General features: G+C 41.0%; 1 protein-coding gene across 1 annotated transcript; it reads left to right on the forward strand.

Moving 5' to 3' along the window:
- The first annotated feature begins 23,570 nt into the window (after positions 1-23,570).
- Positions 23,571-59,512, forward strand: Col1a2 (collagen type I alpha 2 chain). Its single transcript, XM_055612784.1, has 51 exons — positions 23,571-23,805; positions 26,268-26,278; positions 27,558-27,593; positions 28,646-28,756; positions 29,971-30,024; positions 32,844-32,888; positions 33,069-33,122; positions 33,218-33,271; positions 33,550-33,603; positions 33,999-34,052; positions 34,508-34,561; positions 36,261-36,305; positions 36,554-36,607; positions 36,712-36,756; positions 37,034-37,087; positions 37,557-37,655; positions 37,745-37,789; positions 37,918-38,016; positions 38,412-38,465; positions 38,585-38,692; positions 39,042-39,095; positions 39,206-39,304; positions 40,206-40,259; positions 40,724-40,822; positions 41,432-41,485; positions 41,931-41,984; positions 42,394-42,447; positions 42,680-42,733; positions 43,706-43,750; positions 44,878-44,976; positions 46,110-46,217; positions 46,877-46,930; positions 48,060-48,113; positions 48,848-48,901; positions 48,995-49,048; positions 49,128-49,235; positions 49,780-49,833; positions 50,659-50,712; positions 51,697-51,858; positions 52,559-52,666; positions 53,328-53,435; positions 53,799-53,852; positions 53,935-54,042; positions 54,169-54,222; positions 54,573-54,680; positions 55,190-55,243; positions 55,366-55,473; positions 55,798-56,056; positions 56,616-56,800; positions 57,469-57,711; positions 58,501-59,512. The coding sequence occupies exons 1-51, from the start codon at positions 23,736-23,738 to the stop codon at positions 58,645-58,647; spliced, it is 4,104 nt and encodes a 1,367-aa protein (XP_055468759.1). The 5' UTR covers positions 23,571-23,735; the 3' UTR covers positions 58,648-59,512.
- The last annotated feature ends 5,785 nt before the right edge of the window (positions 59,513-65,297 follow it).

The raw sequence follows: 65,297 nt of genomic DNA on the forward strand, positions 1-65,297 counted from the left end.
ATTTTACCGCAGAAGAATGAGCACTGCCGGACCCAGTTGGTGACTCCCATGGAAAACTTTACCTCAGAAACATTTGCAATCAGTTAAGAAGTGAGTCCCAGCATGCTTAGCAAACGAAGCCGAAGACGGTTTAGAAGGAAAATGGAATTCTGTGTGCCAAGCCTTAGGGCTCAGACTTCCAGAGTCCCCCCTTAAAACCTGCGCGCTTTCGGCGTTGTTTGGTGCCTGGTGAAGGGAGGCAGCTACGGGTTTATGGATGCTTTGTCTGCTGTATTTGTGTGGGCATCTGCATAAAACATCATCAGCCTCTTGGCAGGTCACCAAGGCCTGTTGCACATCTGTTTCTGCTTTCATGCTGGTCACCCCCTCCCCCCCTCCCCCGACAGGCAGAAAGGGAACCACGGAGCTATGCGATGGAAGGGACTCCAACCAACCCACGTTTCTACTTCTATTCCACACTCATTCTTCAGGCAAATAAAAAGTAATCACAAAGGAGTAGAAGCTTTTATTTAGATTCTTGAAAATGACTTCTTTTGTTTTGTTTTGTTTTGTTTTTGAGACAGCGTTTCTCTGTGTAGCCTTAGCTGTCCTAGACCACGCTGGCCTTGAATTTACAGAGATTCACCTGCCTCTGCCTCCCTGAGTGCACAGCCACGCAGGGCTTGAAAACAGCATTTTGAAGGAGCAACTTGCAGTGGTCTAAACACTTAGAAAACTGGCTTTTACTGCTGACCAGTGAAGGACAGCTCCCAGCCGAGAAGCCTCGGGATGCCAAGTTAGGCAGAATTAATTCCTTCTGGGCCTGCCACTGGGTTGGCTATCTGGAGAGCTAGTTGTCCTCAAGCCTTCTTAGCTAATAATGAAAGGAATCCAACATCCTTAGACCATACTGCAGATGAACCAGACATACATGTCATGAACCACATGCCTGGAAAAGGAATGCTATCTGAAGGGCTGCTCTTACTAAATTCTGTCACCCCCAAAATGGACCATTCTGATCATACTCCACAATTTAAACAAACAAACAAACAAACAAACGAACAAACAAAACAACTTGCTGGCTATCATCTGTATGAAATCTAGTTATCACTGTAGCACTGGTTCCGTTCCACCCAATAGAATGTCCCTGATAGTTATCAATGGTGCAAAGCTTGCAGAGAAGTTTGATGTGCTTAATAGGAGACAATGAGTCTAAGGACAACACAGTTACATTCAGAGGAAAACTAAACAAATTCCCGTAAAAGCTACAGCACAGGCAACATAGCACGGGGAATGCATTCCTGGCAAATATGGAAAATAAATCCTAGTACCAAGAAGCAGGGACACTGTGGCTAACTACAGGAGACTGGGTCATAAGTCCAAATAAAATGGATATTGAGACTGACCAAAGGAAGCCAGCATCCATCTCTCTCCTCAGTTCTGATTATAATCAGTTCTGCTTTCACATGGAGGTTGCAGTCAAGTAAACCCAGCATTGGCCTTAGTTAACCATTTGTGGTAATGAGTGGCCTCGCTCAGAACATCGATTCTGGCTTGGCTTCACATGCACTAAAAGCAAGCAACAGCACAGACCTACCTGCCTCTAGTTTACTCCTAACTGTGAAGGCCCAGACATTTAAATAAAAGAAAGAACGAGGACATGGGTTAAAAGAAAACGACCGCTTGGTGTTCAATTCATTTGTGGGAATCAGGTGAAGTTGAGTAAACTACGGTGCTGTTTTGATGACATCCAGGCCAGCTACATGAAAAATTTGCCTATTCGTGTGGGTGGCAGTGTCCACTGCCTCTCAGGAGGGATTCGTGATTCTTATCTCCAAAGCTGCAGTTACTCCTGGTACTTCCTGCTGACTGTTCAGGGATCCCAAGAACAGCCATAGTCACGGGGCTACCCTCTACAACTGTGATTTGGCCCTTCCCGCCCTCTCAGGTAGAGCTGACTTTCATAAAGAAAGACAGCTCTGACAAACACTGGAATCTTTTCTTTAATCAGTTTTCACGCCTCCAATTTGGTATCCCTTTCTTCCCTCTGGGTCATTTCAATGAAATTAGACCTTACCATGCCATGCTAAATGAAGGGCAGGAGGAGGGAAAGACAATTAATGAAATTTGGGTAATGTAATTCTTTTAATGACATTCAGGTTTATTGCTTTAAAGAACCAATGGTAATTAAAACTCGACTGAGAACTGCTTCATTGAGATTCAGATTTAATAAATAACGAAGGAAGATTTGCAATTAGAATATCATAGCTGAGCGCCAGCACAAATGCCGCCAACATCTGCAAATTGTGGTAACTGTAATTTGTACTCATCTGTTCCATTCATTCCTTCAGCATAAACTTGTTGAACACATATTTTTTTACCCACCAAGATATTCTATGTCAGGACATTATTGTTAAGAATGCAGAATTACTTCTCCACCTACTTGTTTCCTGTGTACTTAGAAAACTTTTTCCTCTCATTAATCTTCCCCCTTATGATCCCATTTCTAGTACTCGGCGTGTTCACATAATCACAAACTCACAATTAAGTCTGAATTAATGAGCCTTTATTTACTTCTTTTCCAGGGCAGAAACTGATCAGCAACTTTCCCCTTTTTCTGCAAGTATGCACTATAGATAAGAAACTGTCTAAACCTGTGGTCTTTTGCTTTGACAAACTGAGTGAAATGGATGCCATTTGACCAGGACTAACTCATTACATCCATCTTCATTTCTGTTAAGCCAGGTATTACAGGTATTTCTATTCTATTACATATATATATATATATATATATATATATGTAATAGAATATATATATATGCCGTGTGTGTGTGTGTGTGTGTGTGTGTGTGTGTGTGTGTGTGTGTGTGTGTAAAGGAAAGAAATTGAAGTCACTAGCAATGCATAGTGGCATAGTTGCCTTGAGTGACAAGAAGGCTGGCAGCTTAGACAAAAAAAGACCGCTGATGGTTCTCAAAAGCTCACATGACCTTTCTGTGCAAAATAAGAACCTTAAATGGCTCCGAGTCCCAGAAGAAGGATTTAGTCTGGTGGGCCCCAAAGTCAGTCCATCACCTCTAAAAGATGTGGCTTACTGGTCAGCACGGGTTGAAACTGATGCTTCAGGTTGGTAGCTATGCTGATGAAGCTCCTGGCATAGGTGGGTCCTTGTGCTAAAATAATGGTATCAGCCAAAGGAAACTTTCTTCTTCATTTCTAGAATTGCAATAAAGCCCAGAATTAAATCTCATGTAGGAAAAAAAAATTAAGTGCCCTGAACATTACCCATCCCACTCTCCCACACATTACCCGCTCGCACGCACACTATTCTTTGGGGGAGAATCATGGAGGCAAATATGAACACATCCTGAGACCTCATCCTCATACTTCAAAGTTTAGTCTTATTCGAAGATAGGGTTTTCAAAGACCTAATAAATTTTATGTGTGGTTGTTCAGGTGGGCTGGAAGGCAATTTTAATGTCTTTGTTACACAAGGAAGATTGTGTACAGACTGACATGGGGGGGTAGACACTGTGGAGACACAGAAGAGGGACGTCCTGAGTCAACTATCTAGCCTAAGAATAGCCCAACCCCACTCAGGTCCCTGTAGACTACTCAGGAAGACCAGGGATGTACCAACACCAGAAACTCCCAGCCTCTGCCAGGGTGAGACCATGTGTTTGTCTTTTTTAAGGCACCAGGTCTATGATACTTGGTTAGGGCAGCCCTAGCAAGGTAATATTCCCAGTGAGTTCATTCCAAGAAAGATGGGGGAGCTGGTGGTGTGGATGAGGTCTACCTCTGCTTTATAAATACCAGTTAGGATCAGAATCCACTGGAAGACATTACAACACAGGTCATTGAACCTACCCCTGAAATGTTTTGACTTGTCATGGGTTAGGTCCAGAATGCATCAGAATACCTCACTGATTATAAATAATCATGCAACATTCTGTCTTACTGGGGCTTTTTATTAACTAGAGATCGGAGGCCTCAGGACCAAAACCCAAGGAAAAGACTGTGAACCAGTGTCCTCAAGTGTAGCTCTCATCTTTTTAGTTCAAAGTGACACCATTGCTATCCTTCCAGTTGAGAACCACTGATTTATAATTTGCAAAGCATTTTCTCACCTGATTTTAAAAAGCAACCGATAAATTCGCAAATAATGTCTCTGCTCCTCAGTCTCTGCACGTAGGCAGAGAGAACCCGCTCCTAACTCACAGATGAAGCGGGCGATGCTGAGTGGGGGTCCTACCACTCTCTCATCTCTGTCCTTGCCAGGATTTTAGTAATTTGCCACGAGATTAATAACCTAGCTGCAGAAGTTACCACTTAACTCACAGAATCAGAGCAACAGGACGCTGATCATTACATTCACACAAGCAATTTAAAGCAAAGCGCCACACAGAGTCAGTTAAACACAGCGATCAACACTAATGGACTTCTCCCCATGATAAATGATGGCTTCTTTCTGAACATCTATCTGATGGGAGTGATCAAGTCTGTCTCTTTTTCTGTGTTCTTAATTCTTCTTACACAAAGTAGCCTGGCTCTATAGATTCGGCAAAGAGTTCCTTAAGAAAACAAGGAGAGAAGAAGCTTCTTTTTTTTTTTTTTTTTTTATTTCCTTCAAGTTCATGGCAAGAAACGTCCTAAGAACTGTAGCTTCTATTAAATTGAGAAGACGGATGTGTCATGGGGAAAGAATTCTGTTCAACAATAGCAGCAGTGCCACATAGCTGACCAGTTGGAACCCAGCCTGGCCAAAGCTCCACAGCCCTCCTCTTCCAAAAAGAAGCCAGCGTGGCTCAAGAGGCTCCTCCCAGGGAAGCCTGGAGTTCAGCCTCCACCCTAGGATCATTCCTTGCAAGCATTTGCAAAACTTTCATAATCTCTCTTTCTCCCCTTTCTCCTACTCCTCACTCCTCTTCTTCCTCTTCCTGAATCTCCCCCTCCTCCTTCTCCCAAACTTCAGCATAGGAGCAAGTTAGAGCCGCTCACCTTATCTATGAGAATTTAATTATTTTACTCAAAATGTGAGGACTCTTACACTTTCTCTTCAAGACAGGGGGAGAAAGGAAGAGAAGGAGATGGAAAGAGTAGGAAAGGGGGAGAAGGGGAGGAGGAGAAGGGGGAGAAGAGAGGAGAGCCTCTTTTCCTGAGTGCTATTTAAAGCACTTTTTCCAACCTGGAGAGAATGTAATCTATAGTTCCTCCGTGTATTTAGTCAGGGACCTCATGAATCTTGTGGATGTCTCGACAACCTAAGTGCTTATTATGCTGACCCGAGGGTGTGCCGTTTGGTGGACACTTCGTCTTTGTGTCCGTGTTTATTTGTAGCAAGCAAGTTCAGTTCTGTAAGACACTGATTAGAGGGGCAATGGAAGTTGTTATCTGAGTTGTGTACAGCAAAAACCTGCCTGCTGTTGCTCCCATAATTGAGTGTGTGGGACTTCCCAGCTTGTGGGTGATTTTTGTTGGGGGTCTTCAGTTCTACCTCAGTCTCTTTGTAAGGCCACCACTACTCACCTTGAATGTTTCCTTTCAGAAAACAACACGCAAATGTTGCTTCTTGAAGATTGCACAGGAATTCTTGCCTGCTTTTCTCAACTACATCTTGTACTCAACTGATCCAAAGCTGCTGCCTTTGTTTACAGCAGCTTTCAACTTTGTGGGGAATCTTCCTAAGCAGAGCGAGACAGTGGGGGATGGTGTTGGGGGTGAGTTACTTTGTACAGCTCAGAGCTGAGTGTGAGGCAGATGCTGTACTTTCTTACCAGCTGTTATACATCAAGGAGAGACAGGCTTGTGTAACCCGTTAGCGCTCTGCACATTCCACATGAAAGCCAGGCACTCACTTGGCCTTGTAAAGATTTTCCTTTGAAAACATACACACAGCATAATTATATGTAATAATTCATATGCAAAAGTGATTAGTAGAATTTGGCATTGTTTGTGCCTGTGTGTTTTAAATTTTCACAAGTAAGTGTGAGCCCTCATCATCCACCTGGCACCGCTACCTGTTTCCCTTTGAAAGAAAGCAATCATCTTCTCAAGAAATGTGAGGGGGAAAAAAAGACAAATTCTGAAAAACAAAAAGAAATAGCCTAGGGTTGAACCTGCTTTGGCCAAAGCCTAGAATCTATTTAAAAACCCTTCCTTGAAGGGTTAATGCAGAGCACCTCCCAGGAAATGACAAATGGCCCCTTGGCCAAAGTCCTGCCCACTCCCCTGCCCCCATCTTCCAGACATCAAATACTTAGAAACTGTTTGGTTTGAAATGGTTCCTAAGGTTCAGACTCACAGACCACATTCTAGTGTGGGGCGGGGTGAGGTGGGGGGAGGCTAGCTTGAAATTCTAAAGATAGAATTTCACAAAATTGTCCACGTTGCTTGCTGGAGGGAGGTAGGTTAGGGAGAGAAAAAGAGGAATGGTAGAAAATGAGAAAGGGGAGAGAGAGAAAAGAAAGAGGACACAGAGAGAAGACAAATCTACATGAAGTTATGGCTCAAAATGTATGTTTCAGTTAGATACTTGTCTCCGGTTTTGTTACTTTACATCTTGAATTCTTGCTGCAGCTTTCATTTTAATGATTTTTCTACTCCAACAACTTAATTTCATTTTATCCCTACACCACAAAATTCTTTTCTGAAGTCTGTGGTCCTTAGGTGTTCGTAAACCAGTAGGTTAATCTGGAAGCCCTTTTCATCTGTATATGCCTAGGGCCCACCCTTTAAAAATCCTCATTCCAGCAGCTGGAGAAAGAGCTCAGCAGTTAAGAACACTTACTGCTCTTCAGAAGACGAAGGTTCATTTCCCAGAGTCCACATAAAGGTACACAGCCATCTGTAACTCCAGTTTCAGGAGTTCTGACACTCTCTTCTGAGCCTCATGGGCACCATAAACACACATGTTACACATACATATATACAGACACAGCATTCATATACACAAAATAAAATAAACTTTTTTAATTTTAAAAATTTGCATTCTGTACAAAGTCTACTTTGGAGTCTTGAGAAAATTAAAATTAGCTCCTCTAGTGAGGGTAATGCACAGATGGATTTTGCTTTGTATACACACAAAGCACACACACACACACACACACACACACAGATGCACAAATATTTTATCTTATTGACATCATCAGAGAAGAATATTTAACACTGAGAGTTCTGCTTATAGGCCTTAGAGATCTAGCTCAATGGTAAAACACTTTCTTAACATACAAGATTTCCTAACTTCAATTCAACAATATATTAAACAAACAAAAAAACAAACAAAGTTGTTGTGTGCAAGTCTATTGTAGAGATGTTCTGCTTTTACTTTCATTGCTAAACTTATGAAAAAGGGGTATCCTACTTTCTGGCAGCACAGTTCATTCACACTGGCTGCAATCTAACTTCCTTTGAATGGCTCCTTCCTCAGCAGTCGATAACTCAGCGATATTTTATGCTTGTAATTTTAGGGTCTTTGTTACTTCTCCTTGAGCATGTAACATTTGACTCTCTTATCTTGAAACGTCATTCTCATCTGGATTGTGAAAGCCCACTGTCCCTATGCCTCTTCCTCTTTTTCTTTTCACAAAACCCTCACCTACCTTTTGCTACAAAAATCATCAAATCTAACTTTAACTAACTTTAAATCCATCTTCACAAATTCTGTTTCGTCAATCACACAGCTTTAATGAGAATTTCCTCTCCAGCAAATTCCACACCTATATCTTTCTCCCCAACTTCCCTCCCACAACCCATTCCTTTCTCCTTACTACTTGCAAGATTATTTTACTTCTCTTTTCCACCATACCTCCAGAGCAGCATGTTCTAAGAGGACCTAGTCTTCTCTCCTAACCCAACTGTTCATCTGATATCTCTTAATTCTATCAATGGTAGCTCAAACCTCTCAGCTGTTGAGGGCAAAGTGATCATCTCTGCTTTGTTTTGCTGGCCATCCCCCCCCCAAAATAGGAATCCGAAGCTGTGAATTATTCCACACAGATAAACTCAACTCAGTCTCCATCTTTCTATTCCCATTATAAGACAAAAAAAATGGTTATTATGTCTGAAAAATGAGGAAAACTATTTTTGAAGACTATAGAATCCATTAAGGGATTTAAAATTGTCACTGTGAAGCATGACTAATCCTTGAGTGTTAGGATAGAGTCTTGTAGAAAGAAAGAAATATATGATATAGAAACAGATACAGCACAGGTGAGCACAATGAATATTTGTTCCAGTCAGGCGATGGTGGCACAGACATTTAATATGAGGCAGAGGCAAGTAGATCTCTGAGTTCAAGGCCAGCAAATTCCAGGACAGCCAGGGTTACACAGAAAAACTTGATCTTGAAAAAGAAAGAAATAAAATTTGTTTGAATATAGCCAAGGGTATTCATTAATTCAAAGGGTACTTCTTAAACATGCCTCCAGGTAATCTCACACTTACAATGTGTCTTTTTATGTCTCAGTTACCACTGTATGTGTTAATATCATAGAATACAATGGAAGCGAGAATAAGAAATTTTCAAGGATAAGAAGTAAGTCTTGCAGTCCTTTCTTTTTTTTTTTTTTAAGTATTCTCCCTGGAAGCCAAGGGCAGGGATTCTCATTTTTGTCTTGATACAGAGACAAGGATTTCAGTCAATAGCTCAGCTGAGCCTAGCCTTCTAGTTAGCTTTGCCAATTGTCTGACAGGTGAATAAGCATCTTAGATGTGTCATGCCAGACCTGTTGCCAGATGATTCCACCCTGGCCACAGCCAATACAAGGTAAAGCAGAATAATGATCTACTTGAATTCCAGGTCCATAAACCAAAAGATGTAATAATGTTGCTTTTGTAAGACACTTAATTTTAGGGTAGTTTCTTCAGCAACAATAGATAATAACAAAGCATTTTGTTTAGTAGAAAATAAGGTTAAATACATTGCTGGTTCTATTTTTTATAGATACTCTCTACAATATCAAAGAAATAAGCTCATCTTGCTGATGTATAACATAGGGAGCCAATGAGAGTTATTGGATAAGAGAATTATAACTGTAACACAGTTAAGTTTGGCAGAAATGCATAAAGTGAAAAGATGAATGATGAGGCCTCGGTAATTTGATTTAGAAGACATAGGGCATCAACTTGGCTGCTTGTTGCTATTGACAAAATTGTCAAGCATTTCCCAAAGGAACATTATCATGGCTAAATGGATAACGCATAGGACACGCTTTGAAAGATCATTCTAAACATTATGTAAAGTAAACTCTTGTCAAACATCAAAGCAATACTAGTAGCTAGCTAGCAAGTTGTAGTATCCAGTGCATTCCTATCCTGGGTGCTAATCTGCCCCTGAGGGATCCGTAGTTTCAGCAACTTTCCATGACACAGTTTCTACTCTAGCTATGATAACTGTGGAGGGTCCACTGGCCATGCAGGCCTTCTGCCTTCTTCAACTTCCCCTTCTTTCTTCTCTGTAACCCCACCCCTATTCATCATTAACACTTACCTGGAGTTTCGCTTTTCTTGTAAGCGCTTCCTTGACTTTGATGACTTCAATTGTCTATTCTTTCATGTGGACGGCCACTGCACTTCACAATCTGTCATTTTGGTTTCTTGTTTGTCCTTTGGTTCGTCCTATACTCTGTTCACTTTTGACTACCTGGCACATTATAGTGTCATAAAAACTTTTTTCTTTCCTATTTAGTAATAATAGAGGTGACAGCATAATAATGGTGAAACAGAGACTTGATAAATGCGGACAAAATGACTATATAATTGACATATGAGAAACTAAGACTATATAGAAGAATTAGAAGTGAGGTTTCACATGTGGGCATCTAGAAAATCATTAATGCATTGACAGACCCAGAAAAAAACAACAACAGGGGCTTTGAATATTATGGAAGAATCTTGAAAAGTTAAGATGTGTTTATGTCAAACTGAGAAAGTGGTACAACTCCCAAATAATAACTACAGAGATAATTCTATATATAAGGCCAACATTGATGAGCTACATTTCAGCCATGGGAAATTACATGAGAACATTTCAAACAAAATATTTCTGACAAGATAACTTTCTGGGTTGTTTTTTTAAACCCCCATTCTTCTTTCCACCAGTAGTCTTTATTCCAAAAATGTTACTACAAAAAGGCAGAAACCCAGAAGTCAATTTTGATTCATTCTTTGTCTTGATTCTCACATCCCAAAGCTAGCTAGTTTTCTTCATCTAGTCTCACTCTGCAAGCCAGAAAGAGGATCCCCACTGGGGACCAAATCCACTGGCACCTTGATTCTAGGCTCTTAGAAACCAGAACTGAGAAGAATAAGTGTCTGTTCTTTAAGCTGCCAGGTGTGTGGTATATTGTTCTAGCAAGCCAGCTGCCTGAGGTGCCACTGAGTTTGTCATTTCCTTATGGATGTTCTGTCACATGTCCCACACCCTCCTGCGTGCTTATGGAGCAACAGTTAATCAGCCTATACTGCACTGTCAGCTTACTGTGTGTTTTGTTTGTTTGTTTGTTTGTTTGTTGATAGACTGTAAGATCATGATGGCAGAAACCTTCTGTCTACATTGTCAATGCTTGCCACAGTGTCTGAGACATAGAAAGCATAGAATGCATATTTAATGAAGGAATGAGGGAGAAAAGTTGGTTGTACCATTTTATTGTACTTTTTAATTTTCTTGCTTATTTCCTAGAATACAAACCCAGCAGATCCTGGCCTATCAAAGCTTATCCTTTTTCCCTTGGGGAATGACCTTAATATTCTCTGGCCAAGTTAAACATCTCATATCTGTTCTCCCACACAAAGACCTTTAATCCTAGTGTGTACACGCTGTTGATTGGTCACACATTGGCACTTTATCGTGAAAGACTAGAAGGCAGTTCTCAACAATGTATCCTCCCTCCTGTTTTATCAGGGCCTATGATTGGATACATGTTTTGCTAGAGAAGAGAATAAATGATTCACTCATTAAGAATATTAGGCTTGTATCGACCCTTTCCCTAAGGGATAGAGCTATCCTAACTATTCAGCGCTTCTAGATTTTCTGTTACCATGTCTGAAAGGTTTCTAAACATAAAATCAACATTTTTGTTTTTAAAAGAACAGAAAATAACGGTATAAATATCATCATTTTGCAGTGGGGATTTTCCTTTAGTGAATTGTGGCAACACTCTGCCCCTTCCTTACTATTCCCTCCATAAACTTCTTGTCCATTTTTTAAAAATTTGATATGGATATTGGGTATCTGAACTCAGGTGGCATCACACTAGCCATTTCCCCAGCCTCCTCACTGTTCCTTAATCTTTGCAAACAACTCAGATATTTGAGAATCCTTAATAGTCTTCTAGACAGCATCTGAAACATTACAGGAAATTTCAGTGGCATCCTAAGTTTGTACTATTCATTTTAAAACAAATTTTTGAGTTCTGAAATTTTACTTATTACTGCCATCATTTGCCTTTTACTTTCTGCCAATACCGTAGGAATGAAGGCTATAAAAGAAAAAGATTCAAGTTCCAAGACCTGGTGAACCTGCCCGTTGCAGACCTTTTCTCTTGACTGGTCACATGACATTGATGGAGCCACTTATGTCTCAGGAATATCTCCATTGTGCCTCACATGAAGTGCAGCAATCAGGACCGTAAAAGTAGAGAAAATGGTTTCTTAACTTGCTTCTCTTTCTCTACCCCTGCCATGGGCTCATTGTTGCTGGGGCTTTATCCAGACCGTTTCTCAGTTTGAAGGACACTGTGTAGTACCAGAGACAATTACAGATTGTCTCCATTGATTCACTATATTTTCACTAGTCTTTCTCATAAGAGTGAGTACTGCCTGTAATAATAAAAGGAGAGATGTTTTTAACTGAAACTCCCAAGTGGTTTTTGTTCATGAATTAACGATCTTAAAGTATGGGTAACTATTTTAATGTGTAAAATGCCGTGTCCTCTAGTACATCCGCCATGCTGTAGTACCGTAACCACCACCTAGAGCCAGAACATTTTTTAGCATCCTCACAAAAGGTCTCATGTCCATTAAGAAATCATTTTCCATTGTCTTCCTTCCTTGGCTTCTGCCCACCATTAATGGTTTCTATCCCCCTGGCTTTATCTGTTCTGCATATTTCATGCAAGTATGCCATTAAATATCTTACCTTTGTGTCTAATTTTCATCAGTTGGCATATTTTCCAAAGTTTGGTCCATTCTTCCCAATGACTGTATAAAACTCTCTTTTTTTTTAATACAGTACATTTAGTTCATCCTGTCATCTCTCAACAGAGTTGTTTTCACCTTTGTTGTTGTGACAAGACTATGAACATGGCAACATTTTAAGACTTAGGATTGATATCCTCAAAGCTCAGGTAATGAATTAATCAACTGTCTATGAAGGGTGGGGATTTGAATTAAGGCTTTGACAAACATTCAGAGACAAACTCACGCATTCGAGCATACAAACCCTGATTCTTTCCCTGTCCTTTTCATCCTATGTAATTACACTAACACCCAACTAAAGAACTTCAGCCTGTATTTCATATTCAACTGATCACCGAGTCCTATTGATTTTAGCTCCTTGGCAGGTGCCCCATTCCTCCTCTTTGCTCAATCTCCACTGCTGAGCTTCAGGCTAAGTCTTCATCTCTAGTGTCCTAGTTAGTTAGCATTAACTATCAACTTACCATAGCCTACACTATCTGAAAAAGGATACTCAGCTGAGTAACTGTACTTAATCAGGCTGGGATATGGGCACATCTGTGAGGGACTGTTTTGATTGTTAACTGGGGTAAGAGAACCCAGTTTACTGTAGCCAATACCATCTCTACGTGGCTGATTGTGGGCTCTATAAGTGAGGGAGGAAGATTGAGAGAACCAGAAAGTGACTCTGCAAGCAACCTTCCTCTATGGTTTTTTACCTCTTGTTTTGAACTAACCTCACTGACAAAGTGACATGGAAGTGTAAACCAAATAAACCCTTTCCTCCTAAAGTTGCTTTTGGTCAGATGTTTTGTTTTTACAGAGTAAAAGAAAAGTAACTAAACTATCTACAGGATTATAGTCCCTTACTAAGTAAATGCCCAGTCTCCTACTAAATAAATACTTCCCATGAAACAAATCACCTTAAGCAGATACTATTCTAATGGGAGACCACTTCGAAGACCACTACCCACTGTAACCTTGTTGCTTACTAAACATGAGTCAGGTAGTAACCGTCTCTGCCATGAAAATCCTCTAGTGGTCTTCTAGAGACTATACATGAAAGGAAGATTCCTGAATATCCACAAGATGCCCTTCCTGATTCCCCTCTGCCTCTCTAACCATCTGATTTTCCAAATACCCTTTAATTAGGCGTCAACTGCTAATTCTAAAAACCTATTTTCTCTGCTCTCTCAACAAATGTCATGTGAGTGTCAGTAATGATTCCAAACATGCTAGCTCCTACAGCCATGGAGGGGAAGGGAACAGGTAAGGTCTCGGCCCTAAGGAGGTTTGCCTTACTCAGTGGTGTCAATGCTGACACGGGCATAGAAAACTACTTGTGTGGGGTCCATCCTTCATATTGAAGGATGTTGAGCAGTAGCGTGGATTTTAGCCTAGATGTTAGTGGCACATAGTCCTCCTGCTCCCCGTCATGACTACCAAAAGTGTTTCCAGATATCTCCCAAAAAGCTTCCCATGGAACAAGATCACCTTTAAGCTGAGAGCAGTGTTTAAGTGTGCCTTGTGACAAATGTCTCCCTAGAAAGTTTTCCCTTCTACCTCTTGGTATCTTCCCAACACTCACTTCCACTATTTCCTCCTAGAAGCTTCCTTAACTTTCCCAAACAGGACCAGCATCTTCCCACTTTTTTCTTCCTTGTGAATTTCCTTAAGCCATTTGAATATATTGCTCACTGCGCAAATACAAAAATCTTTGTGCTTTAAAAGAGGAATGCATTGTTTTTCTCAGTTAGGCAAATGAATCTGTCCCCATTAGTGAATTGCCTTCACTTTAAATTTTAGGGAACAAGGGATTGCAGTAAATGCAAATTTAGTTTTGTGTGCTTTCTCCCAGCCACAAGAAATTTCACCCCATATATACGAATTATGAGTCACTCCTGTTGGGGATAATTAGGAAAAAAAGGAAATTGGGTGTTGGGAATAAAAACATAGAGTATAGCAGATGGCATGGCAGTAACAGAGGGTTTTGCCTCTAGGCTTTAGGAAATAAGGGAATCAGAGGAGACGTAAACCAGGTCCTTAAAATGGCACTCCCACAGGAGTGCAAGGAAGGAGGGAAGTGATATTTGTGTAAGAAGGGCCTGATGGCATGAGCACTGGGGAGTTATCTGTGGGACTGAGTGTGCAGGAGTCGACAATTCCAAATCATGAAATCAGAGAGGCACTACACACTCGGGGGGTGGAGGGACTAGATACTGGCAAGATGTTTTCACATGAATATTGTCTTCAGCAAAACAAAGTGAATTTGTGGGCATTTTGTCCAAATGCCAGAGAAGAAAGACCCAGAGAAATTCGTATTGAGTGAGAAATGATAAATGGAAGGCACGTGCCCCACAACCACTGTTAGTAACGGGAGACACGAAGGATGTCACTGGCACTGCTTTTCCTAGCGTGCTGCCTTGAACATTCTGTTTCAGAGATAATATAAGAAAGAATTATAAGGGTTTGCATTTAATCCCTTCCTAACTTTATTTGTCTCCTAAAATCTAAAGTACCTCGAGCTGCAAAAATTTCTCCTTAACCTAACAATTGAAGAAAATCTACTGTGCAAGTGCCATTCTCCTGAGATTAGAAATTCTATCTTATCTCCTCATCTCTACATCCACACCTGCCACACAATAAGACCTCCACAGTTGTTTGCTGAACATACAATTCAAACAAGATATGGGGCAGGGGGAACTTGCCAAAACTCATCCCCTTCTCTCAGGTGGAGATTCTGAGAGAAAAGTGGAGATTGGGATCAGGCACGACAGAAATCAACAGCTGCAGCTAGCAGCTGAAGTGAGAAGCAGTGAACGTACAGAGTCAGTCTTTCAGGACTGTCTTCAGAGGGGTCCTGCAAGGAGGACTGTGGGTGTCAGAGCATGTGCTAGAGCAGAGAGCCCTGGGGAGGTGCTGTTGGTGACCCAGGCAGGCAACTCTAAAACAACCAGGGGCAAGAACATACAGGCATGGCATTAAAGCTTAGGGGATCCCAACTTCCAGGGGACAAGGAAGGGATGAGGTTGGGACAGCTGCCAAGAGTATATGTGGAGCCTAGTATCTCACACTGTGTCTTTCATAGACTATAGTAACATGAGTTACAGACTGGACAAACAAATGAATGGAGTAATTGATTGTATCAGTTATAGGGGGGCTAGGCATGTCACAAAAATAAAAGGTAAGATAAGAAACAACTGTAACAAGACAAATTGGAAGGTGAGTTTGTAAAGACTGGGTGCACCATTCAGCTCAGACCAAAGGACAAGGTCAAATGCAACCAGCATTTATAAAATGCTAGACCTTTGAGCTTTTGAGGATCATCCATACACAAACTGGTCCTGCTTAGCATCTGGTCAAGACTGTCTCTAGATACTCATAAATAGCCACAACTGTGAACTGAGGCCCCATCAGGGACTCAGAAGCACAAGTAACAACTTTGATGACTATTTTAGTTTAGCATCTTCCACAAGTTTCAGATCTTTTGGGTGCTTCAGAAGGAAACACCACCACCACCACCATCTTTCTTAAGGCTCTGAAGAGCTGGCTGTATTCATGTATTGAAACACTACATAGAAACAAAACAATAACATCATGTGTCTGTGATGTATCACCTGGGCCCTTGAGGGCATCTTGTAGAGCAAGTAATGGGGTTAATCAGAATCTTCCTTACCTTAACTGATCTACTTAATAAGGAGGGGTGACGTCCCGGGTCCATAGTGTGCTGTAATGTGATGTACTAAGAATAACTCAAAAGGTAAATGAAACTGCTGAGGCTGTCACCAGACAGCACCAGCGTCCACTGTTACTCCAATCCCTCAACCTGTTTGAAGACAGAAAGCATGTCATTAGGGACCCATTTTCCCACGAAAACAGTGCTACCCAAATAATCCCACACAGGCTTGGAATCAACAAGAAATCCTTAAAATTGTCTTCTTTTCACATTACAAGCACTGCCGACGAGGAACACTTAGCCGACTTTCCAGATATTCAGCCTATATAACCAAAGAGGATCAAGAATGGAATCAAGAGGTGAAGGAGTGGGGAAAAGGAAGACATTATCTAAGAGCAGAAAGTGTTGGTTAAGAGGGATAATCATGATGGCCATAACTTTATGTTTCTATTTCATAGTATGTTACAGATTTCAGCATAACTAAGTGAGAAAGTTTGAAATGGTTTACGTGTGAGTGCATATGTATTAATGTGTGTGTAGATGAGTATGTGTGAAAAAGCATGCAGAGACCAGAGTAGTGTCATTCTTTAGGTACCAAACAACTTTTTTTTTTTTGAGACAGGATCTCTCATTGAGTGGGAACTGATCAAGTAGACTAGGCTGGTTGGCCAGTGAGCCTCAGGCATATGCCTGCCTCTGCCATACAAGCATAGGGATAACAAGCATGTGCCACCATTCTCCAAAGTTTGGATCTAAGTTCTGGAGATCAAATTCCATCCTGATTTTTTTGCAAGGCCAACACTGTATGGACTGAGCTGTCTCTTCAGTCCTCCTAGATACTTTCAGCATGAGGAAATGATCTGTGTTGAGTTGATGATTATGTTAACTAGCCTGGTTTAATCATTTCATAGCAGACACATATATTGAAATGTATTTTAAACATCATATGCTGTTATTACATAACGCGGGGTATGCTGTGACCTCAGACATACTTAGGACCTCAGACATACTAAGCACATACCTGTCACTGCCATCTCTATGCCACATCCATATTATTAGATTTTCAATATTTTTAATTTTAGAAACAAAATAAAAGTTTTTTTTTTAAATATGCAGCCAGTCAATAGATAAATCAAAAGTGAATACACCTAAATATAAAAGGGGACTTGGGAAGTGAATAGGAACAGAGAAAAAGAATTGCCCTCTTAGCTAGCCTCTTCCGCATCTCTCTTGTACTGTTCAGGTCTTCTCTCCACGATGCTGTCAGAGTGATTTGTCTTGATCCAACTTTAAGTGTGAAGCCATTCTTCAAGACCAGCAGTTCTCAACAGGTAGCCTGATCATAATGACCTGCTGGATTGGTTACAGCACAGATTACTGATGACCCAGAATTCCTAATTTGTTGGGTCTGACACGAGACATGGAAATTTGTGATTTTAACAAAGCATAAGCCAATGCCAAGGGACCACACTTGAAGAATTACAGCGGCAGAGAAAGGCTTTATCTTCACTGAACTCATTCTTCACCTCAAAAAAGAATAGGTATTCTTAAGGTTATTGCAAAGATTAAATATTTCAAACCACCCTAGGCAAATGTTCAGTGTTGCATTAGTTTAAAGGAAATAAGAGGTCAGCCATCTCTTAACAGATCCACCACAAACTGCCTAGCCCCAGCCTTCTCCTGATTTCTCATTATCAAATGTATCAGTTTGTGTAATTAGCATTTATTTAATGGCTGCTGCATTACAGACCCTTGTTAGAAATAGGGCAGAAGCAAATCTTGACTCCATACACTGTACTTTCAATGATATGGAAGATGTTTGAGCTATCCTCCAACCCTTCAAACATCTGTTCTGCATACATTTTACTTAACAAAATAGAAGGTCTACAAAATATTAGGAAATAATTAGATGCCAGTTTTCAGTGAACTAGCTTGATGACTGGCCCTTGGTCAGTATTTTTTGTTTTTGTTTTTGTTTTTGTTTTTAACTGTGTGAGTTAAATAGTAAAAAAAATAATGATAACTGACAGAAGACAGCCAATATTTAAATTTTACCCCATATTCTCCAGTTGTGCCATGCCACGTCATTCTTCACTGTTGGACAAATTTAGTTGAGTATCTTTAATTTAGTAAGTACTTTGATAGATCTAAGACTAGATGAATGAATTACATGGGCAATTTCTGTGCAACAAATGAAGCAAAGCAATGAACAATTTATCCTAGACTTGACTAGACTTGAGGTAGATAGTAGATATTCAATATTAGAAGACTAAGGAATCCTGGAAATGTGCAGTGTTATGGGCTGTTGGCCCACAGGAAAACTCCCCATCAGGAAAGTCTAGACTTGACTAGACTTGAGGTAGATAGTAGATATTCAATATTAGAAGACTAAGGAATCCTGAAAATGTGCAGTGTTATGGGCTTTGGCCCACAGGAAAACTCTCCATCAGGAAAGTCTTAGGTAAAACTCTTCAACCCTCTGAGTCAGAGTATTCTTTTCTCCTAAAATTGGAAGAACATAACAAAATATGCTACACCAAGATTTAGATAACTGCTGTTGTTGATTTGAGATAATTTAACATTTCTAGCACAGTACAGTACTTAGCATACTAAATAATAGCTAGCTGTGCTGTTTATTAATAAACTGGAATTTTTAGATTTTAACAAGCTCATTGCTACTATTGTTAATTTAATTTGCTTCTAATTTTCAATGAAGTATGATTGTGTTAACACTAAATGAGTGATAGCACCTAAAATTAAATCTTTATAATTCTTTCTCTATATGTAAGGTATTAACCAAAGAATATATGTCTTCACTCAACTTTAATCAATCAGTTATTAACATCTGTACTCTTTCTTGCAACTGTAACAAAAGCCTCATTTTTTTTATCCCAGCCACTTGAAAAGAATTTTGAAATTAAGAGTCTGGAAATCAAGCCAACCAAAGTCCTTATAAGTCAGAGAGGGCATCAGCATTCTGAGACTCTTCATTTGAAGAATGGCTCAGAAACTGGCTGAAGAAGGACAATCAGTATCTTCTCAAAAGAAGAGCTGGGCTTAATTGAAAGTTAAAATTTGTGAGTCCCAGTGTATCCCTCTGAGTTATGAGGCTGAGTGTAGTCAATAACAAGGGACTGCAAGACAACTATTTCCATACTATCTGTATACAAGCACACACTGTAGGCGTGAATAAGGGAGTAGTGTCTATCCCGTATTTCTAAGCTTGAAAAATGAAGCCCTGCAGATAAAACTGGAATTTATAAGAGGTGAGATAAATTTTCTGTCTATTCATTCGAAAGAGATTTCATGAGAAACACTTTATTATTCATTCAGTACCAACTTGGAAAAAAATCCATATGTACTTAAATGCCCTTTGCCTCAACACCAGAAAGCAAATGAGATTGTGTGAGGAAGCTGAAAGTTTCCAGGGAAGACTTTAAAGTGGGAGTTAGCATCAGAATGACACAGCTACTCTTGATGATCTTATTATATGTGAGGATAATCCCCTTGGATATTAATTCAACATTACCCTTAAACTACACCTGGCTTCCTCCAGCCACTGATGTAACTAGAATCCTGTAGCACATGGTTTATTGCCTAACTTCTCTCTCATTCACTTCCTCTACCGTGAATTCCATTCCAGGGAAGCTCCTTGACCAATATTCTACAAGATGATGATTTATATATTTTCTTAAAGTCCATTTGGCCTCTAAGACAAATATGAAACTTTTCAGCAGCACAAAACTTTTGCTCTTACCTCTCCCAAGGTCTGTGCCCTCTTCTTTCCTTTCCTTAGATGTTGGAGCCCATCTGGATTTTTCTCATTATTCTCCTATTTCTATATACATATGCAACCCACGGAATTCATACCATGATATCAGAAATCCAGTGGGCTCCTTTATCTATAAATCAAGACCAACATGAAGTGCGTACTTCAGACATGTTGCCTATGAGACACCTAGCCATCTGCATCTTCCACAGCTGGCTGAGTTCATCCTCCTTTTTCTCACCACAGTCATCCTCTTCTCAAATGTTCCCAACTAAAGGGACTCTAGCTTTGGCCAGTTGCTGAAGCCAGAAGCCTGGTGATGCTCCTGGCATCCTCCTGCTCCCCCAGTTTCCACAATCAAACATCAGAGCAGTTTTTTCTCCCCTCTAAAGTCTTCCTGCAGTTCAATATCTGCTCTCAATTCGAACCGCACTACCCTAGTCCAGGTTCTTCCAATTCACTTTGAATTACTCCTGACTGCTTTTCCATCTCTGCTGAGCTCTCCTAATCATCCCTCCAGCATGTGGCCAAAGCCCTTGTTTTTTTAAAACAGTCTTTGATGGCACACTTTCTTCACTCAAAATCATCCATCCATACATTTTCACAAGACTTAAGAAAGCATGACCAACAAAATACAGCTTAAAGCTCCATTTTAATATGGTCACTGTTAAATCTACCATTTTTAGCTCTAACGCCTTCCTCATCTCATCTCTCACCCTTTGCCTTCACAGTTTCATTCGAAATAAAATGTCTTAGACTGTCAATATTTCTAGAATGTCTGTGATCTTTTTAGTCAGGGACTTGCTATATAACCCAGGCTGGCCTTGAACTTGGGGTCCTCCTACCTTAGCCTTCCAAGTGCTAAGATTATAGGAGTTAACTACCATACTGGTTCCCCATCCTCTTTATTTAAAAAAGCCTTTATATAGAGGCTTGAAGAGAATATTGCGGCTTCAGAGCAGCCTGACTTGACTTTACCCCCTAAATCTAGACCTCCCATAAACGCAGAATGATTCTTGCACTTTTGTCTATCCTCCAATGCACTGTAGTCCACAGAGGGCAGTGCCTAGTCATTCCCTCGCTGCTTCTTCTACTTGTACAGTACCTGACGCAGTCCTAGACACTGCTCGAGTGGCCCCAGGTCTGCCTAGATACTCAGCGGAAACTGAATATCCCAGCTGGTGTGATATACACCAGGAATCATCCCAATGAATACAACAGCACAAGGAAGGCAGCCATCAAACCTGCTCGGCTTCTACCAGTTGCTGAGAGCTTGGAAGAGCTTCCTTTCACTCCTCTAAAAATGACACAGGGATATGAACACAGGTGTCAGTTGTCTAGTAGCAAAGCCACAGGAGGCTTGGATTACTCCCTGCTCCTTTTCCCTCTTCATTTTTTTGTTCCTTCCCTCCTGCTTCCTACGTACCATCTGGACTAGGACAGTCAGTTCAGGTTTTGTTTGGGCTCTGCTGATTCCCTCAGCCCCGCCCCCAGCCCCCAAAGACAACAACAGAGAACTAACCAAAAACATTTGTTACTTTAATGCACAAAACATTTAACCAATATTTAAAGGCCAGTGTTAGAGAATGCCTCCTTTTAGACAAAGACTTCATGAACTATCATCTGTCCCAGTAGGTGATCACTGACAGGAAGACTGTCAAAATTATCTACAAAATGACTGGACTTCCAGTCTCACAGAGAGAGACAGACAGAGAGACAGAGAGACAGACAGAAAGAGGGGTGAGAAGAAAAGGAGAGGCAGAGACAGAGAGAAGACAGAGATACAGAAAGAAACAGAGGGACAGACACAGTCAGAGATAGAGATAGACAGAGGGAGCTGGTAAGAAGAGAGAGAGGAGACAGACAGGAAGAGATAAACAGACAGAGACAGACAGAGTGATGAGAAGAAAGGGGAAGAGAATGGGAGAAAGAGAGGGACAGAGAGAGAAGACAGAGACACAGAAAGAGGCAGAAACAGACACAGAGTCAGAGGGAGGGGGTGAGAAGAGAGAGAGAGAAAGAAAAAGAGAGAGAGAGACTGCTCTTCTCTTGCTCTCTCTTGCTCTGCCTAGGGCTTTGCACCAAGTGCTGACTCTGCCTGCTGCAAACCCTGCCACATCAGCAGGGAGGGAACCCTGCAGCATTTGGTATTTGCATCAGTTACCAGGAATGCTTTACAAGTTATCAGTTCACTCTCCGCCCAGGGTAGAGGGTTTGTGAACTTATGTTTGAAACTTGGTTTTTCCAGTTCTCAAAAATCAACCAAGGGGCTTTTGCTTTCTTTCCTTTTTATTTATTTATTTATTTATTTATTTATTTATTTATTTATTCATTTATTTATTTATTTATTTATTTATTTATTTATATTTTTTTGAGTAAATTATCACACTTTCAAAGGATGTTCCTGTCTCTCAAATCAGTGTTTCCAACTGGATTAAAATAACTCTATTGAAATGTTTCGATATTCTCCTCTACTTCTAACTTCTTTTTCCTTTTAAATTTAGAAAGAGAAACCTTAGCTTATAGCAGCTGCTGATGGAGCTCCTGTACTTAGGCAGAAATTCTTCCGGACCGGAAAACAAAAAGGGCAGAGTGGGGCGGGGGATTGCGAGGGAGCCCACTCATTCCTGCTTCATGGACAAACAATTGGCCTAAAGGTGCTGTTTTTACGATGACTTCGGCGACAGAATGTGACTCTGAATAAGTCTCTGCAGCCTCTTGAGGGATGCTTGGGAGGCCAAAAGGAGCCTGGGGCCCCTGGGGGCTTGGAAGACATTCCAAGAGGCTTTGGGAAGAAGCGCTTACTACCACCATCCTGGAGAAGCAAAGTCTCCCGGTTCAACTTCAGAATCAAAGTTTTACCCCCAAGGCTTAGGGGAGTAGAGCCTTGTAGGAAGGCAAGGGATGGGGAAGGGGAGTGCGGGAGCGTTAACATCTGTTATGCAGGGGACAGTTTGGGGTGTTAAGGAAGAGGTTGAGTATACTCTAGGTGCCAAATAAGAAGTTTTAGCAATCCTCCCCACATTTTCTCCTAAGCAGGATGAGGAGAGGTGTGAGGATGAAGGAAGAGAGGTGCTTGGCAATGGCTGTGGGGGGGCGGGGGCTCATGAGTGGGCAGTAAGGCCAAGGGGGGCTTGGTGTTCACTGATTTGTTATCTGGTCCAGGCTCAGCGTGTGTCTGGTAATCCCGCCAGGGGTCTGTGGATAGGGAAAGGAAGACTTCCTAGTGGCTTGAGCAAATCAAAACAAATGTAGTGGGGGTGAGCAGAGAAAGAGAGAAAGCCAGAGACAGGGAGACAGAGACAAAGAGACAGACAGAGAGAGAGAGAGACGGAGACAGAGAGACAGAGACAAAGAGAGAGACAGAGAGAGAGATGGAGACAGAGACAAAGAGACAGAGAGACAGAGAGAATATGGGCACGCAAGCCCCAAAGCTGGAGAGAAATGGGGGAGGAGGGGGGCAGGGTGGCGTCCACCCGGGAAGGCAGCCCTAGACCTCGCCACGCCATCACCCTCCGCCTCTCGTGCCCCAGCCCCCTCCAGGCTGCAGATGGCCCTCAGGGCACAAGGTGAGGCAGGACTGGACAGCTCCTGCTTTTTCACCTTTGGCCTCCAGGACCCTCAACACCTGTCCCGCTGCTCCGAGATCGGTGAACTGTCCACGTCGGTGTCCTAAAAGTGGTTCCAAACTTGGCAAGGGCGGGAGAGGGCGGGTGGCTGGGGAGGGCGGAGGCATGCAGACAGGGAGTCAAAGTTTCCCCTCGAAAGCCTCAAAAGTGTCCACGTCCTCAAAAAGAATGGAACCAATTTAAGAAACCCCGTAGCCACGTCCCTCCCCCCTCGGCTCCCTCCCCGGCGCCCCCGCAGTCTCCTCCCAGCACTGAGGCCCGGGCCCCTGGCCCCAGCCCTCCCATTGGTGGAGAGCTTTTTGGAGGCACCCTCGGGCTAAGGAAACTTTTGCCATATAAATAGGGCAGGTCTGGGCTTTATTATTTTAGCACCACGGCAGCGGGAGGTTTCGGCTAAGTTGGAGGGACCCGTCACGATTGCATGCCCGCGCCCGCCAGGTGCTAACCTCCGCTGGTGACCCAGGGGCTCTGCGACACAAGGAGTCTGCATGTCTAAGCCGTAGACATGCTCAGCTTTGTGGATGCGCGGACTCTGTTGCTGCTTGCAGTGACTTCGTGCCTAGCAACATGCCAATGTAAGTGTCTTCCGCTTGTTTGGGGGAGATGAAGGAGAGAGGCTGGCTAGGTGGGTACCCTGATCTGAGAGGAGGGAAACTTCGCCCTCCATCCCACATACAAACGTGAGGACGCCCTCTCTGGCCTGTGGGAAAACGCCCCTGATGCGACAGATAGGAGGAAAGGACTTTAAAAGGATGGAATCATGGAAGGCTTGACTGTTGCCAAGAGTTGGGGAAGTTTTCCTCTTAAAACTAGACTGTTAGCCTGGATCCCCACCCTGCTGAACCTCACAAGGAGGCAAGAATTTCTGCCTCACGATGTCAACACTACTGACAGAGTGAAAGACTCCACCCTTCAACCCCCGGAATTGTGCTCATGGTCACCTTGTGAAAGTTGAGGCCTAGTTTAGAAAGCCCTTTAACAGAACAATACAAAACTCACCCCGACTCCATTTTCTTGTGGGCGTCAGAATTGGTTCGGATGACGTTGATGAAGAGAATGATGAAAAGGCGCCCCCTGGAGGGAGTAAAATTAAAGCACAGGGACCAGGCCTTGAGCTCACGGGAATTCCAGTTAAAGACTTCCCAGGTCCATAGAATGGTTTACATTTCTAGGCCATCTGTGGAGAACTCAGTAGATGCATCCTGAGACGCAGGCTGCTTAGGCCTCTACTTTTATCTTCTGAATAATTAAAGTAGCTTCCCAGTTCATTATCTGGTCATGGAAATGGTAGCTTTTAATGAAAATCACATCTGTTTGGTTACATTTCAACATGTCCCCACCTGTAATATGAATGGAATCTACTGCATATTAATCTCCTGGGCCTTTTTTCTAAAACGTGGGATGTAAAGTAAGCATGCCAACTTCAAGGCTGCCTTCCATTTCTAGGCTGTATGACTAGACTTCCATTTTGAAAGAATGAAGAAAATCAATCAGGTTTCATCTTGAAAATGGCTGCCTAATTTAACTGGACAAAGATGTTGGCTTGGTGAGGGTTCAGGGGTGCCTGGCCACACCCAGAACTTCAAAAGCTATCCCCACCCACATGCCACGAGTCTGCGGCTGCAGCAGATTTCTAATGCATATCCAGTCCTTTGTCCACGTCCATATACCCACTGTGGATACTAAGAAGAAATTGCATTGAGCAAGTTAATGTTACAAGTTAGCTCTATAGGAAAGCAGAGAGTAAAAGAGTGGACTGCTGCAGAAAAAGAGTAGACCGAGGGGAGGCAGAGAGTTGAATGACAGCATAACCTTCCAATCAACAGCCCACCAGTGTGTAGCATGAAGGTCTACATTGCTCACAACGGCTCACAACTGAGTAACTAAAAGACAAGCCTCCAAAGCTTATAAGACTTAGAGTCTCCTGTTGGCAGGCCAATCGTTCTTCCTCTGATGGACACCATACACTAAACACACCATTTATCTAATTCTCATCAATGGCCCCTACATGTCACGGCCGGAATGTCCAGAATGGTGAGCATTGCAACAGATGCTCTCATTCCAGGAGGACAGACACACTTCGTGACCACCAAATTCAAGCAGTGTTTAGGGGTGAGTCAGCCTGGAGCAAGGCTGACCACAATTGCATATATATATATATATATATATATATATATATATATATTATATATTATATATTATATATTTTATATATATATAATTTTATATATATATAATTTTATATATATATATATATATATATAAAATTATACTGTAGGAAGGGAACTCAGTCTTTAAAGTCTTAAAGCAATCGCAGCAAGGACGTTATTATTTCTTTTTCTCACTATTTTTAAAAATTTTTATCCACAGTCTTCTCGTTATATGAAACAATCCTTCTTAGCGAACAAATGTGATGCACATTAGTCAAATGACCTTTCCTAACTTGAGTGAACTATCTATAACAAAAATCAGATTCCTGAATCAATTTGCTTTCGTGTATGTAAATTAGACCTTTTGGGGAAAAGGGCTAAGTCACTTCAATGTTTTATGAAAAACAAGCTCTGCTTTAGGGTGCATTTGCTCTTAAGTTTTCTTAGATTCTTATGTATTAAAGGTGATGTAAACCGTGAATTATTTCCTCATCAGTCAATTGGTGTGAGAGTCAGTGATTCATCTTTGCCATTTCCACCTTAATTGCTGAGCATTAGAGATGTCCTGCAGACACATTAATACTTCACAGCGTTTTTAAAATAGTAAACAATTAACCATTTAATTCGACATATATTTACATATTAAAACTGTAAACAAATCACCCTGCTGGTTCCTGTTTTGGGTTTTTTTTTTTTTGTTCTGTTTTGTTTTTTTTGTTTTTTATCTGAATAATTTGGAAGTCATTAGGGTGTTCTGAAAAAGAAACGAAAGGAAAGTTTTAATCAAATAACTTTATAAACCCATGTATCATTTGTTAATCACTGTGAATTATTGATTGATGAAATGATACCAATAACTATTTCCTATTTTCTTCTTTCCTCAACAGCTTTACGTGAGGTGAGTAAAAACTATGTTTAGAAAAATAAAATGTCCGTACTTGATTGTCTTGATCCCAGCAGTCTCTTCTCTGATGAGGGAAGTTGGCTAGTTTGGCTTCCCAGGGCAATTGTGAAGGGGTTTAGTAGCCCAAACCTTTCTGGCTTCTGCTGAAGGTCCCCACCCCATTTTCCAGAGTGGGTGGGTGTTGCCAAAGGAGGCTGGCCTCATAAAATAGCCATAGGGAGGCCTGGGTCAGTTAGAGGGTGGGTTTGAGCACCAGCTACTCTGAAGCACAAGAGCTCACTGAGAGATTTTTGTAATTTCCTTGGATTCAGTTGCAAAGAATTATGAATAAATTCCTAGCTCATGATGAAAATTGCAACATAGTTACAGATAAGTATATATAGATAGATATAGATATAGTAGATTTTGTAGATAACATTTGTTTGTTGCTAAATTTTTACACTTTATTTCAAGACTAAGATAATAGAAAAAAAATGTAGTGACATCTATAGATATGTTTGTCTATAATATCAAAATAAGGCCACTTTTAATATACATATATATATATATATATATAATCTTCTTATACTAATCATCTATCTTTTCTTTTCCTTCTCCATAAATATGTAAAATTACCAGAATAATTTCAGTTTGACAAAATTTAATGTGGACTATAGAAAGAAAATGCCTTGTCAAGATTTTACCCATATGGATATGTATTCTCCAATCCATAAAACAAAGTAGTGTTAATGTTTTTATCATTACAAATCTTTTATCAGTAATGAAGTTTTATCATCTTCCAGTAGCATCTCTAATTACATTTATGTTGTACAAATTGATGATTTACATAGTATCTAAACATTAAATTTAAAATTTTTTAAATATTAAAAACTTTAAAAATATTTGTTTATATTTTAAGAGGGGATGCATATTATATTAATTATAGAGAGTAAATCAAAGTTTATTTTAAAGACTGACTCTATAAAAGTGCTGTTAAGATGTAACAAAATGGTTTTTATCTATAGGTTTCATCTTATAAAAGAACAATGGATAATATTGGTTTGACCACTACAGACTATAGCATCCTCTTGCCCTCCAGTGTGAAAAAAAATATATATTTTTTTAATGAAAACAATACACTATCATTTATGGTTTTATGCCAGGTCTTTTGCCTGCTGTTTAATAATATTTTAGTCAGATCAGTCTTAACAATGAATTGTTTTCAAAATTGATTTGTTTGTTCACCATGAATTACTTAGACATGAGGCCCTTGGCCATTTTTGTCTTTCTTTAGGGCCCCCCTGGAGAAAGAGGACCACGTGGACAAAGGGTATGTAATTTTTGAACCATTAAAGATCTTTGGTCCATATTTGAATAAGTACATATTAGAAGCTACAGAAGACCGACAATGTGTAAGGTTATTATGTATTCAGATAATTATACCACCTTTTAAGTAGATAATGTCCTACAGAAGAAGCAAATGAACATTATTATATATAATCAATATTCTTTTTCAGTCAAGAATACCCTTTGGTAAAAAGAAACACTATTACAGGCAGTCTCATTTTTTGCAGGGTCTATCTTTCTTTGTTTTAATTTGGCCTGCCCAGCACATGTATAATGAAAATGTACCCCCTACCACACAATCCTCTTTGTAGTATATTTTGATTCTTTTGAAAAAACAGTCTCTGTGTAGATTGGAAATAATTGCGAAGCAGTTGGCAGTAACATGTTTCTCTATCTTCATTCGTACATGTACATGCCAAGTTGTTATTCTATTTGCTGCATTCTCGCTACATTTCTTTGATATGTGTACTAAACGGTTTTGCAAGGTTTGTGTTATGTAACTTTTTAAACAATATATAAAGAACTGCATCTTGTATCTGTCTTGAAATGTGGACTTGCATGTATTCTGCTCAATTTATTAGTTGTATAATTGTATCAGTAATTACCCTGACAACAGGAATAGTGTTAAAGCAGTGTTCTGATCCTGTGATAAGATGATATACCCAGGTAATCTACCCTTCACACATCACATACCAAAACAATTGAACAACTTCCCAAAAGTCAGAAACCGGCATCAACCTACAGAGCGTCTTTTTAATATAGTATGAAAGTAGGAAGTTTGTGGAATCAGCTCCGTTATGAATTCATAACGGGTACCCTGGGTTAGCTATCACTTATTTTCACGTATCAGGCATTTAAGTTCCCTCTAAATTAAGCCTGTGTCACAGGCTCACAGCAATCCGTGACAGATAGAGCATGTTGTATTTCTACCCTTCCGCATCAACAAGTCTAAAGAACAGACCTTTAGCGTGTGTGCTCTTACGACTCTTCACAGGGCTGCCCTAACCCTGTCCTGATTCCCTTTCTTTATAACAGGGCCCCCCAGGTCCCCCAGGCAAAGATGGTGTTAACGGTGCTGATGGCCCTCCCGGCCCTCCTGGCCCCCCTGGCTCCCCTGGCCCTCCTGGCCCCCCTGGTCTGGATGGGGTAAGGTGTCTTCTATATTTTTAACTTTTATCTGACTTTAGTGTCCTTCTCTTTTGGAAAAAGAATCTTGCTGTGAAATTTATTTTTAGCAGTTAAATGGGGAAAAATCTTCTATTTGGAAATTAGTATAATTTATTTCATTTCTTTGGTTTCTTCGTTTAAGGTTCTGCTTTGCCTACCTTCTTTGAGGCCTTGTCAATTACAGGCCTGGTCTTTGTGTTCACTGAAGGTAGCTGCAGCCATCAGCACCATTATTTAATTTGGGGGTTTAATATCTTTTATCAATTCGGCACAAATAAGAGGTGTTGCATTATTAAAGAGTTTGATTAGATTGAATTACATAAGCGAAGCCCCTGATCTTAAGCAATTTCACAAACATCTGACCTTCTTTATTCTCTTTGGCTTGGAGTCTGCTGAACCAACATTCAAAGCAGTTTTAGGTTTAATTTGCTTGAAACTAAATTGAGAAAAGTACATTTCCCCTTTTCATTAATATCTTCTTTTAGCTTTATGTCTTTGACAACAGTATGAGTGCCAAATGGCCTCGCTGCAGGAAGGAAAACATATTTGCTTAATTGGTTAGCACTATGAATCAGATTCCTGATTCTAATACCCAACCGTACGCCTGTAAAATAAGACCTTTCTCTTCCAAAGATCTTATTATGATTGCTTATCTACTGAGTGCATTAGAAAGCACCTTCTTTAATACAGTTACCTCTCAAAGGGAGATCTTTAACAGGGAAGTTATTACTGTGAACTATTTTTTAAAAGTTTAATCTTCTAAGGAGCATTTAAATTTCCGTATGACTTGAAAACTCTTTATATCCTTTTTATGAAATTTTAGCCAGAACAAAGAAGTATCTTGGTGGCTTGTGGGCTGGGGCAGCAGCTGCCAATACTGCGTGGTCCCCAGAGCTCTGCCTCAGCTTTTCAGGGACTGTAAAGCTTTAGGGGACCATCCTTCTTCACTCTAGAGGTAGGCAATGAATGCACAGAAACAGATTTCTCAGGGCAAATGGGTCTGAACAGTAAGAGGGGAAGCTCTCCATTTCAGTCTATGTCAGGAACTCACTACTGAATTCTAACCCATTTCTAGATGAAACACGGCTCTCTTAAACAGTGTCAGGAAACTCATGAAAAGCAAATTGGAAAACTTAAGTGCATAACCATTAACATATATATTTGTGTGTGTATGTGTGTTTTATTCCCTCCAGAAATTTGCTGCCCAGTATGCTGACAAAGGAGTCTCATCTGGCCCTGGACCAATGGTATGTCTATCTCTTTTTATCCTAGGGGGCAAAAAAGAAGCTTACCTAGGGAATTTATGCTAAACCTTGCAATAATAATTAAGTGAACACTCCATTCTCAGATCGAACGACAACTCCCTTTTCTATACTTAAATATCAAGAAAGGTTAGGTTTTAATTTTTTCTCTACGAACATGCCTCATAAAAAAATGAGTTCAGATACTTATGTCTAAGAAATGATCTTTGGACATACCATCTCCCAGGTAAATGAATTTAACTTCAAATACTAATATCTATACATTTCCCTGTATCTTTCCACATCCCTTAAAATGTGAAGCAGCACTAAGAGCAGAATAATGTACTGTGCTCCCTGAACCTGTTGGAAAGGACCGACAGGTCCTAGCTCAGCACAGGTAGTTAAGGGCAGAATTAACCTACAGGCACAATGTATATGAGACAACACATGGTTCATGTATTTAGTCCTTACTTCCTTAGTCACAAGAGTTTACCAGGCGCCCCCAGCAGGTTCAGAACTACAGTACAGATTGACTCAGCTAGCAGCAAATAACAGCAGTTTGATTCACCCTCAAGGACTTGAGGATGTAAGCAATGTTTTCTTTTCCTCCGTTCTCATGAAAATTCCTTTTCTTGTCCATTTATTAAAAACCAATGTAGAAGAGAATGAGTCAAATGTAGCATTCAGGTCACTCAGCACACATCCTGTCATTTGTGTAACAATGTATAATGCCTTTCTGTGTATCAAGATGATGACCCAGCTAACAAATGAAGCTTCTCCCAAACATTACTGAGGTGTGATAAAGAAAAAATAAACATGATCATGAAAAATGTATAATGGTTTGTATGAAAGAATGAAAATGTTCCAGATATAAAAACATTAGATTGATTAAGTGCTGCAGAATTTAATACACATGCACACAATTTGGTGATTCTAATTATTTGTTTTCCAAAGACATTTATCTGTTAGTTATCATGGTCTTTAAAACACAACTCTTACCTGGGTCCTACATCAGCACTCTATCTTCACAAGTTATTCTCCTGAAGCTAATGGGCCGAAATAAACTAATATACTAGAAGGGCAAGACAATATTTTCTGTAAATTAAAACTCTCACTTGTAAAATAATGTAGCTTTAATTGATGATTTCCAATTTCCTGATTTTTCCCAGTAATTTAAAATGTTCATTTCTGAAGTGAAAAATGGAAGCATTCTTCTGGCTTTGTGTGTATGAGACATTTGAAATGAGTTGTTTCTGCTAATGGTGGACATTACTCATTGTAAAGTAGAATCCATTTCTCAAGAAGAGGCAAAGTGGGAAATAAAGCAGGAGTAGATGTCGTCTTGTTTTAAAAATTAAAATGGTGGACATACGCTGGAGAAATTAAAATGGAATTTAGATTCCCTTGTCTTTACAACTTCTTTCTGGGGAATATCAAGCAGAATATTTCACTTTAAAATAACAGTGAAATATAATTTAAGCTTGTACATCTACACACTTCCACACGCATATGCAATCAACAGATATGTGTTTAACAAAGACAGAAGATAGGCAGCAATAAAGTGTTAAAATAATTTTCCATGTTGGAAAATCAATAACTGCAAAACCCCATAGGGTCTTTTTCTGAATTAATCATAGTTCGTCTCACAGCCTCCACAAAATAAAATATCCCTTATGTAAATGAAGTTGTTGAAAATAGAGAGAAAGATGAATAAATACAATTAAAAATTCATGATGTCAAAGAAAATTATACTTAATGGATACCTAAAAACTATTTTTATTGAAAAGTGACAGCTTCTTTTAACATTGAAGCGATTTCTAAAACAAAATAAATACTTCTCGTAATTAAAATAATGTGCTTCTTAAATAAAATATGTAGAATCTCACTATAGTCATTTAATAAAGTAGATAAGCTCAGCTGCAGAGCCCTCATGGTTGATGTATTGTAAGCAAATTACTCCAGACTTGTGCATGAAGTATTTTTATCTGTAGGAGAAATGGGTCCTATAGATGAGTTTGCATAAGCGTTGGTTCCTACAAAGGTAAAACAAAACTACATTTAGCTCAAAACTCATAACATTCTGTTTTTACCTTACATTTGTGTTAGAGAAAAAAAGAAGAAGAAGAAGAAAGAAAACAAGCTACTGTCATTCGTGTTATGTTTTCAATATCTTATGATAGATTTCTCCAACAGGCTGCCTCAATAATAATTTATTTTTCCTTCACCCCTCATTACATCCACTTTTGCTTGACATTTTCATCAGTCATCAACAGCCCTGAAAAGAGCTTTAAGGTTATAATAAACCTCCTTTTAATCATTAAGAAGGACTTTTGATCCTTTTCAATTTATGGCCCTGTGGCAATAAAAATATCAATTTCTTAGCTAAGTATGGCATGGAAAGATGACATATGATGAAGGGAATCTAACTGAAATTCTTTGTCAGCCATTATATTTTCTGTTGTTGTGCAAAGATTAATTCACTTTATTGCTTTAGAACCATCTCCAGATATCCAATTTTCACATCTCAAAAAACTTATGACTTCCCGCACCCAGTTCTCACTGACTTCTGAAGATTTGGTTGGTAAAAAAGGAGAAGTGAAGGGCAGGAAAGAGTGCAGGAAATTTGGGTTCTTAAATGCTTCCTTGGAAACTATGAACTAAAACCAGGATGGTTTTGCTCATCTGTCCATAAAAAAAAAAAAAAAAAAAAAAATTCCAGCAGCTCAATGGTATCTTTTCTAATTCCAGTTTGCCCAGTCTGGCTAATGGGAACTGCAAACAAGGACATGAGTTCTTAGTATTAACTGTGTATATCGTCTTTACAGGGCTTAATGGGACCCAGAGGCCCTCCTGGTGCTGTCGGAGCCCCTGTAAGTACCAAAATCATATAATCATTCTTCTATAAAAGGAGAAAGTTAGACACTCCTCTCAGGCAGTGAGAGTGTTGGTCAATGGCAAAAAACTTGTCTAACATGCGATGAACTGAGCTTGACTCCAGAACTTCCACATAAAGAGATAGATAAATGTATGTTACTTCTCCCTTACCTTAGGGCCCTCAAGGTTTCCAAGGACCTGCTGGTGAGCCTGGTGAACCTGGTCAAACGGTGAGAGCATTTCCCCCTTGTGTGAAAAAAAAAATGTCTTTGAGGGGAGCTTTGTGAACACAGTCTTAACCTCAATGCATCTCCCACTTCCTTAGGGTCCGGCAGGCTCTCGTGGTCCAGCTGGCCCTCCTGGCAAGGCTGGTGAGGATGTAAGTGTTTACTCTCAAGTTCTTCCAAAACAACTTTTAAATACTCCCTTCTCAACTGGAGTATCTGGATCCAAATTAAGTTCCATGCTGAAAGCTCAAAATGCCTGAGTCTCCTCATATGGGAAATATTACTTTAATGAAATACTAATTAACTTGCTTGTGCTCGGGAGAGACAGCTGTTAATAAAACATGCATTTGAGCTCATATCATTATGTGTTCCTTTCTCTTCTGACGGTTTACCGAGTAAAGGTTGACCCAAGGCTGCTTTCATGTTTTAGGGTCACCCTGGAAAACCTGGACGACCTGGCGAGCGAGGAGTCGTTGGACCACAGGTGAGATTGTTGACAGCTGTATGTGGTCCATAGTCAGTTATAAATGAACACGCATGTGATGGCAGCCCAGGTGTCACTCACGCTGGTGACATTCATTTTGAACACATCTGAGACGGAAAAGAGCCAAGAAAAGAAAGCAGATATTTTATTCATGCTCATGAAGTAACATCGGTGACAGCAAACAGACAATGAATAACTAAACCGTGTTTCCTACAAACGCCACAATCTTAGTTACTCATATTATAGCTATTAGCTTGTAGCTCCATGCTTAAAAACATACCCGCCTTTGATTCCAAACTTGAGTCTTGAGGAGAATTGGTTTGGAAAGAGGAAAGTAATGTCCTTTTAACTTCTAAGAAAACTTTATTCACCTTGCTGCGATTTTTCTCCCCAAGGGAGCTCGTGGTTTCCCTGGGACTCCTGGACTTCCTGGCTTCAAAGGCCTTCGAGTGAGTAAATTCTTCATGAGAAAAAAGCGCTGATGGTAGGGGTGGTAAGAATTCAACTGTATTTAAATCCCTGGGCAACACAGCCTAGCTTCCATGTCTCTGAATTTTGAAAATGCTGTAAATAAAGTAGGGCCAAAACTCTTTAAAAACTGAGGTTAATGAAAAAAAAATGTAGATTATAGCTTATACATAGATTGTGTATATTTTAAGTACTTAAAACTCTCTGAAAACCAGAAACTTAGGGTGGTGAGGATGTGAGGAAGCTTGTCCAGCATCCTTCCCCTCTTGCGTGCATGCAGGCAAAGCGGTTGCCCCGGGGCTGGACCACTGGACTCTGCTCTACTTCAGCAGCCACAGGGTCTGTCCAGGAGACGTAATAGTTGCAGAGATGGAAGGCTCTGGTCTGACTGAGATTACAACATGACAGCATTTTTAAAGCGCCCATTGTCTTTCAGGGACACAATGGTCTGGATGGATTGAAGGGACAGCCTGGTGCTCAGGGTCTGAAGGTAAGCACTGAGTTGGGAACACTGTCTGTAAGAAAATCATTCGACTCTTCCATTGCCACCAAGAAGGCTAATGTACTGAGGACATCCCACATTTTGTAAACTATCTTGTCTCCTCATCTATTCTTCAAATCCGTCAATGGTGGAAAAGTGAGATTCTATGACAGAAGGCCAATTACTAATATTTATTTAACTTAATATTTATTTAAATAATCAAATGAAATAAATGTTAAAATTTTCTTCCTCCATCTCCTTTCCTCCTCTTATACTGTCAATCTCTGTAGCCAAAATACAAGTAAATAAACATGTAATCAAATATTAGAACATGGCATGCCATTTTAAAGTGTAAATTCTTCTTTGCCTTTCACTAATTAGGTGGGTACATTCACGTCACAATACACTTTTCAACGTCTTTCCTCTGATTTATCTGTGCACACTCAAAAAAAATTTTTTTTAATTAGGTAATTAAAGTCTCAGCAGTGTGTTATCTCTTGGCTAGCCTCTTCTCTGACAGCATTTCCAACCATAAAATGTTCTCTTTCTTATTAAGGAGATAATGTGATATTAAAGTGAATACCAACGTAATTACAAATTAATGAGTAACAAATGCTAGCGAGACCAGAGATGAACATGAATATGGAGAGTCTGGTCTAAGTCCCCAGCTGCCACACAAATGGATAAGGTCAAACCCATTCTCCCATGAGCCCATTACTATAGCTCAAGCTGCCTATCACAAGATTGTACAATTTCAGAGCTAAAAGGCACTTTGTAGATGCCCTCATCTTGGGGAAACTGAGGTTAGGAAGAGCTCATGACTTGACCAGAGTCATGTGTCTAATGGTTAAAAAGGAAGACTCGGAGATCTCATGCTACTCATTCTTAAAGGATATTCTTCACACAGAATCATATACCCTAGAGCCAGAGAAACAGCTCAGCGGTAGAGCACTTGCTTAGCATATGCCAAGCCTTGGATTTGCTCCTCAGCATCGCTCTATGAATTAGAATATCTTGAGGGAAAGTTTCTTTATATCCCCCAAACATGAAATTACCTGCCACTACCTAGTTCTCAGGTTGAGAAACAAATATCACTGTGACAGTTCTAAAAACTATTATGATGCTTTGACTTTCCATGTAATGAAAACGATAACACTGAGCATTCAAGTACCTTTGAAGAAGGTAAATTTGGTTGTACTGAAAGAAAATGTATCATCTGTTTTCTCTATTTAAATAATATTACTAGGCTGGGCAGTGGCGGGACATGCCTTTAATCCTAGCACTTGGGAGGCAGAGTCAGGCAGATCATTGTGAGTTCAAGGCTAGCCTGGCCTACCAAGTGAGTCCCAGGACAGTCAGAACTATTACACAGAGAAACCCTGTCTTGAAAAACCAACTAATCATTATTATTCCTAATCTGTGGAGCTGCTTCCAAATGTCTAGATATAAAGAGAAAATTGAAGAGGAGTAAAATCAAGTAATCAATGTCTTTTTAGTACCTTAGCTTTGGGCATATTTAAATAAAAATTCTTATCATATTTTTTAAAAACATATGTGTCTGAGATCATTGGGAAACAATGTATACAATGTATAAAAATATGTTTAAAATTGCACAAATGGCTCAAACTGGTACAATGGAGTAAAAATTGCACAATCAGAAAAACGATCTACAGAATGAACAAAGATTCCATTTGTCTTCTGCATATAGGGTGAACCTGGTGCTCCTGGTGAAAACGGAACCCCAGGTCAAGCAGTGAGTATTGATCAATTCATTGGAAATCCAAATGTGCACCCCTAGCTTTCTGAAACTTCTTTAGAGTTTTTGCTAGTTACCGTTTCTCCTAGCACTGTATTCTTGCTATTTCTTATGCCTCTCTGCATGTTAGAATGAGACCTGATCAGTGAATCCTTACATGTGTTAGAAACTGGACAAAGCAAATGCCACCTGTGGCTTTTAAAGATTAGCAGTCTGGGCTTTGTTAACAATATTTCTGCTTCTAGGGAGCCCGAGGGCTTCCTGGTGAGAGAGGGCGTGTTGGAGCTCCTGGTCCAGCTGTAAGTGGTTCGGTTTTTTTACTTCCCTTTCGATCTTCTTGCAGAACCGTCTAATGGCAGTTGCCTGATTTCCACCTGACTGTCCGTCTTTCCTTCCTTCACAGGGTGCCCGAGGCAGTGATGGCAGCGTTGGTCCTGTCGGCCCTGCTGTAAGTTCTGACCCTGGGGACTTGAAAATGCGGGGCAGGAGCTGTCTCCCTTAACTCTCAGGAAATGACAACATTTTGGACCCTTTCGCCAAAAGTTCCCTGGGGTCTTCGGGAGCTTCAAATCCCCTAGAGCTACTACTGATCGATGTATAGAGTAAAACTCATCCTGTGTTGGAAACCTTTACTGGCTTTCATTGACAGACCTTTGTGCTTTGTTTTGTTTTGTTTTCCTAATCTACTTCAAGGAAATGTCTTGTGCCTTCTGCTTTGATTTCAGGGTCCCATTGGGTCTGCTGGCCCTCCGGGTTTCCCAGGCGCTCCTGGTCCCAAGGTAAAAGCATTGCTTGCTGTCACCACCTTGATAAGTTCTTTAGCGTGATGTGAATTGTCAGTGTTGTTTGCAGGGCAACTCCCTTTCTCAGCCTCACTTTAAAAAAAAAATGAGTACGGAAGAGTTTTCTCTAAGTCTGCAATAGACATTTCCGTACATTATGTAGAGGTAGAACAGCGGGCTAGAAACTGAATCTCTGAAAGCCCTGTGCAATGTGCTTCCCGAGCGGGCCTGGACTTTGTGGGAACCGCTCAGACTGAGACTAAGCCACAGCGACTGTAGGTGTAAGGCCAGAACGTCAGCGCTAGGCTTGCAAATCAGACAGTCACCCCGTAACGTTGTGACGAACCAGAGCTAAGCGGTTGCTGTTCTGACAAAATCTCCTAAAAATTGCCGATAAAATAAATAACAGAGGTGCGCTGCTTCGTCACTTAATGCTTATTCCCCACCCCGTTACTGTCATTCTTAGGGTGAACTCGGGCCTGTTGGTAACCCTGGTCCTTCTGGTCCTGCTGGTCCCCGAGGTGAAGTGGGTCTCCCAGGTCTTTCTGGCCCTGTCGGACCTCCTGTAAGTAGTCATTGACAACACTGAAGATGGGCTCAGAGGAGGTAAGAAATACTCTAATTCAGTGAGTTCCCTTCTCCTTTCTCTTATAGGGCAATCCCGGAGCAAATGGCCTCACCGGTGCTAAGGGTGCTTCTGTAAGTACAGCTGGGGAGCTGACACTTGCAGCTCTGGGTTAGAGGCACTTACTTAGGACAGCCCCTGCAGCCGGCTTCCTTCTGAGACACATTTTGGTTTTGTCTTTTGTTGTGTTTTCTTCCCACAGGGACTCCCTGGTGTTGCTGGGGCTCCTGGTCTCCCTGGTCCCCGAGGCATTCCTGGCCCTGTTGGTGCCGCTGGTGCTACTGGTGCGAGAGGACTTGTTGTAAGTGGTCACCCCTGTGGCGTTTATATCCTAGGATATTAGCCGTAGTATTTTATCTGTGCCTTGACTTTTTCTTGCATTTTTTTTTTTTTTTTTTTCTTCCTTCTGTAGCGTTAAGCAAAAGTGTTAGGTTTTTTTTATAGCTACATTATCTACCTGCATAGTCCCTCCTCGGCTTGTGTATGGAACTTCCTTCTTTCTGTTAGCTTAGAAGCTTAATAAAAAAAAAAAAATAGATAAGGTAAACTCAATGTGGGTATCATCCTTTCACCAATACCGTTTGCCTACATGCAGGTCTTTTTAGAGAACTTAAGTTTAAACATCCCAAGAGACTTGGCTGCTAGAGAGCCCTGACACACTTCTGTCATCTGACCCCTGTTTCTTTTGTGTCTTAGGGTGAGCCTGGTCCTGCTGGCTCCAAAGGAGAGACTGGTAACAAGGGTGAGCCTGTAAGTGGTTTCGTCATCGCTGTTTGGTTAATTTATCCATATCGATTTTTAATCCAACTTTGGTAGCTAGATATGATATGAAAATATTTTTCTGCTCTTCTTATTTTTTTTTGAAACAGGGCTCTGCTGGAGCTCAAGGTCTTCCTGGTCCCAGCGGTGAAGAAGGAAAGAGAGGGTCCCCTGGAGAACCTGGGTCTGCTGGTCCCGCAGGGCCTCCTGGGCTGAGAGTAAGTTCTGAAAACTCCAGACAGAGCAGGCCACGATGCAGTCCCTTGGCTCAGAATCGGTCAGAATTTCTGTGTGTGTTTCCTAGATGAAAGAGCATCTGCCTTCCATCTGTTTTATTAAATTAGTGACTCTCAATTTGGTATGTTATTAAATTGATCTGGAAACAATGTTGACCTATTTTTGCCGGATGCTCATCTGTGCATTCCCTTGGCATTTGGGTAAAGTGTCTTGGCTTGGCGTGCCCCGCTATCTTCCTCTTAGGAGAAGTCAAGGCAGGGTTTAGGAAAACTATCCTATGAGACTCGAAGGCTTCTGTAATCCTCTGCTGTCTTGCATCCTTTCCCACAGGGCAGCCCTGGTTCTCGGGGTCTTCCTGGAGCTGATGGCAGAGCTGGTGTGATGGTAAGCTGTCCTTCACTTACTTCCCAGGAGAGACCTTCATACTGCCGGTGCTGGGTGTGTCTTGGCACCACAGCAGCAGCCCCCTTATTTGGCCCCTCTGCTATTAACAGGGCCCTCCTGGTCCTCGAGGTTCAACTGGCCCTGCTGGAGTTCGAGGTCCTAACGGAGATGCCGGTCGCCCTGGGGAACCTGGTCTCATGGGACCCAGAGTAAGTTTCAGATAAATCCTCATGAGGTCCTGTCTGGAGTTGGTGCCTTCTTCAAAGGGCTGCTTAACACTGATGGTAACGACAAAATCATCTAAAGTAAAATTGTTAGTCCACTTGCTGAGGCTTACCTTTTTAACTCAACTTTGGCAGAGTCCCATAGATGGTTCCATGCAGTTGGCTAGTCCTGGGGTTTCCTGTGTATCACGTGGATCAATGACCAGGAGGGTTTGGGAAAACTACATCTATTTTAAAGTACCCAAATTAATTTGGTTCTCTTACCAGCATGTACAGTTTAACTTAAGTTGTGAGTTTTATATGAGGTATTCATGAATGAATTAAGGCTATACATTATTCGTTTATTAGATTCTTTTTTTTTTTCTTAAGTGAAACCATTTTTCCAGCAATCATAAAGTGCTATAATGTATTAAACACCACACCATTTTTTTTTCTCCATTTTCTCTTATGGGTGAATATCAACTGTAATTTTAAACCATAAACAAGTAAAAGGGAACAACAAATGTAGCAGAAAAAAAAACAAACAAAACAAAAAAGCATCTTGGAAATTGCATACCAAAAGTATCAGTTTTTTCCTTCCTAACATGGAATAGATATATTTTGCCCATATGATAGGTTGCTTAACAGTTTCTTTTGATGCCTATAAATGAATCAGTTGCAAAAAAATTAAATACACACATAAAAAAAAAAACAAAGAAAAGAAAAGAAAGAAAGAAAGGTTTCAGAGTTCTTTTCATACTTTCCAGCAAGGCTGATATTTCTAATGATTCACCCTTGGCAGCAAACAAAAAGTGAGGAGAAAGTGCTGTGTGAGATTTCAATTAATTTGAGCCTGGAGTGTGGGAGCTAAAGTACCAATATGAAAGGACCCTTGTTTATTTTATAGGGTCTTCCTGGGTCTCCTGGAAATGTTGGCCCATCTGGCAAAGAAGGACCTGTGGTAAGTATTGCTCATTTCCCATTACATTTTCAAGAACACTCATTGCACCCTCATCAAGTCTATTTTTGTGGCTTATTTATACATGAATACATTGAAAATAAATATCCGCCACCTCTACATCATCTGGGGACAGAAAGTAATAGATTGTAATTATGGAGTCTAAATAGATGCAGGACAGAAAGCAGAGCAGGGATAAGAAAACCATGACTGGGGAAATTGAAGCAGGTGACGAGGGGATAGAGAGGGAAGAGAGAAGGGTAAATTGCATACATATGAGATTGAACTGAGTGTCTGTGTACTGACATCCTATTTAGAACAGGGAAATTGAGTCATAATTTATTGACACTTTGTACAGGAAGCTTTGTGCATTCAGAAAACTACCCTGCTCCCTCATTTGACAATATCCTAAGCTTGACAGGTGAGAGCTGTGAGGACGCTAAGTAAACGTTAAACTCTGGTTTCAGGGCCTCCCTGGCATTGATGGTAGACCTGGACCAATTGGCCCAGCTGGGCCCAGAGGTGAAGCCGGCAACATCGGATTCCCTGGACCCAAAGGTCCCTCTGTAAGGATAATGACTTCTTCTCCCTCAGTACCTATTTCTTGATCTCTGCCACAGTCAAATATTTCTCTTCTGCTTCTCCACACAATTTACCTCAAGGCAGGTCCTTTCAACACGAGAAGGGTGTAGAGCATTCGTTCCATTAACACCTTTCCTCCACGGTGGCTTTGCACACTGCTGGAAACCCACCCGAGTTACACACCTCTACATTCTTTTTTTGTACAGAGCTTCATGGTATTGGATCATGCCTTGGATAATAAACTGAAAGCTGAAAAGTATCAGTAAAATATACAAACAAACAACAGAATCAGCATTTCAAAATTTTTGTCACAGAAAAATGGACATAAAATCTTATGTTCTATTATACATTATTTTCCCCTTTCCTTTTCTCCCTCCAACCCCTCCGCTGTATTTGTCCTTGACTGTGTTCCTTCTTGATATCATGGCCTCTTTTTCTTTTGAGTGTGTGTGTGTGTGTGTGTGTGTGTTCGCACGCACGCGTGCTCATGTGTTGCTTTTTACAGTTTTTAATGATTTATTTTAATTTTATTTATTTATTTATTTATTTATTTGTTTGTTTGTTTGTTTATTTATTTATTTATTTATTTTTAGGGTGATGCGGGCAAACCTGGTGATAAAGGCCATCCTGGTCCTGCTGGTGCTCGGGTAGGTGTTAACTTCTAAAAATACCCCTTCTCTGAGGCTATCTCCTATCATTATGTTACTTTCAAAAGTGGCATCCTAAGAGCCTTTTGCCAGGGGGAAATGGTTTTATTTTGAGCTCCATGGAGAAAACTATAGCAAGTCAGAGCATGTCGTTTAAGGATGCAGATGCATCTGGCCTTTGTTATACTCACATTATGATTAAGAGGTTATGCTGATGGTCTCTGTCCTTTGTGAAGTGCCTCCTGCTGGTGGACTTCTCTTGAACCACATCAGAAGTTGAGAGACAGCATGTCGAACTGGATGAAACACACGCACCATGAATTTCTTTCATTCTGAAATGACAAAACGAGGCTTGTGAGATTAGCTCTCAAGGTGCTTTGAAGCTATGTAAGCTATCTGTCTCGTGTGTAACCATGAACCTTTCTGTTCTGTTAAACATTTTTAGGGAGCTCCTGGTCCTGATGGGAACAATGGTGCTCAGGGACCTCCTGGACCCCAGGTGCGTACTTCTCCCTGCTCCTTTCCAAAGCAGAGCAAGCCTTGCCCTTCAGAGCAGCCATTCTTTCCATAGTTAAGACAATACATTGACACCAATGCCATCTCCTCTGTCATTGACATCAGTGCTATCTAACTTTGTTCTATCATTCTATCTAACTTTGGTACTATTGTTTTCGGAAATTAACCTCTGGCTTCCTACATATGTGATAACAATGCAATAAGAATACTTTGATTTTTAAAAAAATAGCACAATCGTCATAGCTATCCTAGTATGTATAGACAAATAGCTGGTTTTTCCTTCACAAGACTGGACTCATGACGTTGGCTTTAGACTCTTGACATCAACACATGTTTTTGTGATGTTAATAGGGCATCCAGTAACATGATGCTATCTCTTCTGTCACTCTCAGGGTGTCCAAGGAGGCAAAGGTGAACAGGGCCCTGCTGGTCCTCCAGGCTTCCAGGTGAGTGGACAAGACTCTGACCTTCACCACACTGTTTCCATCCAATTCACTGTAACACCACCAACACCAGAATATGGCTTCACAATGGACGCAGAAGGCACAGTTATTCGAAGCAAACTTTTCTGGAGCGATTTAATAACACACAGCAGTGTTCATGGTGTTATTCCCTTTGTAAGCCCCAAATTAGCAGCTCCCCTGAATATGACTGCAATTTTCATGTCTCTTCATTTAGGGTCTCCCTGGTCCCTCGGGTGCTGCTGGAGAAGCTGGCAAGCCAGGAGAAAGGGTGAGTAAACTGAGTGATGAAGACTTCACTAAATCTAATCATTTCCCTCCTTTAAAATGCCCTATTGCCGTGTAATTACAACACAAAAATTTCATATTTCACACACTAATGATAGCAGCCTAGCCTGTTGGTATTGAACAAGAGAATGAAACAAGTTATTTATATTTTGTCCAAATTGCCTTATTTTATGGATTGACTAAAACATCACAATACGAAAGCAAAACCTATTGACTATTTCATGTAATAGCCTTACTTTTTGTTTTGTTCTTTCCTATATTAAAATACAAATTATTTCCTTCTCCATAGTGAAACCATAAATGCACCGATTTTCTATCAGACCAGAGCCTGAAAAAAAAATTGCTTTTAATGTTTTTCTTGGCATTCAGACATGACACTGCTATACACAATCAGAGCATGAGTTCTGAGTCATTTTCTCTAATTGTGATGAATGCGCCTCAATTTAGTTACATTCTGAAGCCTGAGATCCTTTGTCAACAGTGGGCCACATTAAAGAGACAGCTGGTCAGTAATAAAAGAGATACACATGGGTATACAATTAACTAGGTAATGTACAGAATATGATAATTTATAATTTAAGAAGACGGTCCGGTATATAGCTAAAATATGTGATCCCTGGTCATGTTTGTTATTCTTCATCACATTATCAAAAGAGATAGTCTGCTTTGTTGCTTTTTTTTTTAATATAGTAAACTAAATAATGGGAAGCAAATTTTCTGATACCAGGTCTGGTGCAGATACATCTTTGATAGCAGTGGTAGTCTCCTTTTGTATCTTTTGATAGAGCCAAAGGTTTTGTTATACATTCTAGCCTGTATACCAAAGCATTGATGTGAATAAAGCCCAAACAGCTTTATTTTATAATTCTGAATATTTTAGACACCTTAACCACAAGTAGCTGTAGGGAACCACATGCAGATTCCATGCTATGTTCACTGTTGTGTTGTTACCTAGGGTCTTCCTGGTGAATTTGGTCTCCCCGGTCCTGCTGGCCCAAGAGTAAGTACCACTTAGTTCAATTTCACTAACATTTGACAACATTTTAAAGGAAGTGGTGATTGCCCCCTGGTCACCACCCTTAAAAAGAGTTCCTAGCCTTGCCTATAAACACCATTAGGTTTCTTAGTTAATAGTAAAAGTTTCTGGCTGGTTGCTCATATTTTCTATTCAGTAGCTTTACAGTTACAAGAAACATAAATGAAAAAATGTGCTATAGTAAACAAGTTATATAGACAAATGTGATGTGCTTATTATGGTTGCTATTTTTTGAGCCCAATAAACTAATACCTTATGTCTAAGGTATTTGTAGAATGTGTTGGTGTTGAGAATCTAAAGCTAGATTCATAAGTCTAGTTTTGTGAAGGAAAAACCACTTATTTGTCTATGCATATTGGCATAGCTAGAATTGTTGGTTGCTCTTTTTTTTTTTTTTCTTTTTACGGCTTTTTTCTTTTTTGAATCAATGTATCCCATTATGTTGTTAATTACCACATACCTAGGAAGCCAGAAGTTAATTTCAAAAACCCAATCGTGTCATAGAACAAGTTAGAGCTAGATTCTTTGATACAATTACAATGTGGAACTATGTGATAAATATTCTGGGCCATAACATGTAATGTTGTGGTGATGTTTAGATGTAAATTCAGGGGATTCAGCTAAACTGACACAAATGAACACCCACACTACGTAGATGGCCTCTGTTGACTATGTAATAACATCACTGGTACCGTAAAGGGGGCAGTGATGTGAGAACAGAACCCTATCCATGCATGACATAGCTGTTCAACTAAAACCCCACCATCTATCCTTTGATTACTAAGCATGTCTGACATCTGGCTTTGTCTGTGACTGCAACACAGAAAAGATACTCCCCTTAAAAGCAAATGGATTCCAAAGGTTGCTATAACGTTTCCAACACAACAAAATGTGGAATTGTAGTCCCAGAACATTAGAAGCATATGATATCTTAGAGATTATCTCACGCCTTCCATTATACCAGGAGAAAAATGAGAGGTGAAAAAAACATGTTAATTTTCTAAGCTGTGGTAGAATCTGATCTAAAACTCTAAGCAAGTAAGGATGAGTCAGATCGTGCCTGGGAGTGATTTCTCATTGCTGTCTTACAGGGAGAACGTGGTCCCCCAGGTGAAAGTGGGGCTGCTGGCCCTTCTGGTCCTATTGGAAGCCGAGGTCCCTCTGGAGCCCCAGGGCCTGATGGAAACAAGGTAAAACTATACTTTATGGATAGATGGAATGGGCCTGTGTATTCCAGAATAAGGAGAGCTGGTAAAAGAGTGAATATTTGTACAAAATTTTATCTCCAGTGTAGCGAATTCTACCTCAGTTACTAACAATATGACTCCAGTGGATATTAATTATTCCAAAAGAAGAGATTTGAAGAGGGAGAAAAATCTTTGCTCTAGAAGTCAGCAATGAATTAATATGGTTTTACTCTTTTCTGGTTACGCTATTTGTGCTTTTACATCTCGAACCATCCTTTACATTTATAGAAAGGTTTTTTTTTCTCTGTCTGCATCCAACCCCATACAGTAAAATTTCTAAAAGTAGTCTAGATTTTAATAGTAGAGTTTATAATGATTTAAATTAAGTAAAAACTACATTTACTCTAAACATTTGTGTTCCAAAGCAGATTTCTAGTTTAGGTTTTTAAAAAGATAAGATTATACATCTCTGAAAACCAGGAAACTCATATGACTCCCAGTTCTTACCTTCCAGGGGAAAAAAATGCGAAGAGTAGTTTTAAAAAAGATATTTCATTATGTGGAAAGCTATTAGAGGGGAAAATGGAAACAACATAAGAGGGAAGAGAAGAAAAGAATATGGTGACATTCAGTGCTGCTTTTGAAGGGATCTATTCATCTCAGTAGCTAGCCAACAGATTTTATGTGTAGGGAATTGTGAGGCTTAATATAAAAACGAAAGCTACAGTCTTCACTCTCATGGAGACAATCATCTCCCAAGCTGATGAGGTCTTTTTCCATGTCACTTGCCTAGGCTAAGAGACTTTTCATTGAAAAGGTTTGTGGGCAAACATTTTTCACTCTCTCCTGTCCATTGTCCCATCTTCTTCTCTTCTGTGCCTGTCTTCCTGAAGAGGATGAGGTACAGATTGTAGAAGAATAACAGCCACCCACTCTCCATGCTCTTCTCTTGAGTCATCGTGTCACTAATAGCAGCCCCCTGTTACATCCTTCCTCCTTTCAGCGCCTCCTTTGTGTCTCTAGGCAGCCAAGAATGCCACCCATTAAGTGTATAAATTGGAATTCTTCAAGAGTTTGAGTCTTGGCTTTCTTCTTTTGCCTCTGAAATAATTGATTTCACGTGGTTTTGATTCCAGGGTGAAGCTGGTGCAGTCGGTGCTCCGGGCACCGCTGGGGCCTCTGGTCCTGGTGGGCTTCCAGGAGAGAGGGGTGCTGCTGGCATACCTGGAGGCAAGGGAGAAAAGGTACCACTCAGTGCTGGACCGTGATATATAAGGTCCATGAACTCAGGCAAGAAGGCTGTGCAGGGATGCGCCATTGTTTACAGTCCTTAGCAGGCGGCCTGGTAGCACCTTTGCATGTCTAAACTCACTAATCTGGCAAAAGTCCTCGCTACCATGGAATTTCATGCAAACAGATGGTGTTGAGTAATACATGAGGCTCATTTTAATGCCACCGACAATAATGCCTCATCCTGCCCTACTTAATGGAAGGAGCTGTATTGAACAGCTGTCGACCGTGCTACGGCATTCGTTGCTGTAAGAGTGACCGGGCACCGCAGCCCGTGGCCATGCCATTCCATCCTCATCTACTTGAAACTTGCTTCATTATGAATCAGAGGGATATTTATTCGTTAATATTCAATAATATTCTGAAAAGGCCCTTGAAAGATGAGTTTCATACTGTTTTCTCTCTCTCTCTCTCTCTCTCTCTCTCTCTCTCTTTCTCTCTCTCTCTCTCCCTTTCTCTTTCAATGTCCTATGGGGCGGGAGGGAATTGAAAAACACTAAAATTCTTAAATGTTGGTCGGCATTATAGAAACTTCTGTAGAAGTTCTTACAGTTCATGTCCACTCAGGAGTTTAGTCGGAAAGCAAAACGTGGCTCTTGCTTTTTACTTACAGGGTGAGACGGGTCTCAGAGGTGAAATCGGCAATCCTGGTAGGGACGGTGCTCGTGTGAGTAGAATTTTGCTTTTAACATTTGTTCTTAAATTATTTGTTTGTATCTTATTTAGCAAATTTACGAAGGAGAACTACAAAAGAATTCAGTTTTAGTAAACTTGCAATCCTCCACTTCCTAGGTCACTCATAATATCATTTTACATGCCCCAAAAGAAAATTTAAGTATAGCACACCTTTGAAAATCACATCTTGATATTTTTTTCTACCTTCTTTAGTGTTCAGTATGCCAACCCTAAATTGAATGCCAAAAGCTGTAGGTTTAGAATATGGATTGCTTTGTTGTAAGTCACAATAGGACTTTTAGAAAAACAGTTCTTACATTTCAAAAGGCCACAACCTCCAGCAATACCCGACTACCAATTCTTCTGCCGCAGGATTGATCTAAGGCAGCCTCGGAGATTAGCAATGACTACCATAGGTGTCACAGATGACCCCCAGGAAGTATAATTGCCTTCCTGAGCTGCCAGCACCGCAGCACTTCCTCCTTCTGTCACCTCTCCCTCTCCAAGCTGATAACTCGCTGTAACACATTCCTGGTATTCTTTGCCTTGAGTCACCAAATCCTCACAGTTCCAAATAAGGCTACTTCTGTGCTTCCCTCCCGGGGACTTTACAGGAGTGAGAGAGTCCAGAACTTCCAGATCCCTCTCCTGCCCTGGCCTTTCACATTTCCATAGCCCTTTATCAGCTCTTTCCTCAGGTGTTATACAGTTCCTTCCTCCTGAACTGACTTCTTGATAACCAGTACCAGCATGGATCAGGGGCTTTCATTTTTCATTATTACTACAAATGTGTGCGTGTGTGTGTGTGTGTGTGTGTGTGTGTATGTGTGTGTGTGTGTGTGCACCCCCTTGAGTGGATACGTCCCTGTATCCTGGCTAAATGTGGTGGTCAAAGGACAAGTTGTGAACATGGCTTCTCACAAGTGGGTCTTCCATGGATCAAACTCAGAGTCATCAGGCTTGGTTGCAAACACTTTCCCTGCTGAATCATCCTGCTGGCCCCCTCACGAGCTTTCTTGATGTCCTGCCAAAATAAGCAATACAGGTGTTCTGACACTCCCTGAACAGTCTGGATGGTGTGTGTCGTTTTTAGTAAGGCTCGTTTCCCTTTCGGGTCCTAGGGTGCTCCTGGTGCTGTAGGTGCCCCTGGTCCTGCTGGAGCCACTGGTGACCGGGTAAGTGCATTTGAAACGAGTTGTATACATTTCCATCGAGTTGTAACTCTCTGAGCTGATAGCAACGTCTAAAATTCCCTGCTTGCCCCAGTCTCAAAGTGCCTTGGCAATTCATTTCTATCTGGCTCTAAAGCCTACTTATTTAAAAGAAGAAAGAAAGAAACAGCAGTGCAGCAGGGAAGCAAATGCTGCTTGTTTGCTGTTCTCTCTCCCTGCCTATGGATGTGCCAGCTGTCTGATCTATACCTTAATCCCTATCATTTGTTCTAAAGACTTTCCCTGTTGCCCATTAACAATATCCTAATGCACTGAGCCTTCTCAAAGCCTTCAATTGTAAAAAAAGAAAAAAAAATCAATAAAATACATAGTGTGCCCATTTTACATCGAGCAGCCCATTTAAAATAGACCTTATTTATTGTATTGCAAAGATTGCAGCAAATAGATCAGTCCTATATCCATCTAAAAATTAAAATGTCCTCCTCCGGGTATTATGGGGACTGATTTATAGTGTTTCTGCAAGTGAACAACCACTACCATTCCACCTTTTAAAATGAATCCGGCCTTAAGTAGAGGAAGAATTCACCTCATTTTGTTCTCTGAAATGTCCATTAGTCTCTTCCAAGGTAACTGCAGACTTTGAAAATGGCCTTCTCTCTGCTGCTCTTCCCTCTTCCTCCCGCCATCTGCATGAGGCACATTAAGCCACTCATCACTGGTCTTTGGTGCCATTACAGGGTGAAGCTGGTGCTGCTGGTCCTGCTGGGCCCCCTGGTCCTCGAGGTAGCCCTGTAAGTAGAAACCAGAGCTTTAGGGATACCGCTATGTCATGGTTTACAGGCATCCATGAAGCTACGAATGTAACATCTTTATCTCCCACCTAGGGTGAACGTGGTGAGGTTGGTCCTGCTGGCCCCAATGGATTTGCTGGTCCTGCTGTGAGTATCACATAAGCGAGCTTCATCTGACATCTCAATGAGTCAGAAGGCCATTGCTCACTGCTCTTCCTTCCAACAGGGTGCTGCTGGCCAACCTGGTGCTAAAGGAGAAAAGGGAACCAAAGGGCCTAAGGGTGAAAATGGTGTCGTTGGTCCTGCTGGACCTGTTGGAGCTGCTGGGCCATCTGTAAGTTGAATTCACTGTTGATCAACATACCCAAGCATTTTCATAATCCAATACGTGCCTGTTAAGTGCTTACTGTCTACTAAGCATCTCAGATAAAGGTATAAACGCACACACATACATATATGTGTGATGTAGATAGATAGATAGATAGATAGATAGATAGATAGATAGATAGATAGATAGATAGATAGTTTTTTGAGACAGGATTTTCTGTGTATTCCTGGCTTTCCTGAAACTCAGTCTGTAGACCAGGCTAGTCTCAAACTCAGAAATCTGCCTGCCTCTGCCTCCAAGTGCTGGGATTAATGGTGTGTGCCACCACACCCAGCAAGATTTTGTTTTTTGAGAACTCATGTTTAAACGCCACATTGTACAGTTTTGTGAATATATTATTTCATGTGACACAGATAGTTGTATTTCATTCCTAAATTTTCTTCAAGAGTAGAAGGGATAGATGAGAATGTGTCATCTAAAAATAAGAATAACATTTGTAAGGGTTACTTGTTTTGTGAGTTGATGCCACTTTATTTTTGCTTGTATTTAGGGTCCAAATGGCCCCCCTGGTCCTGTTGGAGGTCGTGGTGATGGAGGGCCCCCTGTGAGTATTTATAATTGACTCATCACTTTTCTTTCTTAGCTACTTACTAGTGACAGTTTGAAAGTTTTAGAATTTTGGTAAGTTTGAACTGTGAAGAGGGGCGGGTCTTGAGAGTTAACTTCATTCTAATCCAATCAGAAAAATTATGAAGTTAAACAGTACTGAAATTAAAGACAGCTACGTGGGCATGAACTCAATCTCAGTGGCAACTCAATGCAACAGAGGTGGCTGCTGCCATTCTAAGGGAAATAAGTAAGGTCAAGCCCAGGCAGTTTAACTGGGAAATAGATAAAATGTTTCTCTAGTCCCTCTTATCCTTTTGTTAACATCTCACTTCTGACTGACCAAGTCTCCTCATTCAGGGTTATCACCCCAACTCTCTAGAGACTCAGACTACCCTAAGAATGAACTCCTCTGATGTTTTCCCTCCTTACTCTGGGTCATTTTTATACTTCCTTCTATGAACAACACTCCTTTTTCTAGTGTGCTTTCCCTCCCACCCAGCCAAGTGGTCAATAAACATTCATATCTCATAATGAAAACATCTTATATTCCCCCATCACCATCAGATAACCCGTTAGCATTTCAAAAAGTACCAACAATCTTCATGTAAAATATGGGCATTACAACTAGTACCATACTTTTAAGATGTATAGAGGGGAGCCTTCAGGACCCCAGGTTAGTGGTCCCCTTCTTGAAGCTGAGTGCTACCTCTTCTGTGGTCCATCTCTAGTCCCATGATGCTTTTCCAAAGGAAAAATGTCTGTCTTATCCCAATTCTTGGTATTGATTTGACTGTGGAGTTTTAATGTGCTTGGTTCTTAGGGTATGACTGGCTTCCCTGGTGCTGCTGGACGAACTGGTCCCCCTGGACCCAGTGTAAGTACATGATGCTAAAGATATCTTCATTTTCACTTAGCATAAGACTGGGCCTCTTGTAGGAAGTTGAGGCAGTTGAGAACTATCTATTAAAACAGATTATTAATATTTTCTAGTAAATTGCCAGTTTAAAATTATCTTTTCTGAATGATTAAGACAAAATCATTACAAATGATATTTTAAAATATCAATATAAGTAGCTGTTATTTATATAAATACCAGCACTCTTTGGAATGCATAATCTGTCTTTAAAGAGAAAAAAAAGCAACAATAAGGCTTTGGTCACATATCTGATATTTCTATATCTAATTACTCTTTATAGCTAACATTCTGCCTCCATTCTAAGGCTATAATTGTTCCTGAATTTAAAGGTAGTTTGTCCTCTAATTTAATTCTTATTCAAACCCTCCTGTCAGGGCTCAAGAGAATTTAATTAATTATCAAGGATTAAGTATTCCAGTTAAAGTTTCAGGGAAAAAGAAATAGCAAAGATGTTGATTTCTTGGAATTTTTTTTTTTTTTACGGATTCATAACAGAAAAAAATTCATTCCTTGTAGGCATTTAATTAAACCTAGTCAAGAGCGTATGCAGTTTCTCAGTTCTGAACAGAATGCCAGGGTTGGTTTTGCTTAAGAAGAAATGGCCAGAGGCTGCAGGAATCCTAAGTTCCCTTCAACTAAGACTTAATCAACAGACTTAAATCTCCTCTCGGTTCTGATTCCAATCTACCAGGGTTCCAGTAATATAACATGCATTGCCTTCATCACACTAAAATTTCCCCCTGACTCTACCTCATCAGTTATCTTTATTACAGGAAAGAATTGCTTCTTCCTATGAGAATCTTAAAAGTCCCAAAAATGGCTGGGGTATTATTTTTCCTAGTGGCATTGTTTGAGTCCTAGTGTCTAGGAGCTGTGCAGCCCACCCCCTCGAGGTCTGTAACAATGAACAGAAAGCTAATGACCTAACACATTTGATCACAGGGTATTACTGGCCCTCCTGGCCCCCCTGGTGCTCCTGGTAAAGAAGGGATCCGTGGCCCTCGTGGTGACCAAGGTCCAGTTGGCCGAACCGGAGAAACAGGTGCATCTGGACCCCCTGGATTTACTGGTGAAAAGGGTCCCTCTGGAGAACCTGGCACTGCAGTAAGTGATTTCAAACTCCTTTTCCTCAATACTGACATTGGGTTAGGATAAAGCCCCTTTACAAATCCTCAAGTGGCATACGTGTATTAGTGAGTAATGCAGACTCTCAGGTTGAGCTCAGTTGAGCCAGGAAATCTGTCCAGCACTCGAGAAGGTGTCGTGGCGACAGCAGAGGCACCAAAAGTGCGTAATAGGAATGACAGAGAATGAGGAAATGCAACTTCACTGTAACAGCCCTTTCTGCTCTCAGGGGACGTAAGAATTAGAACAGAATCCTATTGCTGTGGCTCTCCTTCTGTAAATTAATCGAGCTCCATAAGCTGCTGGTCCCCGAAGCATTCCTGGTTCAGAGCTACTGCTGTTCTGAAAGGTGCCTGTGTTAGACTTCAGAAGCCATGATCAAAATTGTCTTCCTTGCATAAAAATTAGATTCCCCCAACCCTACACACACACAGTGATTTTATTAATCTCAACGACATATAAACATACCAAAATGTAAACTTACTGTCATCTCCAGAAAAAAAAAAAAGAGAGAGAGAGAGAGTAAAAAGAAAGCCATCCAAGGATCTGCCCCACCAGTTAGAAGTCACTGGCCTGTTCCTGAGCTAGGCCCCCTCGTTTTCCCAGTCCTTGAGCTAAGCTGTATGATGAAATAGGGTCTTACCAGTAATAATCAGTCTATGTTTTCTCTCTTGTCTAGGGACCCCCTGGCACCGCAGGTCCTCAGGGTCTTCTTGGTGCTCCCGGTATTCTGGGTCTCCCTGGCTCTAGAGGTGAACGTGGTCTTCCAGGTATCGCTGGCTCTCTGGTGAGTGAGTGCTTGACACCATTCTGATTCTCATTAACATGATAAAGGATCTTAAAAGCTGCCACTTCAAATATGACAGATTGATCACTGAATAACTCCACTTAAGATGTTTTATTATTATTCATGGCATTTTCTTTATACAGATCACATGCCACTTATCTAGGAAGCTTTAATACTACCTTACTTAGACACACACTATAAAGACACAGCTTAACATTATGCAGAATGATTTTTGTTCTTTCTACATGCTTAAGAATGATATAAGCTCTAATTGCATTTACTTCCCTGCAATGTGAAATGTTAAGAAGAATGGGATTCTGGAAGTTTATGAATCATTCCATTTAACCCTATACTTGACAGCAGCTAGGAACCATCTTTTATACAGAAACTATCAACTTCATGAAGTAATTCTATTTGGGATGTTAGGTGTCATGAGACCCTCCCTGGCCCCCATACACAGCCACATCCACACCACTGACCCACAAGTGTGGTGAAGACACGGCAAGGGATGATAGCAGTGGTGATTTCTACCACGCTGTGACCCACCTATAGTCAACTTACCTTTCTCTTTTAACTAGAGTTTCTTGGGAGGTTTTCTGGGAGGTTGAGGTTAGAAATCTCTTCTGATAGTGATGTTATTTTACCTTCTCTACCACTTTAGGGTGAACCTGGTCCTGTGGGCATAGCAGGCCCTCCTGGGGCCCGTGGTCCCCCTGGTGCTGTGGGTAGTCCTGGTGTTAATGGTGCCCCTGGCGAAGCTGGTCGTGATGTGAGTACAACCCTTTGTTGTAAGTAAAACCATGAAGGATACCATCCTGTGTTAGCTTCTAGTGTTGGCTTGAAGTCTCATGTTACGAGCTACTAAACTAGACCATCTGCTTCTCTATAAAATGACCTTTCTTTGCAGTAAGACTATGGGAATCACTTGGGTTTGGAAATGGTCTTTAAGTAGCATACTTTAAGTTGGGCCCCAAGTATTTAAAATTCTTCCAAAACAATAAGTTGGGAGGTTATTGCTCCTATTCTGTTTAACTGTCTGAACACTGAACAATGAAGGCAGAGTGGCGGCAACAGTGAGGCTAATAGATCACTGAAGCTCACGGGCATCTTGGTGTTCACGATATTCTCATAGGGTAACCCTGGCAACGATGGTCCCCCAGGTCGCGATGGTCTACCTGGACACAAGGTCAGTATACATTTTCATCATCTTCTATGAGTGGTTAAAATGCTGGCAGGCTGATGCTAAGCTTCACTTTTGCCTCTGATAGGGAGAGCGTGGTTATCCTGGCAACATTGGTCCTGCTGGTGCTGTCGGCGCTCCAGGTCCTCACGGGTCTGTGGGTCCTGCTGGGAAACATGGAAACCGTGGTGAGCCTGTAAGTATGGAAATCTTGTTACCCTCATGGACCTCACTATGAATTCACACTTGAGGGCAGTGGGGCCCTCAAGAGGAGGATCTTGAACTTAGCTCATGAGTTCTGTTTTTCTTTTCTGATTCACAGGGTCCTGCTGGTTCTGTTGGTCCTGTTGGTGCTGTTGGTCCAAGAGGTCCTAGTGTATGTACATGATGATGATTAACATTTAAGAATTAAGAGAAATAATTCCAAAGCATCTACTTAGTCAGTAGATAATATATAGGCTGGACTTTGGTACTTTAGTCCATGCTGAGAAATGATTCCGATGATGTCATTATTTTACGTCTATTCCACTTGTTTGTATTAGTTAGTCATAAGGAGGGAGCCCTTTTACGCACTGCTCAATTAATGATGGCCAGAGAAGATGGCATCCCAGTTAGACCTGTACATGCCTCGAGTTTCCTTTGCAAATGGATTAAACACCCCTCAAAGAGAAGTCAGTGATATTGTTCTAAAAGCATAGAAAACCATCTCTTTCTTTTCCTTTGTAGGGTCCTCAAGGTATTCGAGGTGACAAAGGAGAGGCCGGTGATAAAGGGCCCAGAGGTCTTCCTGGCATAAAGGGACACAATGGATTGCAGGGTCTTCCCGGTCTTGCTGTAAGTGAAATTTGACCATCTTGCATGAGTTCTAACCTGAATGACCTTCAGCTCAGAGGGTCCTTCCTCAGATGCCCACTGTTACTATGTAAAATGCCTTACCTCCATTCCAATCCATTCCAATTCTCTAGCTAAGTCCACCTCTCTCAGAGAGGATTCAATTTCCTGTTCTAACACAGAAACGTAAGGGTTAAAGGAGAAAGAAACATTCGTATATTAACATCTCCTGGCAACAGTGTCCTTCAACCCCACTTAAAATAAATATAATTAGAGGGATGACTAATATTGCACTGTTGAAATAGCTTGTGGAAAAAAAAAATAATTGAACATAATAGATATAATGGGAGAAAAGAGCCCCACTTTACATTTTCAATTTTCTCAATCCAGAGTCCATTGAAACTAAAGTTTTCTATTAAATTTGGGGGAAAAAAAAAAAAAAAAAAAAAAAGACTATCCACTGACATGTATTTTGAAAGTATGATTTTTTTTCCTCCATTCTCTTTTAAAAGGGCCTACATGGTGACCAAGGTGCTCCTGGCCCCGTGGGTCCTGCAGGTCCCAGGGTAAGAGAATCAAAATTAAAGTTCTTCTCTTGAACTAAAGAACAGTCCAGGCAGGAAGCCCTGGGCAACTATTACCTTGGGGTTTTGCTTATTCACAAACACTTGGTATCCTTCTTCTCTAGGGTCCTGCTGGTCCTTCTGGCCCTGTTGGTAAAGATGGTCGATCTGGACATCCTGGACCAGTGGGGCCTGCTGGTGTTCGTGGCTCTCAGGGTAGCCAAGGTCCCGCTGTAAGTATGGCTTGGAAAGATAGCTTAGAGCATCCCTGGTTAAAGGAATGTTTTCTTCAGACTAAACTGAGGAGACTTTCATAGCCTGTTGGAGTAACTCCACTTCAGTAGCTCTCTAAGAAGTTTGTAAACTGTCTGTCTATGATGGGCTTTTTCAATCTGTCTCTGTACGACTGAGATCAAGTAATTTATTTGCATGAGCTTGTTTCTTTTTCTCGTATTAGAACATGTTTTGATACAAAGCACATCTGAAAATTTCCTGTCCTGGCAGCCTCTTCCACCATCACTCCGTTTAAAACTGTCTCTCTGACTCTTACTTTATAGGGTCCTCCTGGTCCCCCTGGTCTTCCTGGGCCCCCTGGTGCCAGTGGAGGTGGATATGACATTGGTTTCGATGGAGACTTCTACAGAGCTGACCAGCCTCGCTCACAGCCTTCACTGAGACCCAAGGACTATGAAGTTGATGCAACTCTGAAATCCCTCAATAACCAGATTGAGACCCTTCTCACTCCTGAAGGCTCTAGAAAGAACCCTGCCCGCACATGCCGGGACTTAAGACTCAGCCACCCAGAGTGGAACAGCGGTGGGTCAGAATATTTAAACCACACTGGTCCCTCATACAGCGGGGCTTTCCAAAACCAATTTTTTACTGATGTTTATGATGAACATATATTTGGGCCCCCCAAAAAAATCTCTACTGTCAAAAATCATACCCAGTTAATGAACCATCATTTTCTTTGCTCCAGCCCACACTCACCCTTAAATATGCTGAGTCATTTATTTATTTATTCTCAGTACTGGGTGTTAAATAGACAATAGAGCTACATCTCCAGGACACATTTTATACTTTGTTCTGGGACTAGGTCTCACTAAGTTACCTAAACTGCCCTTGGATTCACTCGAGTCTTAGTAGGCCATTGATTTTTGATCCTGCCACCTTAGATAGTGTAAGTCTTGGCTGAATGTTTCATGAAGAAAGAGGGACTCTTAAAAATAGTCAGCCTTTTCCCATTTACAGTGGGATAGGTGATGTAAGAGCACCGTCACAATGTTTTCATAAGAATCAATGTTATTGACAAATTGTTATCAGAGCCTCAATTTGCAGTCAGAAGTTTACAAGCTGAGTTTTCTTTTCTGAAAAGATTACTACTGGATTGATCCTAACCAAGGATGCACTATGGATGCCATCAAAGTATACTGTGATTTCTCCACTGGTGAAACCTGCATCCAGGCCCAACCTGTAAGCATCCCAGCCAAGAACTCATACAGCAGGGCCCAGGCCAACAAACACGTCTGGCTAGGAGAAACTATCAATGGTGGCAGCCAGGTATGGAATCCTCCAAATCCTCCTCCTCCTAAATATAATCTTCTTAGGATCATTTGCTTTTTAATTACTTGGGCTTTAATCCTTTACCTCAGGGCTTATTTAAAAAAAAAAAAAAAAAACTGCTCTTTTCACAAGTTCCAATTCTATCCTAGATTGCACACTAAAAGATTGGTCACATTCATCTAATTCAACGTTATTATTCAAATGTGACTTAATGGGTAATCACTGGAGAAATGGCTAATGTGATTTCATGTAAAGGTGCACCGGCCAGCAGATAGCCCCCCAGCTATGCATATGTATTTCTGAATGTGAGCAGCTTTTCTGAATTTTTAATCAAACCTTTCCACTGACGTTAACGCATGACACTAGAATCCAGTATGTTACAGAAAACAGAATGAGGTTTGACTCCATCTCACATTTGCAAAATACTAATGAAGGGACATTCATGGTAATGTGCTCCTGCCTTTCTTTTCATGACCTTGCTCTCACCACGTAGGTCTTAAGGTACTTAAAGCAACAGAAGCTTTGACAAGGGTGTTGTCTCCTTTAAAAGCACCCTTTTCCTAAGCCCCAACTACCATGCCATTATTTCTTCTTCTACCAGACTCTCTTTATTTGAGTTTCAGGCTGAGGCATCCACTTAAGAGTTTTCACCTTCTTTTCTATAGTTTGAATACAACATGGAAGGAGTGACTTCCAAGGAAATGGCGACTCAACTTGCCTTCATGCGCCTGCTAGCTAACCGTGCCTCTCAGAACATCACCTACCACTGCAAGAACAGCATCGCATACCTGGATGAGCAGACAGGCAGCTTGAATAAGGCTGTGGTTCTGCAGGGCTCCAATGACGTCGAACTTGTTGCTGAGGGCAACAGCAGGTTCACCTACAGTGTCCTCGTAGATGGCTGCTCCGTAAGTAATGGGGAAATGTCAGAAGAACATTTTGGGAAGTGGAGTGATGGGTTCTAGCTTAGACTATTAAATCAAGAGATGAATGCGAGACCTAAGTTAATTGGCCTTTCTTTTATGAGCACATCTAAATTCACCCAACCATTCGGTGCTACGTACAGGAATTCTTTTTAGATACTTTCTTCTAAGCAACTCTAACATCCTGAGCTGCCCCCATGCTTTCCCTTCAACATTTAGAGCTCTTAGATATTAGTATATACTTAAAACTTACTGAGGTTAAAAACTCTTCAGTTACCCCCGGAGTATGACCTTCACTCAATTTGTTTGTAAAATGTTTTCTTATAAAAGAAAAGTATGTAGCCTATTTTATATAACGTGCTATAAATAGAATGAAATATAAAATGTAAAGCTACTGTATACCTACCAAACTCTACACATACGTACACACACAAGATACGCAAACACACATACCATGCGCACATATCACACACACCACACACACACACACACACAGCAACTATATGCGCACCCTGGAAATTATGTTATAGCAAGGTCACAGGAAGGTGTGTCCAAATGCGTTTGGAACTAATCCTGAGTGAGAACCCTTTCCTGAAAGATATCCTTGACACTGAATGTCAACAATGAACTTCTTAATCAGAAATACACCTTCGGAAATGTATGGACCCGCCAAACAGTGGCTCTCATAAATGCTGATGCTTAAATTTAAGTCAGGTGCAGAGGTAATGCTGCCTTACCTATTATCTTCCTTCCCCAATATTCTTTCTGAAACAGAAAAAGACAAGTGAATGGGGCAAGACAATCATCGAATACAAAACAAATAAGCCATCTCGCCTGCCGTTCCTTGACATTGCTCCTTTGGACATTGGTGGTGCTGACCAAGAATTCCGTGTGGAAGTTGGCCCAGTTTGTTTCAAATAAGTGAACTCTACCTAAATTAAAAACTAAAAAAAAAAAATACCTGAAAAACCTTTCTCTTTGCCATTTCTTCCTTTAAAAAAAAACTGAAAGCTGAATCCTTCCATGTCTTCTTCTAAGCACCTAAATCTTAAACTGTGGGCGAAAGAGAAGGATTGGTCAGAGCAGTGTGCAATATGATCCAGTTAAGCCCTCTCCCCGGCCCCCCTCCCAAAATATTTGCAGTGTTGTTTTTGTTTTTTTTTAAACACTCTGACACCTGTTGTGGAAACTGTCAACCTTTGTAAGAAAACCAAAATAAAAATTGAAAAATAAAATAAAATAAAAAAAACCATGAACACTCGCACCACTTGTGGCTTCTGACTATCTTCCAGAGGGAAGTTTAGAACCCAAACTTCCAAAGGTTTAAACTACCTCAAGATGCTTTCCTGTGAGTGTAGACCATCTCGATGGGAGTTGACCCAGACAGACATGAACCGAGCTACTTGCTCTGTTTTGCTTGTGATACAAAGGTGCTAACAGTATTTTAGATACTTGAAGAATGCTGATGGTGCTAGAAGAATTACAGAAGAAATGATCCTCCATATTGAGGTGCATTGTGTGGATTTTTAAATTTGATATAGCAGCCTCCTATTTCCCATGGAGTCCCCAGCTAAAGGTATGCAGATCATTTGCCCAAAGTTTTCTCTTCTTTAGATTCAGCATTTGTCCTTTGCCAGCCTCATTTTCATTCTTTTCCCAATGGTTCCAAAGAAGTCTTGTTTCTTAGACAAGCAGAAAAATTAAATTGTACCTATTTTGTATATGTGAGATGTTTAAATAAATTGTGAAAAGTGAAATAAAGCATGTTTGGTTTTCCAAAAGAAAATATTGAGTAAAATTCCTTGCTTTGATGTCCTTTGCAATGTGAATATAGATCTTTACCAGCCATTAAAACGAATGTACCAGTCTTAAAAAAAATGTACCTCATTAGAAAGAAATGAACAAGGAAGGACTCGGGAGATCTTAGCCCCAGTTTCTGCTGTGCTCCTTGGAGCTAAGTGACCTTCAGCCTCTGAGTCTGGTTTTCTGCTTCCAACCTGATAACACAGGGAAGAATTCTGTCCTTTCTGTGCTGTGGTGCATTTGTATTCTTCAGAATACATGGTTCCTAAGCAACACGACGTTGTTGATCTCTGCTTTCTGAAAGCAAAGGTCCATAGAAACTTTTGTCTCATTATCCATCAAGCACTTTGTAACCATGGCTGAAAGCTGGTCTATGCGCAATTAATATTATTAACTAAAACAGTTTCAAATATTCAGTAAAAATGCCACACACTTAAAAATGACGCAACTGACTACAATGACTGTGAAGAGGTGATGTGTGTGCTGTCAATCAGGATAGACAGTTGTAGATAAGAGTACCAAGAACACCTCCTTGCCAAATCAAGTTCATTTTCCTCCCCTGCACCTTTTAATGACATCTTTAACACACTTAAACATAGTAACGTGTCAAGAAAAATGTTAAGATTCATTTAGAACTTATTCCCTGTTGCAGAACATAATTGTTATTGTAATATTTGCCTCCTGTTATAAGTCATCTTGAGATTCAATTAGTTTAAAAGCAAAGGGCTGAACATGAGGAAAATTTTAACATTAACACTAAAGAGTTAGCAGGATCTACTAGCCAAATGGTGACATCAAGTTGAGGCTTTTCTCCCACTAGAATCTGGATACCGGTGTGTTTGCTAAGGTGCAGAGTCATCCACCAAGCTTAGATCTCCTAAGGAGTCAGTGTTTGTACCTACTGTGTGCAATTCTGATTCTGCACCAAGCAGGAAACAATTTCCTAAGGTCTCTGCATGTCTGAGAAGAATATGTGCCCCAATCACACTAAGCTAAACTTCCTGTCATTAAAATGCAAGGATTCCCTCAAATTAATAATTGAAATAGCAAGGGCAAAGTTGTGTGATAAAATTGTTAGAAGTCTCTGGGTTGATTATAATTATGGCTTCTGGCTTGTGATATGAGGAAAAAAACCAGCATTTCATGACTACCAACTGTGGCTCAAATACCATGTTAGAATAATTGCATCTGAGCCTCCTCTCCCAATAGATTACCAAGTCAACAGTCTTAATAACTACTCCATCACCAATGCATAACAACATAAAAAGGAGAAAAGGAAAAATTAAATAATAACACATTTACTAGGTAGCAGTGAGGAAAGATGTTATAGTCAAGAAGTCAAGATACCAATAGAATAAATAGTTAAATAAAGTTTTGATATATCCTACTAACAACAATGAGGGTAGCTAAACAAAAGAAAGCCTGTCCTTAGTCGCTCCAAAAGGAGACCAACAGAGCCAAAAAAGAAACAAAAACAAAAACAAAACAAGTAAACAACAACAAAATTCAGGGCCCTGGAGGCCCTGCAGAGATTGATACCCCAACCAAGGACAATGCATGGTGAGAACCTAAACCTCAGCTCAGATGTAACTCATAGACTCAGTCTCCAAGTGGGGTCCCTAGTAAGGGGAGCCTGGGCTTTCTCTGACGTGAACTCAGTGGCAGGCTCTCTGATCACCTCCCTCTGCAGGGGGTAGCTTTGTCAGGCCACAGAGGAAAACAATGCAGCCAGTCCTGAAGATACCTGATAGACTAGGTCAGATATTAGGGGAGGAGGACCTCGCCTATCAGTGGACTAGGGGAGGGGCATAGGGCGAGAAGAGGGAGGAAGGGTGGGATTGGGAGGAGATGAGGAAGGGGTACACAGCTGGAATACAAATTGAATAAATTGTAATAAATGATAATAATAAAAGAAATATATATATCATACACACTATATATATATATATATATATATATATATATATATATATATATCACAAATAAAAAGCCTGTCCTTACAAATACATTAAACATACTTGTGAGAATACCAATAGTGGATGCTTGACAGTCATGTCAACCGTGGTTTTTATGCCCACCTTTTCCACATTTGCTATAATACAGTTTTATGAGCTGTATCATTTACCACAAATCATCTCAACAGAAATTAGTCGTCAACAAACCACAACCATATTGATGGAAGAGTGGTCCTCTCTAAGAATGAGCTATCCAGCTTCCCACTCAGCTTCTCGCTGAGAGAAGGAAGAGAGCACGCCTAGTCCCAGTTGCCCTGAGCAACGCTGGGAAGGATGCACAGGAGCACACCTCAGAGTAGCCTCCTCAAGGTTCATACAGCTCAGTTGCTAAGACAGAATAAACTGACCTATGGGTAGACGACGTGTTTTAGACAAAGAGCAGTGTAAGGATAATGGGGCACTATTAATCAATTAGAGGGGTCTCTTTGGAGAACAATCTCAGTTTCATACAAAACAGTGGTATTTGGCTAACTGGCCTCATTTATAGATTCCAGCTCTCCTACCAGCCCTCTCTGGCAAAATGCTTCTGCTCTAAAAACCATATATATGAACTTTTCATTATGTAACAACTCAACTGGTCCAAGGGAATATTCTTAGAGTCTGGGCTAAGAAAATAGCCATAGAGTTATGTCCTGAAGATCTGACCCTCCCATGATCAATCCTCTCTTCTAGGCTAACCGCCAACTGTAACAGAGTTTTCATGTGACTTTCTCTGACCCTTTGCCAAGTGAAGGTTAACCACCTCTACACTGTGTGAATTTGAGAGAGAAGAAAACGGCCCATGGGAGGGAGGGGGTCCTGGGAGGGGATATTAATCAAGTCATTTACAATTCAAAATCAATATAGTTAATGTACTGGCAAAGAGTAGACACCTGAACAATGCTAGATGCATTCATTATCTTTAATGTCAAAAGACTTTGGAAAACGCTATTCTACCTAATACCATTGAAAAGGAAATTCAGAAACTGGATTATAGATAAGAAAAGGTGGAAACGTCATTCTGGGTCAGAACAATAATCCATATAGAGCAGCGGTTCTCGCCCTTCCCAATGCTGCAACCCTTTAATAAAGTTCCGCATGTTGTGATGACCCCAAACCATAAAATTAATTTTGTTGCTACTTCATAACTGTAATTTTGCTACTGTTATGAGTCGTATTGTAAATATTTGTGTTTTCCAACGGTTTTAGAAGACCCCTGTGAAAGAGTCATCCAACCCCCCCCCCAAAGGGTCACAGCCCACGGATCTAGAACCGCTGATCTAGATGAAGACACTACTTTTGACAGTGGCACTAGGAAAAATTGGGAAAGAAAAAAAATAATAAAGCGGTTGGTGCAGCTCATGAAGCTAGCCCTAGAACTCTCGTTTAACAGCCTCGTTGTGAATCTTCTTTGTATATGGATCTATCTAAACCGTTGCAGAGCCCTCTGTTGGCATTGCAGTACCGACAGGTAAGAGCTAAAGACGAGGCGCTAGCTCCTCTGATAGGAGGTTTCCTAGCCCTGTGGCTGGACCGGCCAGGAATGCATCAATTCCGTACCGTCAGGGGGCGCTAGTACCCGCAGCAGTGGTGGAGCCTTAGACGGCCCGTGAGGCCTGACTTAGCCCTGCAGGTCAGGGAAAACCAGCAGGCAATTTGTGGTCAGAAACACGGGCTTACGGAGCCCCGGAGGCCTTGGGAAAGCCTCCTGCGTCAGGAGAAGATAAGAGTTCCGAGTCCGGCCTCTGTGCCCTTCCGTGGTCACGTCTACTCCACCCATGGTGCAGAATCCTGGGGAGCCCAGGGAACGGCGTCCAAAGTGCAAGCGGCACCACCTGTCTTCCGGTCACTAACGGTGGCGTTTTCAGGCCATATGTTTTACTCCTGGCCTTCCAACTTAGGGAGGGTCTTGAATTTTAAATTGAATCAGCACTGATCCTTTACTTGGAACGTATCTCCTGTACCTAAGATCTGAGACAGTAAACCAGGACGGCCCATGCTAAAACAGAAGTCTCTCTTTTGTCCTACTTCCCCGTGGGAGACCTTCATCTAGCACGCACACACACACACACACACACACACACACACACACACACGCTTGGCCAACGGGCCTTGGATTCTGTCACATCAAAATGACCCTATCCCTAGACCCTCTGTAAAGAAGAGCAAATAGAGCAAGCAATGGTCAGCCATTACTAGGTCCCTTTTAGATAAATCAAGAATTTGATGGTTATTTAACTTTAAAAAAACATTTAATCTGCAAGAAGACTCCAAGTTTGTAAGAAGCACGCTGATAGCGCATGCCTAACACAAGAGGGCGGGCGAAGGGGGGGTGGGCAAGAGCACCAAAGACATCCTGTGCTAAGTAGCAAGACCCCAGTTTTTAAAAGACAATGTTTCCCAGGAACTTTCAAATGTCTCATACCCTAGACTCCTCAACTGACTTCTCCTATGAAAAACTATTATTCTGAGTCCAAGTTATAAAGGCAATTTTGGCCACAATCAACGATCCTGCTGGAATCTAGAGATATACATATCAAACTGGAAATTATCATGTATTAAAATAAATGTATAAATACAAAATGTGTCTTATCATTGAAGTAAGGGCTGTTTTCGAGTGTAGCACTTGACCAACATCTTAATTAACCATTAAAAAGGTGAAAAGAAAACAGAGGCAATCTCCTTCTAATGGAATCCGTTAATGGGAGGCAAGATAAGATCATGAAGAAAAAAAAAAAAAAAACACCGCGCTACTGAATGGACGGACTTTACCCACAGAACGGCACTTCAAGTCCACTGCTCCCCCTGCTGGCTGGATAGTAGAATACCCCCAATGCAGACCATTTGAATAGAAACTCAGTTCCACAAAGGGAAACAAAAGCTTTCTTCCTCCTTGCCTGTCCCAGATGCGCCTCCTTTGCCCAGCTTCTTTTCTGGTATACTTCCATGCACTCACTTTCCCCTCTAACTCTTGCCTGTCCCCTCTTTTAATTGCCTTCTCTATCTATCGTTAATCTCCCATGGCACTGATAAGCAGTCCTGGAGCCAAAGATTTAAGTCCCACAGACAACAGCCTTCTAGGTGTCGAGCTGAGGACCCTGCAGGACTTGCCCCAAGTTGTGATGAGTTGAAGTAAACCAACAACCTCTGAGGATTTAAACAAGGGAAGGGTAAGGAATGGGGGGGGGGGGGGGGGTTGGGTTACTAAACTGCAAAGATTACTTTGAAGAGAGACCGGAGAATGTTGAAAAAACAAAACCAAGGGCTTCAGACATAGGGCCATCTGCATCTTAATTCTCTTCATGATCACCATCTGTAAAACCTTGGCACACCGGCGTGCCCAGTGATGGCGGCTGCGTTGTGAGGATAAGACAGAGCACCACAGAACTGCTTGTGAGGCTGATAAAGACTAGGTACTCCGCTTCAGGACCGCTTGTGTCATCAGCCCCACAAGGGCTGAATCGTCCCCTAAGGACCTTTAACGCCATCGTGAAAACCAACAATCACCTTCCATTAGGTATCATCCTCTCTGGTCATAGTGAGATAAAATGATAACATAGCTGGTTTGCAATCACACATCAACTTCTCCTGGCATATAGAGAGACCTGCTAATTCCCAAACCCTCTCAAGTTTGTTGAGTTCTCTTCCGCCAACTAAGAAAAACATGCCTGGCTTTAATTAACAGTTTCAAATATTTAGCATATAAATAAACACTAGCCATACCGTCTTCATAGTTTAAAACCAACCCCTTCCTCCCCCCCTCCCCCCCCCCCC

This window comes from Psammomys obesus, unplaced genomic scaffold, assembly GCF_907164565.1.
Source record: "Psammomys obesus unplaced genomic scaffold, mPsaObe1.curated_primary_1811, whole genome shotgun sequence".
Lineage (NCBI taxonomy): Eukaryota > Metazoa > Chordata > Mammalia > Rodentia > Muridae > Psammomys > Psammomys obesus.

Excerpts from the sequence above, each read along its gene's own strand:
- Col1a2 (XM_055612784.1), top strand. The coding sequence starts at position 23,736 with ATGCTCAGCTTTGTGGATGCGCGGACTCTGTTGCTGCTTGCAGTGACT. Across the intron at positions 32,889-33,068 it reads CTGGTGCTGTCGGAGCCCCT|GGCCCTCAAGGTTTCCAAGG; the intron begins GTAAGTACCAAA and ends CCCTTACCTTAG. Across the intron at positions 57,712-58,500 it reads TCCTCGTAGATGGCTGCTCC|AAAAAGACAAGTGAATGGGG; the intron begins GTAAGTAATGGG and ends TTTCTGAAACAG.